Source organism: Rhinichthys klamathensis, unplaced genomic scaffold (assembly GCF_029890125.1).
Source record: "Rhinichthys klamathensis goyatoka isolate OS25496 unplaced genomic scaffold, OSU_Roscu_1.1 h1tg000786l_1, whole genome shotgun sequence".
In the NCBI taxonomy this organism is placed as follows: Eukaryota; Metazoa; Chordata; class Actinopteri; order Cypriniformes; family Leuciscidae; genus Rhinichthys; species Rhinichthys klamathensis.
The window spans coordinates 163164-235252 of record NW_026607183.1 but is presented as its reverse complement, the minus strand read 5'-3'; the positions used below and the strand labels follow the sequence as shown (position 1 = coordinate 235252).

General features: G+C 38.5%; 2 protein-coding genes and 1 long non-coding RNA gene across 4 annotated transcripts; 2 read left to right on the top strand and 1 right to left on the bottom strand.

The window, feature by feature from the left end:
- The first annotated feature begins 27291 nt into the window (after positions 1 to 27291).
- LOC130077910 (uncharacterized) lies at positions 27292 to 39853 on the top strand. The gene is made up of 4 exons (XR_008805851.1): positions 27292 to 27421; positions 38891 to 38942; positions 39337 to 39381; positions 39837 to 39853. It is a non-coding gene; the product is annotated as an uncharacterized LOC130077910 (long non-coding RNA).
- Positions 39854 to 40845: 992 nt separating this feature from the next.
- On the top strand, positions 40846 to 48017 carry si:dkey-262k9.2 (uncharacterized). Its single transcript, XM_056243322.1, has 4 exons — positions 40846 to 40984; positions 41101 to 41166; positions 42327 to 42369; positions 47669 to 48017. Exons 1-4 carry the CDS (start codon positions 40861 to 40863, stop codon positions 47712 to 47714), a joined length of 279 nt encoding a protein of 92 aa, XP_056099297.1. The 5' UTR covers positions 40846 to 40860; the 3' UTR covers positions 47715 to 48017.
- A 4508-nt stretch (positions 48018 to 52525) lies between these two features.
- On the bottom strand, positions 52526 to 67654 carry fxyd5 (FXYD domain containing ion transport regulator 5). Of its 2 annotated transcripts, XM_056243320.1 has the most exons (9): positions 67400 to 67649; positions 62465 to 62510; positions 60952 to 61050; positions 60493 to 60618; positions 59801 to 59866; positions 59054 to 59083; positions 54696 to 54770; positions 54543 to 54588; positions 52526 to 53100 (listed from the first exon to the last, which is right to left on the bottom strand). In XM_056243320.1, exons 1-9 carry the CDS (start codon positions 67409 to 67411, stop codon positions 53076 to 53078), a joined length of 525 nt encoding a protein of 174 aa, XP_056099295.1. In that variant the 5' UTR covers positions 67412 to 67649; the 3' UTR covers positions 52526 to 53075. The 2 variants fall into 2 exon arrangements, with proteins under 2 accessions (XP_056099295.1, XP_056099296.1); XM_056243321.1 differs by lacking the exon at positions 59801 to 59866 and having other exon boundaries at positions 67400 to 67654.
- Positions 67655 to 72089: the final 4435 nt, after the last annotated feature.

Genomic DNA, 72089 nt, shown 5'->3' with positions numbered 1-72089 from the left:
GCAGCATTTGTTTTCAGCGTGAATGCCGTGAAAAACACACAAAACACATCTAAAACGGGAAAGAGCTTTGCAATTGACTGTACAACTAGATTTGACCAGAAATCTGAGGTACTGTATATTTAGACTGCAAAAAGCTACAGAACAGACTATATTCTGCATAATTTGATGTTTTTAAATAAACACTGACACAAAACTATACAAGTTTTAGGGCTGGACGATATGATGATATACAGTATAACATTAATGTAAGTGATCACTCGGATTTAGACCCATCTATATTGTATTTATATAAAACGTTTACAGGCAAATTTTCTTAATTTATTTCCCCGGCGTCGAAATCAGGCACATATAAATGTCAGGAAACACGATTCCTTGCTGCATGTCAATATCCATGGATCACTGGATCGTTGATAAGTTGTAAGGAACACTACATCGAGTCCAACTTTTAGTTTAAACTGATAATAGTTTGTTTTACTCGCGTTTTCGCAGTTTCCCCTATTAACTCCAGTCACGCAGCAGCTCTTTTGCCACTCAGTCCGGCTGAGGGGGGCGTGTTCCGGCAGGAAAGTGACGTTAATGCATTCCCTCTATAGAGAGCCTAAGTCCCGCCCCTCCGCTTCCGGCTCATGGGACCTTATTTCGGAAAAAATATGTATCGTAGTCAATGGCGAGAGACAACTTATCTTTTTATTCCGTCTGAACTGTACCCTGAATTACACATATGATGTTTGTCAATTTAAAAGATAATTATGAAAGTCAAGAAAGTCGCAGTTTGTCATAAAATAGAAGAGTGACATTTAGTTTTATGTGAAAATCGCTCAATGAACTACATCTCCCGGGAAGCGAAACAACGAGCGAGATCCGCTGCTCGTGTGTGTGCAGTCTGGTACAAAACACTCAGGCATGACGGCGTAACGTTACGATTATAACGTAAGACTATAGACGAAATGACAGACGTTAGCTTCAGTAAAGTTAGCTTCATTCATTGAGAGAAAATGTGCGCCTTTTGGGTTTGTAGTCTTTTTAATTACGTATTTTCACAGTCTTATACCTCAACAGTTTTACATCAAACTGCGACTTTCTTGACTTTAAAATGTATCTTTTAAATTGACAAACATCATATGTGTAATTCAGGGCACAATTCAAACGAGATCAAAATATTTGTTAAAATATTTGTTAAATAAGGTCCCATGGTGGTCGACCGGAAGGGGAGGGACTTAGGCTCTCTATACAAAGTCAAAACAAATAACACATTCGACGCCAAACACATATGAACAGTTCCCTAACCCCCAATTTCCACCAACTGCGGAACGGCTGCGGATCCGCTCAGGAACGGCGGCGGAGTCAATAGGTTTCCATTAAAGTCAATGTGTGCATTTTCACTGACTGCGGAACGGCTGCGTTCCGACTCCGTCCCAGCTCCGGCGACCGCAGCCCTCCGGAGAAGATACGCAGAGTTTCTATTTTTGCCGGATGCCGGAGAGCGCCGCAGGAAGTCGAGCACAGAAACTAAATAAAACATCCGGTAATTTCCAAAATAAAAATATAGTTTTCCCTTTTCCACCAAGAACAACTCTATTTACACAGCCTACTACTTTCCCAATACATTAAAAAAGGAACCCAAATAAACATTTATCATTTTATAAGTTGATTAAATTTAATTATAAATATTGTATTAGAATCTCAATAACCTCCACAAAAAAGGGAGATCAGCAGGTCAGCACATAGTTGTTTCCCCTGTACTCCTCTGGATGGAAACAAACTTTGCTGGTTTTGTGGTTCTGTTTATAGAAACTACATCCTGTTATATCGCGCGAACAAACGTAAATTCGCGAGATATCGTGTGTCCGACTCCTCGTGACTTCAGCTGTCAGTCATGGCCGCAGCCGTTCCGCAACAAATCCGTATCTGGTAGGTATTGAAGGACGGTGGAGCACGGATCCGACACGCAGCGGAGCCGATCCGCAGCCGTTCTGCAGTTGGTGGAAATCCGGGGTAAGGAGTTCATTGCAGGAAAAATCCACAACAAATCAAGTATTTCTGTGTTTTGTACACTTTTAACTGATAATCCTCCGACTTAAAGACCCACTCCGATGAAAATAATGTTTTTCTAGGTGTTAACATGTTCTTGTGGCATTTTTCTGATGTTAGAGGACATAGGCCTACCTTGAGAAAAATAAGCTCAAAGTTGTATTTCTGAGTATTTCTACATTCAAATGGCTGTGAATCAGTAGCAGACGCTAAAATGCCGGCTAAAATAGACTGGAGTTGTGACGTAGTAACTCCACTGGGCGTCTCCACACGCGACGTCTTGGAGTGAAATAATGATCGGTGATAACTTTGATTAACTTCGGATAATAATAATTAACGTGTATGTAATAGTGTTGCCCCACCGGTATTGGGGGTGTAAGCTAGCGGGAGAGACAGAGCTCTCAGCAACGGGCAGGGGGAGGGTCGTCTCCGTGCCAACGGCTCCGCCCACAACGCAGAGGCGAATTGCTAATGAGCTAGCTACTGCCGCTCTGCTGAAGCAAAGTCCCAGAAAACGGCACAGGTTTTGTGATTTTGGCTAAAAATGGCATAATCATAATTTAAAGACCACTGGGAATGTTTAAAAATAGCTCAAAATATGATCGGAGTGGGACTTTAAAACGTGCAACTTACCCACACAACATGTCTCGTTAGTTCTGCTGTGGGCGGTCCCCATACCACACGTTCAATGCCGTCACATATGCCCACAGGGCTGTTCCCATTTATGCATTATTTAACACTTTTACACTCCGTTACACATGCAATGGCCAAACAACGGTTTCTGGGTTTTCCACAGTATGATGTCACTGGAAGCATGTGGGCGAGTGAGGAACACGGTGAGTGAGGAAAGCACATTCTTAATTAACAATGTAGGTGTTGATGCTACCGTCAATCGTTAGCTGAGGATTATATTCTGAGATAAGTGGTTAAGATTGCAAGTTAAAAGAGATAAAGTAAACACCAGTTTAAAGTAAACCTACAGTTAGGCTGTGTAAAATGTGCATTTAAAAGCTGTTGTTGGTGCAAATGGATACATACTTCACTATTTGTAGAGTCTAATCCTCCACACACAGCTCTAAATACATGGTGCAATACTGCCATCTAGTGGTGATATATACAATCCATTTAGGCCCTATTGGCTGCTCTGTTCTTAAATAGACAAATAGATGCCAAGATGAAATTGCTCAACTAAATACTTGTCGTCAATAACGGCTGTGCATTAAGAATGCATTGCACAAAGCTGCCAGGGCTCACATCTGAATATGAATAGCCCAAACTCACAGTTTACCGGCATTTACTCGGCACTAGTGCCATCAATATCATCTTATAATACATCCTAGGGGCTTCCTTTGGCATGGTTTCATTTGGCAATATGCCATAAGTAGCTCAATATGGCTCAATTAATGTATCAAACTTGCTGTGGGTTGCATGAATGTGAACAGTAAAAAAAAAGGCTTGTCACTCAGTGCAGATGGGAATGATCTGCTGCATAGGCCAAAAATACGTTTGTTAAAATTGTTTAACTTTTATTCTGCATAGAACTAATAATACATACACAGTACCTACACCAGCATTTGTCCAAAACCCAGGACCGCCCATTTAAACATCACTGTATGATAAATAGCAGTTCTCAAACAATGCTAAATGCAACAAACAAAACGTAACCGTTTAATCATGCAAAGATAGCAAAATAAAAAGGCTTGCAAACGAGAAAACATTGCTGTCTTGCAACAAAACATTGTAGATTTATCGGATGCAAATTCATCTGCCACTTCGGCAGGTGTCAAAAACCATGAACAAAATACATGAAACAGTGGTTCATCTGCAACAAGGACAAACACAGGGTGTTTTGTTCAGATTTGTGTGCAAAATCAAAGCACTTTAATAAAAAAAAAAAAAAAAAAAACATATTGGAACTTATATCAAAATGTTCATTTTTAGGTGAACTATTTAAACTCTACATGAACATAGTATATGCACATTTTAATACACTGATTTCAAAAGTGAAAATCAAAAACAGCTGTTCAGCAATGACAGTAAATGCACAGGTGTTTCAAGAAGAACAAGTTCAACCCTTCTTTTACATAACAGTTGCAGTTCCCACAGAGGCCACAGGTTGCAGCAAAGCATTTGCTAAAGAGGGCAAGGCTGTGGAGATTTTGAGCAGTGGTGGAAAGAGTACTGAAAATTTGTACTCAAGTACAAGTACTGTTACATTGTTGAAATAATACTCAATTACAAGTAAAAGTACTGGTGTCAAAAAAAGTACTTAAGTAAAAGTACAAATTACTCTTCTCAAAAACTACTCAGAGTACTAGTTACTAGTTACTTTTTAGCCGGAAATAGTTAATGTATTACCAATAAATATTCAATCAAATCATATAGATCTATGTAGAAAATAGCTAGTTTTAACACATTTTTACCTTATTGATGAAGGACATTAATTAGTGGTCATGATACTGGAATTTCTAACTTCAATATGACACATTGAAAAATGTCAATATTCAGTATCATTTTCAATACCATCGGGAAAACCACCACATAGCCTATTAAATATTTTAATATCAAAATTTTTGTCCATCCATTTTGTCAAGGCAATCATTATTTTCAAGCTTCAAAAAGCACAAAAATCAATGTAACAGTAATCTATTTGAATGGAAAAGTTGAATTCAAGTCTTCTGAAGAGACACGTCCACTTTATACGATGAACGGATTTTAATTTAGGCTTTTGTTTACATATTTAAACATTGATCAATAACTTTTTCTATGTACATTTCTGAAATGCACTTTCTGTAAAGCTGCTTTGAAACAATATGTATTGTGAAAAGCGCTATACAAATAAATTGGAATTGAATTGAATTTAATTGAATCAATAACCATTACAATGATCTAACTTAAACATTTGCTCACTCTGTGTATTTGTCTTTACAATAGGGTAACTCTGTTGCAATAGCTCACACACAGCACAAGGAAGCTTGATTTCAAACTGAATTGAATTTGCAAAAAAGACAAGTAAACAGTCAGTAATAAAATAAGAACAAATAAAATAAATTAACTAAATACAGTTGAGGTATTCGAAATATGACAAAACTGAATTTGTATATGCAGTGTGTGTTAAAGGGTTAGTTCACCCCAAAATGAAAATTCTGTCATTAATTCTGTCATAAAACTCATAATTAGATTCTGCGACTTTAGCCGGGGTTTCACAGGCGGGGTCACAATTACTCACCCTCATGTCGTTCCAAACCCGTAAAACCCGTTCATCTTTGGAACACAAACTAAGATATTTTTGATGAAATCCGAGAGCTTTCTGACCCCACATAGACTGCAGTGTAATTAGCAGTTTCAAGGCCTAGAAAGGTAGTAAAGACATTGTTAAAATAGTCCATGCTACAGTGGTTCAACCTTAATGTTATGAAGCAACAAGAACATTTTAAACGCAGTGCAGCGGTTCCGGGTTCTACGTCAGAACGCCGGCTCAGAACTCATGCGTCGGTGTGCTCACATGATGTCTTTACTACCTTTCTGGGTCTTGAAAGTGGTTATGACATTGCAGTCTATGTGGGGTCAGAACGCTCTCAGATTTCATCCAAAATATCTTTGTGTTCTAAAGATGAAGGGGTTTTACGGGTTTGGAACGACATGAGGGTGAGTAATTGTGACCCCACCTGTGAAACCCCGGCTAAAGTCGTAGATTCTATATTTAGGAAGCCAACCCTGGACGTGGGCTTCCTAAACATTGATTTCAATCGTATCTGGGTTCATTTCGGCGCAACACCTGCTGATTCTTAGCCTGACTTCGTCATACTCATATTCTAGAAAGAACATGAGTCTGAAATTGATCCATTGGGCTGTGATTATGGGGCGTGTTTCAACCGTACCAGGAAAGAAAATGCCTCTCCATTCAATTGGATAGACCTACAACCAATCAGAGCAACGGAGTAAATGACGCATGTTCTTCATTCATCTTTCCGACCGACAAATGCCTTTATCGCGGTTCTCTGTTCCTCTTTTAAAAGCAATGCGCTGTCGATATCTTCTATAACAGACGCGATGGCATAATCTACACTACACATGATGTTTCATAAACAAAGTTCGGGAGGAGCACGTTCAAATAATCATTCTAATCAACTTGTCATCAAACAATACCATGTCTAACGTTACCCTATCAGCCTGAGAGGAAGCATAATCACTCAGTCAACTCACCTAACACTCCTTGACAGTTTTTCAGCATCTCTCGTCCACCACCCCGACTGCTCACTTTCTGTTATTTAGAATACGGGGGAGTAACGTTACTCTGGGTTCGGGCCGAATGCCGATCACGGAGCCCTCTCCTCAGACAGCACGTCATATTTCACGAGTTCGCACTTACAAGTAATATAATATAGGCATTTATTCTATCTGACTTACTTGTAAGTGTGAACTCGTGAAATCTCAATTCTCCAGCGGCAGTTATCTTTGCTGTAAACGAATTCAACCCAAGCGCTCTTCAATGACGTGATGATTACGTAACTGCAGATCATCTGTCAATCATCGTATAAAGCCCACCCTGGCAATTTGATTGGCCCGACGTTTTCTGAACCGGTCATAATTACTCCTCAATGGAGCGAGTCTAGACCGAACTTCCCGAACAAAACATGTTGTGGGCGAGGTTCGGGCTGGCATCCAGGCTAGCTGATTCTTATATCATTCGGTAAACAGACCTTAATATCAATCCGCACAAGTGGCAACACTAGTTAAGCTGGCGCTATATAAATGCTGTCTGCTGGAAGCTAGTTATTTTAGTCAATAAAGTTTTAAATATGGATATTTTTCTTACACGAACGCATTGCTTCACTTTAGAAGACCTTTATTAACTCCTGCAGAGCCGTGTCGAGCACTTTAATCATGAATAGATGCGCTTTGATGGACTTCCAAAGACAGACACCCATTTACTCTCATAATCAAGCTTGGGAGAGGCAGGACATTTTTTAATATAACTCCGATTGTATTCGTCATGTACACCTAGGATGGCTTCAGGGTGAGTAAATCATTGGCTAATTTTCATTTTTGGGTGACCTATCCCTTTAAGAGCCATATAATAATATGTTGTTTATTTTGTGCGGTTTGACCTGTAATGTCTGTACAATGTAGTAATGCAGTTAGACAGACTAGGTTATTTATATGTACAAATCATACAAATGCCCCATTCCAAAACATTTCTAACATACATTTACATTGTATAAAAAATAAACATCCACCTTTGATTGTTGAAAGTCTTCCTGGTGCATTTCACTTTTCATCGATAACTTTTGACAACGTTTAATTCAAGAGTATGGAGAGATTGTAGCTGGACGTCATTTGACTCTGCAGTGAGAACCACTTAGAGAGATTCGCGATTGACATTTGAAAGACAAATATCATACTTTTTACTCCACTACATTTCTGTCAAGGTCCTTGAGTAGAAGGTAGTAACGTCAGTCAGGGGATGATTTCGGTTGCAGGGGTTGAATTTTAGTTGGAAATGAAAGTCGGGTTGACGTCAGAACTCGACTGATGTTGGTTTCTGACCTCAACCCAATTCTTATTTGTAACCACAATACGACGTCTGTCCAACGTTGGAGATTAACGTCAATCTGGCTTTGGATTCTGACATCAAACTGATTTTCATTTTCAACGTTGGGTTTGGTCTTCTAAATGTGAATTTTGTCATTGTTTTGGAGCACACTAGCTTATAGATAACAGTAAGGCTAACATATTCATACTAAAAGCCAAAGAACTTTAAATAGGGCACTATTTGAGGGAAAAGCCCTTTGGGTGTCCGAAACCATTGTGGGCGTTATTGAGTGCACTTATTCAATCTCACATTCAATCCCACTACTGGAGCTGTGTTCTAGAAATAAATTTGATATTGATATGAGGGTAGGTAGGCAGGCATAGATTCAGAGGCATAAGGTAGGCTACTGTAAGTATTACATACAACAATGCAACAATAATAAAACAATGCATTGACATTTACTTTGATACTTAAGTACTTTTAAAAACGAGTACTTCTGTACTTTTACTTAAGTAAAAATCGGTCTTTACAACTTTTACTTGTAACGTAGTAATATTTGACGAGTAGTATCTGTACTTTCACTCAAGTAAGGAAGTTGTGTACTTTGTCCACCTCTGCATGACACAGTCCGAGAGCACACTCAATATATGAGTCCAGTTCATTCGTATATTTGGGAGCTCGCGTCCAGTTTTCTGTGATTACATGAATGTGCCCTTGCCATTAAAATATGCCACAGAAACCTGCGGGATGAATAAAATTATGCGCAAAACATGCAATCCCGCACTGACAGGAGGCGGGTGTGTCAAACTCTCTGTCGGAGAGATGAGAGAATGAGAACGCGCAGCTGGTATCAGTGTAGCTGCAGAAAATGAGTATTGGAACAGATAATGAGTAGCCCTAGCGATTGTCAGATATTTTAGTATCGATATGTATCAATAGATATTTTGACAACACTACTGTGTAGTTTGTTGTTTCTCCAAACTTTCAGTCCATTAATCACTCTGAGCTCCTTGCCTCCTTCACTTCAGCTCTTCAAAACCTGCGGCTGCGGTGGCTTTTTTCAGTCCAAATATCAGGGTTTTTATTGGTCCGTTTACGATCTGATATTTCTATTGGCTACTGAAATGCCGGTCAAAGATTTGAATATCAATTCAAATTGTAGGCCTACTCAGTAACGAAATGTGATTTTACTAGTAGCGAAGTAGATTACTTAGCTCAATATGTAGGCCTACTTGAGTAGCCTACAAGTAAAATTACAATTTAAAAATACCCGAAAAAAACTACTTAATAACAGTAACGTGAGTAGTTGCAATTCGTTACTTCCACACCTGATTTTGAGTCCCCTTTTTACTAAAAAAAACGCAAATCTTACATTAACCCTCGGCGCCACAGTCGAGTTTACTCGACAAGATGCGCCACTGAATAAAACGGCCGATTTTGTCAAATTGTGTCATATGAATAATATATATATATATGTGCCCCATATTGAATCAGAGTGCCTACTGTATTATAGGTAAATGGAAAATCTCTACAGCAAAAGGCCAACCACTACATGCATTCGGTTTGTTTCTACCATTTATTAGTAATGATTTACACAGTTTGTTTACTACTTACTATATACCTGAGCATTCAGTATTGTGCAATATAGCATACAGAAGGTGATGGACATTTTGGGGGGGAAGAAGTGCTGCATTTTATCATTTAAACATGTGACTTTTCATGAAAATTCTATAATCCAAGATTGCCGCCACCATATGACGTCATAAAATGCAAATTAGATGGAAAAATGTAATCCCTACATAAACTTTGGGTCATCCTTAATATTTTTCTAATTTACAGAAAGTCTCTATATTTTATCACTTTTAAGATATAGCCTTTTGAAATTGAGATGTGAAAATCGAACGTTTCAGGAAAAAACCTCTGGCGCCTAAAGGTTTAAAAGGCAGTGAATGAGTTATATTTATGTTATTTATGTTCAAAACATTATTAGTCTCATACATCTTCAGAATCTGTAAAAAACAAAGACAACAGGCATGTCCAAATAATGGTCTTGGCCACTTGAAAGCATGTACGTGTCAGGAATTAAGTGCACAAAACTGTCCCATGTCTTAAAATTGCCCATAGTTTAGTGCCCTGAATGCACACTATCCGAAGAGGTATACGAGGCAGAGGTTAAGCGTATCCCATCATGCATCATTTTCGGGAACTCGCGTTCCCCACGAAATCGTGAGATGTCCGGGAAAACATTCCACTGTAAGTTACATTAATTAGATATTATGTATAATTTGGTAGTAAAACATAAAGTGTTGCACATTTTATTGGTGCAAAGATGAGTAGGCTGTGGATTTTGTACAACATTTGCACCACAAATAAAAAAAAAAAAGCTGAATTTTATAGGTTCAGACTGGAGATGATTAAAATTTCAAACACACCCATAACTATGTTTAAAACAAGCCTTCTCTGGCCGTTAACCTAGTTATATCACTCCATATCGTAACCCTACCAAACTTACCTGACACAAAAACCTACCTGTTGATTTTCATATACAAATATTCAGTCCAGTTTTTCTGCTCAGAGCTGAAACGCCTCGGGCTGTTGTTCAAACTTTTGTCTCTAACCGTGAACTAATTGTTTAATGAGGCGCTTTAATATCTGAATGTCAGTGCATCTACCTGTGCAGATCACCTGAGGCTCAGTCAAAGCATCATGGAAAAAAATGTGACCTGTTTTTCAACTCGGGTTGCAAACACATTGACCTTGCAAACATTTGTGTACGTGAACATACAACATGTACTAAAGCACATTTGTGCTGGAACCTGCTAGTTATGACGCAACCCTTGCAATTGGAAACAAGCTGCCCCCATTCTTGACTCACCGTTCCCTCCCCACACCTCCACAGCACACAAACACACAATAGAGCTTGTTTGTGGCTACAGCAGGAACATATCCAGACAACACTCATTTCTGCCCTTTTGATTGGTTATGTGGTCTTTGGGCAAAAGAGTGTGAAGAGTCTTCACTGAGGAGACTGTTACTAGATCCTGATCATTCTCAAAACAACTTGTTCTCCACTATCAGTCCATCAAAGCTACAGTGACTTATCACAAGCCATCTTCATGTTTGCACATGCAAGTTTTGAGTTCATGTTAGTTTACTTCTTAAAGTTGACAAAATTAGCTTTTAACCAAGCATTTGAAAACGTTTCTCTTCAGGGAGAACATACCATAAAGATTCATGACTCATCCAGCACCAAACAGATCTTTGGCCAATCAAATGTAGTATGAGATTATCCCACCCCGTATACCCCGTGTCACTGGCTGTGTCCGAAATTCCATACTCTTTTGAGTAGGTACTTATTACGCTAAAAAAGTATGTTCTATATAATATACGTTTGTGTAGTATGAATGTAATCTGGACGTACTACATCCGCCATACTGTCTTTATCATGTGACCTACCAGCGTCAGCTATCACTTCACCTCCATTCACAAATCCTCTCCCGTGGCCTCATGGGATAGTAAAGTGTCCATCGAATGTGAACTTCACTATCTCACCGGAAGAAGTAGGTCATCCAGGTACTTTTTGCCTACTCTTTAATGAGTACTGTGAATTCGGACATACTTCTTTTGTCACATACTGTTTTTCGCCTACTTTATTGTGGGGAAGTATTCGATTTTAGATGTAGCCTCTGACTAGCAATACCTGGGAGCAAATAATTGCTCATGGCTTTAACACAAACTAAAGGCTACTTCCTGTTTCAATAGGAAATATGCAAACACAGCAAAGAAAACAATCTCCCACACAAGAAAACTTGTCTTCAAGGGTAAGCATCTGTGCAACAGCGTTTTAGTGATATGCTAAAAATAAAGAAAAATAATAAGTTAAGAATAAAATTGGTAACATTATGAAGATAATTATCAACATAATTTCATAATAACCCTTTTAAGAAATATTGTCACAGTTTGAAATCATAAAATAAATTTTAAATTACATTATGAAATTAATTTTGCAGCATTGATAAATACCTTTCTGTGTATTTATGTGTGATTTTAATAACATTTATTTTAAATTTAAATTATATTCCAGTTTTGAGTCAGTAAGATTTGTTTCAGTAAGGAAGCATTATTGATTAAAAAAATTACAGTAAATACATTTACAATGTTACAAAATAATAATAATACTTATTATTATTATTATTATTATTATTAATATAATCATAATAAATGTTTATTGAGGAGGAAATAATAATATTAGCATCATATTATGATTTCTGAAGGATCATGTGACCCTCAAGACTAGAGTAATGATGCCAAAAAAGTCAGCTTTGCATCACAGGAATAAATTATATTAACAAAGAAATCAGTTATTTTAAATCGTAAAAATATTTCCCAGTATTACAGTTATTACAGCATTTTTTGATCAAATAAATGCAACCTTGGTGATCATATAAGAGAAGAAAAAAAAAACGAATCAACCCCAAACTTTTGAAAGATAGTGCATATTTATTTATTTTAAAGGGGTCCTATTATGCCTTTTTATGAAGTGTTGGTTTAGTTTTTGGGGTGTACTAGAATGTTTTCCTGCTTGATTGTTCAAAAAAATGCATTCTTTTTCGCTTATTTTACATTACTACAGCTCCTCTCTCCCCAGTTTGGTCGAATGTGTCGTTTCCGATGAAGCCCCTCCTTCCAAAATACGAAATGTACTGTAATTGGTTAGCTGGCCCAGTGTAATGTGATTGGTAACGCTTAGCGCATGTTCGGGAAATGTCCCGCCCCTCCATAACTGAGTTTTACCAGAAAGACTCAGGAGGTACAAGAAAGAATGAATAAGATGTATTTAACAGTTGTATGCAAATTAGTATCAAATAGATGAAATGCTATTTGGCGTAATAATCATAATCCAAACGGAGTGGGGATCGAGCAGGAGTGGAGCCTACCCCCGATGGATGGACAGGGACCGACCTGGTAGTGGTGGGGAGGATGGGAGTGAATGCCGGCATCAGTATCTGTGAATGTAGTAATGGGTGTTAACCAGGCTTAAATACTCCATATGTCGAGTGATGATTGGCTAGATCTGTGGTTAATTAATGACGTGACATTAGAGTCTTCCGGTAGAACTTGCGCTAGAGCTCCCATTTCTTCTCTAGTGTAAATAATGATGGCGTCAATTTCAAACCAATTCGAGCCCGATTCAGACCCTGACAATGTTATCGAACAAGAGGATCGTACAGAACGGATTTCATGCATAGACTTTGCAAGAACCGTCTTACAAAAGAGAGATCTAACAAAAGCAACAGAAAACAAGCTGTTCTCCACAAAATGAGTAGCCCACAGATAAACATTTGGGATATAATGTTAAGGAACAGTATTTAAAATACATTTTAACCACTTGTCAGCCTTAGGAAGGTTAAACAAATGAGTTTTGGGAATTGGGTTGACAAAACAGCATCTCTTTGACATAACAACAACACTGTCTTCTCTAATGCAGCTCAACCAGGCCTCACACCCTTTTTTGTGTATTCTGTTGGTGCTGATTATTTAAATGAGTAACAATATGACTTCCTAAGAAGCCGTACGTTGTAGTTCTTGAAAAGTGGATTCTGTTAAATAAAATATCTTCCTTTGGAGTAGACTTTGAGCTTTGTAACCTTGCAGATCTTTTTTATGCTAAAACAACAACATTACACGCTAACTAAAGTTGAGGAAGTGGAAAAGCATAATATGACCCCTTTAACACAGCACTATTGTACCATCTGAACTGTTAACAAAATCAGAAAAAAAAAAGACTTTTCTTTAACATTTTCAAATTTGGACTCATGACAAGCAGGAAGATTAGGAACTAATTATATAATAAATTCCAGTGTGACTGATTAATTATTTTAAGATTACAGCAAATATCTCATATAGTTCTCATAGTTAGAGACTTTATACAGTATGCCTCCTTTTATTGGAAGTGATAAACAGTGCCAATATACCTTTTCAAACTAACTGTTTATCAGATCACCAGTGACTCAGAGGCTTAAGTTACGCATCCAAGAGTGACGAATAACAACGCATTTCGCAACGCCACCTTTCACAAGTGTGGGACTACCATAACTGGTTCTTTTGCTTCTCGACAGCTGTATTAATGCCAGCAGAACCAGTCGTACCTTTGCTGACTTCAGCTGAAAAATCCGTTAGAAAGGGCACGGGCGGAGCGGGTAAGTGTTATTTTGGCACTTTAAAGTAGCTGAGGAGCAACACCTTTGCCTACAGGTATTCAGCAATCCTTCCTCAGCTAACTAGAAGAAAGCCAGACGTGAGTAAGTCAGATGCATGACAGATACTCAAAACAAGATCATATCATGGCGTCAAGGAGCCAGGCATACAAATCACCCATATCTTCAAGGATGTACAAATAGAGATTTTCATAAAAATATCAAAAAAAATTTATAGTCTTTAAGGAATAGTTCATTCATAGAATTATAGGAAAAAACAGGTGTCTTTTTTATTCCTTTTATTCTATGACTTAATTCTGAATTCTGAGAAGAAAAAAATTACCAGAATTACCTTCTTTTTTTTCATGGGGGAAACAAGCTTCATACTTTCGTCATTTACTCGTCCTCGTCTTTCAAAACCTATAAGAATTTCCTTCTTCCAATGAGCACACAAAAAGAGGTTTACAGCACATGTCCATGCTGCTAACACACCAAAGGATATGTTTAGCAGAGTGTCTGAGCTGTGCTCTTTCATACAATGGAACTGTATGGTGACCACATCAGCGTTTCTTAAAAGCATGATCGTAGAGACCATTGGTGGCAAATGGCAATGGTTCTAGGCTTACAATGCTTTTGGCTTTCATGCAAGATTTTTTGTGAATAATGACTTGGTCTTTATGTTCTGTGATAATGAAATGGTCTGTTCCTCACACAAAGCTATTGTATGGCTTTGGAAAGCTTAAGATATTGTGCACAAGTCGTATGGTCTGCTTTTATGAAGATTTGACAAGGTTTTTTATTATTTGAAAGAGCACAGCTCAGACACTGCTAAACAACTTCTCCTTTGGTAATCTACTGCAATAAGAAAATCATCCTTTTGGGTTGAAAAAACTATTTAATACACAGACTCATTTGGGATACAGGAGCCTCTCTTCCACTGACAATCGGATTCAGCACAATCATTTGCTTAGACATTGTGTTCGTACATATGTTTTAATGGGAGTTGGCTGAGCAAGTCGAGGCTTGACTGCAGATTTGAAGGACATGAGGATTGTTCCTTTAGTTTAGGTGGATTATATGACTAATTCAATCCTTAACCTGTTTGCTGATACCCAAAAGTCATAAAATCAATCAAACACCTGACATTAAAATAAATCTTTGACAAAATTACGTTCAGTTGTGTGATCCTTATTTACACCTGTAAAGCCTTACATATGATTGTTTTATAAAATGGAACAGTTTAATAAAAGTTGTATTTGATACATTAGACTTTTATGTCTCTTTTATGAGAAAATGGAGCTTATAATCAAGAAGGGGAAAAACATTCATTTTATTCAGAAGCCCAAACTGAGCAAAAATATGAGTGGCGGCATAGATGACTAAATGCATGGATCAATTATGATATATGCTTTATAGGGTTAAGCACTAATCCCTACATTACTCCACTAATATAGTCCCCTTGAAGGAGTGAATGAAAACGAGTGAGTGAATTCGGACACTGTTGGAAGGGCTGTCGCTTTTGTTTAGTTTGTGCTTGCTGTTTAATAATCATTTGAAACTTAACAAACTGTCAACTCAAGTAGTAATGAAAAGATTTATCTAGAACCCTGTCGTGGAACCTAGCATGTATAAACCTTAATTAAACGATTTAAAAATCAATTAAAAAGGAATATTATTACTTGCATGATATTACGCTGTACCCACATTGGACCAAAAGACGCCAACTTCCGGCGAGACAGGCGAACCCAATTGCAGACAGTTTGCAAATAGACACAAGGTTTATTGACAAAAAGGGAAAACAAAACCCCACGAGGGGGGAAAAAGAAAAAGACTAACAACACTAGACTAAGACTTAGACATAAAACGTCACAAGAACAAGATAACTATACTAGAAAACTTATCAGTAGACAGGACTCAAGACAAGGTACTTACAGGAACAAATTAACCATGTAAGCAAACGCAATGAACCAGCACAGGACAGCAAACACGAGGAGCTTAAATAGGGAGAAAAATTATAAGGACAAACAGGTGATACCGATTAAACAATAATGACAAAACGAGGATAACAAGGGGGCAGGGTAAGAGAACGAGACAACACAAGCGCACAGCCCAAACAAGAGGCCATGTGCTTGTACACGAAACATGGGTCTGTCATGATTCTGTCTCAAGACTAAAGAAAAAACAAGGACAAGAAGGCAGAATCATGACACTATGTTGTGGCATCATTGAATCTTACTGTGAATGACGACCAATCGACCGATCCAAGATGGCGGGTGAGCAGACATGTTGGTGCGGACGAATGTGCCGTATCTATGGTTGAGCGTATGTACACCTTTTATTGCAGTGCATTATGAGAATAAAAGAGTGGTTTCAGACACCACCACGAATGGCTGTCCCCTCAAATAGTGCCCTATTAACGGATATAAGGGTGATTTTGGACGTTTTGTTGTTCTTCCTTCTTCTTACGCCAATAGGCGCACTTCTGCCACCTCCTGGGTTGAAGCATGGAACCAAGAAAACGTACTCGGTTACTGACGTAACCTCGGTTCTCTCTAGAGAGGGAACGAGTACTGCGTAATAGCTTATGCTAGGGGAAAACCTCTTTTCCACGAGATATTGAAGCCAAAAATTATCCTTAATTTTTTATTAATGTAAAACGCTTTGCAGCAGCAAGCAGACACAGGCGAGACAGCTCGCACGCCTATTGGCTGCTCTTGCGGCAAATGCAGCAGCCTATCGAGAGAGACTCTGCGTGACGTAATGACCAATGGGGGCAACTCGCGCCCATATCGTCACGTCCCGCCAGAAAGGGCATGGTCTCACTCTATAAATATGCTCGTTAGGCTGGTACAAGCTGGTTTTCATCGCCGAAGCGAACCAGAGCGTATTCCAAGCACGGCAAGATACGGAGTACTCGTTCCCTCTCTAGAGAGAACCGAGGTTACATTAGTAACCGAGTACGTTCTCTCACGAGAGTATCTCTCGTACTGCGTAATAGCTTACGCTAGGGGAACACAATGCAACACGCCGTGCGTACAGGGATCCAACACCAAAGTCCCAGGGGCCGAAGCCCAGGGCTAATATAGTGCATAATCACCATAAACTCACATAGAGTGGAGGAAGAGAGGCTGGAAGTAGGGGTGGGCGATATGGCAAAAATATCATATCACGATTTTTTTCAGGAAAATCACGATTAACGATTTTATCACGATTCTTTTTCAAGTTGGTTTTACTATTTTGCAAGTGACTGAGCATTACAGCCAAACTAATGTCCCTATTTAAAAAAAAAGCCTTATAGGTAACAAAAGAAAAAAGAATGGCAGAAATTTAGGCCAAAGTGGCGAAGATAAAAATCTTTATCATTATTTTCTTTGTTATTAAGAATTGGGAACAAAGATACACATTAAGCATACACAACTTAATATACAAATGAAATAAACAGTGCTTTATTTTTTCAGCTACAGTAGGGGTATTTAACAGTAGCATTGAAGAAAGTAATTAGGCTAAATTAACAAATACGAAAATAAAACACAACATAGACTTCACTGTATAAATTATACATTGATTATTATTAAAGCTACTACTAAAGTTCTCAGTCAAGAGCAGTGAGTGATTTCCTCTGTGTTTTGTTGTTTTATTAACATTAAAGGGATAGTTCTCCCAAACATTTTAATTGTCATCATTTACTCTCTCAAGTTGTTTTAAACCCGAATAAGTTTCTTTCTTCTGTTGAAAATAAAAGTTATTTGGAAGAATGTGGCTAACCAAACAGTTGCTGTACTCCAGTGACTTCCATAGTATATGTTTTCCTACTATGGAAGTCAATGGGGACCAGCAACTGTTTGGTTAGCCACATTCTTCCAAATAACTTTTATTTTCAACAGAAGAAAGAAATTAATACAGGTTTGGAACAACATTAGAGTGAGTAAATAATGACAGAATTTTTATTTTTGGGGGAACTATCTCTTTAAGGACAAGAGGCAGCTTGTTTACTAACTGGCTACTGTCGCTTTAAGAGCTGCACGCGACGCGTCTAATATACACGCATTTGACAAGCAGATTTTCTCTCATTTTTTTTTTCTGTTTGCTTTCACTTTAGACATAACCAACTTTGTTTATGTAAACCTTGTGTGTATTTGACAATATTAATAAGACTCGAAAGATAACTTATAACGTAGTCCAGTAAACAGACGCTGTTAGACAGGCTTTTAGTGCCCGTGTGCTTCGGGTGTATGCGCTCAGAAAGCACACGTCAGAACAGCGCATCAGCACGTGAATTACACAATTACATGTTTAACCAGCAAGGCTTTAAAGCACATGCAAATAATGAACTTCTGTGAACGGCAGTGTCCCGTTCCTCTGCGTTAACATTTGTTGTATGTTGAGACGGAGCTCGGCGCCAGAACTGCAACTGATAAAATGCACGATACTACGATATTTCTTCAAAAGCAGATCGTGGAGACATTTTAATCGTCCACGATCAAAAACCGTGACACCCCTAGCTGGAAGCGTCATTCCTTATAAAATAGCACCCAGCGGGGCTTATCATATGACAATAAAACGCGCAGCCAGGGTGAAAGCTTTCAGCCTGATCTGGGTGGCCATACGTGTGTCAACACTCATGGGGCTACAGTAAACTCAGCATCTGGGCCGCACAGCGGGGCAGATAGCACTGAATTTTAGACCGCCAAAAGCTTAGCTTGTAAGGCGGGTACCTCCAGGTTATAGTATTTTATAAATGTAGACGGCGAGGCCCAGCCCGCGGCCGTACAGATATCTTGCAGGGAAACCCCGCTAGACCATGCCCACGAGGAGGCCACGCCTCTCGTGGAGTGCGCTCTGACACCCAAGGGGCACTGCAGGCCCTTTGCAGTGTAAGCGAGCGCAATGGCATCCACTATCCATCTGGATAGGCTCTGTTTTGAGGCGGCAAGTCCCTTGGAGCGCCCACCAAACAAAACGAAAAGCTGCTCAGTCTGTCTGAAAACAGACGAGCGCGACACATAAGCTCTTAATGCCCTGACGGGGCAAAGGAGACTTGCGTCTTCCTCCTCATTGAGAACCGGAAGGGCGGACAGGGAAATTACCTGGGCCCTAAACGGTGTATTGAGGGATTTCGGCACATACCCGTGCTAAGGTTTGAGAATGACCTTCGAGTCATTAGGCCCAAACTCCATACATGACGCGCTTACTGAAAGCGCCTGCAAGTCCCCTATGCGCTTCACTGAAGCGAGAGCCATGAGAAACACTGTTTTGAACGACAGGTGTTTCATGTCCACCAGCTGGATTGGCTCGAACGGGGCGCCTTTCATGCCCTCCAGGACCGTGGAAAGGTCCCACGTCGGGACTGAAGGGGGCCTGGGAGTGTTTAGCCTCCGAGCTCCCCTAAGGAAACGCACGACTAAGTCGTTCTTCCCCAGCGACTGGCCAGACACCGGTTTTGCAAACGTTGCTATGGCCGCCACAAATACTTTGAGCGTGGATGGGGTCCTGCCCTTATCCAGTAGCTCTTGAAGGAAGGAAAGCACTTCCGAAACCCCGCATTCCACAGGTGAAAAGCTCTGGGCTTGACATCATGCAGAGAAAACAGACCATTTCGAGGAGTAGACCCGCCTGGTAGACGGAGCTCTAGCCTGCGCGATCGTGTTTAACACTCCTTCTGGGAGGCTAGCGGGTACCCATTGATGGCCCATGCGTGCAGGGACCACAGCTCCGGGCGAGGGTGCCAAATCGAGCCCTCCGCCTGAGAGAGGAGGTCTCTCCTCAATGGTACAGGCCATGGGGCAGTGCTGGTCAGCTGCATCAGGGCAGGGAACGACGTCTGGTTTGTCCAGAGTGGAGCTACGAGCAGCACTGGGCATCCGTTTTCCCTGATTCGTTCCAACACCTGAGGCAGGAGCGAGACAGGAGGAAAAGCATATAGGGGGCAGCGGGGACAAACATGAGCCAGCGCGTCCTTGCTTTTCGAGAAAAACTTCGGGCAATGAGCGTTTTCGTGGGACGCGAATAGGTCCACCTGTGCTCTGCCGAACGTTTTCCACAGCAGCTGGACCGTCTGCGGGTGCAGCGACCACTCCCCTGCTGGAACATTGTTCCTGGACAGTCTGTCTGGTCCCACATTCAGGTGACCAGGCACGTGCGCTGCTCTCAGTGAGAGCAGGTTGTGCTGAGCCCAGACCAGGAGGCGTTCCGTCAGCCTGCGATTTATGTATGCCACCACTGACATGTTGTCCGACCGGACCAAGACGTGGTGGCCTGTTACCTGGGGACAAAAACGCCGTAGCGCTTTGTCGACTGCTATCATCTCCAAGCAGTTTATGTGAAGGAGCTTTTCCCGTTCTGACCACAGGCCAGCTAGCGGTCTGCCCTCGAGCAGCGCTCCCCACCCCGAGGTGGAGGCGTCCGTAGACACCACCTTCACACTCGAAGCGGTCCCCAGACTCACACCTGACTGATACCAGTCGGTTATTTTCCAAGGTTCCAGAGCTGAAATACACTGTAGGCCGACCCTGAGGCGAAACAGACCCGCTGTCCATGCCCTGGGTGGAACCCGCGCTTTCAGCCACATCTGCAGTGGGCGCATGCGAAGCAAGCCCAACTGGAGTACAGAGGCCGCTGAGGCCATCAGCCCCAGCATTTTCTGAAACCTTTTGAGCGGAACTATCGAGCCGTGGCGGAAGGATTTCGCGACGCGCTGAATATTTAGTCCGCGCTTTGGTGACAGGCGTGCCGTCATGGATAGCGAGCCTAACACTGTTCCCAGAAAGGAAATTTTCTGACTGGGAGACAGTGAGCTCTTCGCCCAATTGACTGTGAGGCCCAGCTCCTCGAGGTGCTCGAGTAATGCGGCCCTGTGTTCTATGAGCTCCGATCGTGATCGAGCTAGAATCAGCCAATCGTCCAAGTAGTTCAGGACTCGCATGCCCTGAAGTCTCAGGGGTGCGAGCGCCGCGTCCATGCACTTCGTGAATGTACGAGGTGCTAGGGACAGGCCGAACGGCAGGACTGTGTATTCGCTACAGAATACCTGGCCAGGCATTGATATGCCTGGCCCTCGAAAGCGAATCTCAAGAATCGCCTGTGATGGGACGCTATTTGTATTTGGAAATAGGCGTCTTTCAGATCTATTGACATAAACCAGTCCCCGTGGCGCACTTGCGCGAGGATTTTCCTGGTCGTAAGCATTCTGAACTGGCGTTTCACAAGCGCTCTGTTCAGCTGTCGCAGATCTAAAATGGGTCTGAGACCTCCATCTTTTTTCGGTACCAGAAAATATCTGCTGTGTAGGCCCCCTTTGCTCTGAGCTTGAGATAAAGGTTCTATAGCACCTTTGCTCAGTAGTTTCGCTATCTCGGCTCGAAGTAGATGAGATACTTCGTTTTTCACCGTCGTCTCGACGCGCGCCGTATAACGGCGGGGACGTCGAGCGAACTGTAGCGAATAGCCTCTTTTTATAGTGTTCAGCACCCATTCTGATACCCCAGGAAGCTGTGCCCACACTTTCGCGTAGCTAGGGGTAGAATGAGATCTGGGATTCTGGCCGAGACATAGTGACGGCAAGGGAGCTCTGGCGTGCTGTAACGCAGACACTGTGTTTACAGTGTGTGAGGCGGGGGGCGCGCCGATCGCGGCGGGCAGCCTGGCCGCGCTCAAAACCCTTATAGCAGTTTGCTGAGGGAGAGAGAGCGGGGCGAGCCCTGTGGGGCTTAACATGTCTGTGAGTGAATGTGGGCGCAGGACAGCGGGCACATTTACTGCACTGAAAAACACCGTCGGCCTGAGCTGACTGAATGCGTGTTGGTTTCGTTTTTACAGAACCCGTGGGACATGTGGTGTGTAGTGTTTGTGGGCACTGAGACGTAGGCACATTCACTACATTTAGTGCACAATCGACATGAGGCGATTTTGTTTGTGCGAGCCCTGCATTTTTGCGGGCTGTGTTTGTGTGTAGAAATGAGCCCTGGGTTGTGGGCATTTTCAATACACTCATAACACCATCGGCTGTGGCCGGAATACCAGAAAATACACCGTTTATGTGATTTATCTGGGTCGCCGTGGGAACAGCATTTGTGTGCAGGCAAGCGGGCCATGGTACCGGCTTGCTTACTGCAAAATACACTGGAACAGTCACAATTTTTGGAACTGAACGAGCGAAAATTTCAGTGGAAGTCTGGCCACGACGAGACTGAAACACCGTCGATTTCCTAGGAGGCTAGGAAGACTTGTGTTGGTTTCGTTTTACAGAAACCGTGGTAGTGTTTGTGGGCACTGGGTTGTGGGCACATTCACTACATTTAATGCACAATTGACATGCGTCGATTTCATTTGTGCGAGCCCTGTACCGTGGCGGGCTGTGTTTGTGTGTAGAAATGAACACTGGGCTGTGAGCATTTTATTACACTTATAACACCATCGGCTGTGGGCGGAAAACCAGAAATACAATGATTACATGATTTTTCTGGGTCGCCGTGGAAACGGCCTTTATGTGCAGGCAAGCGGGCCGTGGTACCAGCTTGTTTACTGCAAAATACACTGGAACAGTCGCATTTTCTGGAACTGAAAATTTTTATCTGCTGCGAGAGCCGGGATCGAACACGGGTCTCTCGCGCGAAGGCTTCGGGTTCCGCCACTGAGCCACAGGGAGAACTACATCAACACAAGCAGATAAGAGAGTGTCATCACAGTTTTGTGTGTGTCAGCGTTTGTATGCAGGTGTGCGTGTTATACAACAGGCTCATTGCTGCAATAATGACATTTTCAGCCGCTCAAACTAGGAGCTGAGAAATGTTTGAGAAATGGAGATTAGTCCGGCCTCGGCGGGGACTAAAAACACACTCTTTTCTCATTTGCCGGTGACTCACGCCCATGGGGGGCGGGGTAGATTTCTTATAACGTAAAGAAAGCTAGCCGCGGTTTTAGGGCTCGCGGTCTTGATGCTGGCCCGTTTCCCTGACGACTCACGGACAGAAGGGGGAGGTCCACAGAGCTTGCCTGTTGCGCGCGCGCCTACCAGTCGAGGCGGATGCTTTCCACGGCCTGAGAGAGCAGACGCATCAGCTCAGTCTCAATGCCGGCTCTCTTACCAGTGGTTTGGCGGGAAACGCTAGCGGAGGGGAGGTCCACGGAGTTCGCCCAATCCTCGCTATCAGATGCCAGAAGAGAACACGCCTCGGTGGGTTCGTCGAACTCGTGGACGGACGCGGCGGCAGGCGGCGGCCGGTGTCCGTCAGTGAGCGACTCGAGCGAAGCCGGCGAAGCTGGCGGGCGAACCGGCGAGCTTTGGCGGTCTGGAGAGAGCTCGGGAGCGCGCTGGGCGCGGCGCTTCTTGCGCCGCGGCACCACTGCGGGCTGTGGTGAAGGCTCGGAAAATGATGCCAGGCGAGTCCTCAGAGTCACCATAGGCAAAAGCTTGCAATGAGGGCATCCGCCGTCAGCGAGCGCGATGGCCGCGTGATCCTCACCCAGGCAGGACACACAGATGACGTGACGGTCCCCGTCGCTGAGCGGGGCGCGGCACGAGCCACAGGATGGCATCTTTAAAAAGACGCAGCTCTTTTGTGATGAGAAGTGTGAGTCGCGTCAAGTAAGCGAGCAAACACTCTCAGCAGAGTAAGGATACAAAGTGATATAAAAGGATATAGAACGCCGGAAAGTGCAGCAGGTACGGCAGTTGAAGGCGGCGAGGCCAGCGACTCCAGAGCTCGTCCCGCTGAAAAGCTTGCTTCGACGGCGCGGCTTCTACCTCCGGATCCAGCGATGCGTGTGCTTCGCTGAAGAGATGAAAATCAGCTTGTACCAGCCTAACGAGCATATTTATAGAGTGAGACCACGCCCTTTCTGGCGGGACGTGACGATATGGGCGCGAGTTGCCCCCATTGGTCATTACGTCACGCAGAGTCTCTCTCGATAGGCTGCTGCATTTGCCGCAAGAGCAGCCAATAGCCGCGCGAGCTGTCTCGCCTGTGTCTGCTTGCTGCTGCAAAGCGTTTTACATTAATAAAAAATTAAGGATAATTTTTGGCTTCAATATCTCGTGGAAAAGAGGTTTTCCCCTAGCGTAAGCTATTACGCAGTACGAGAGATACTCTCGTAAGAGAACTGACGTAGTCTGTTCAATTTCAGAAGAATCTGTTTTTTTGTTCATGAGCCAAACTAAATTTGGAGCACCACCGAGTAAGTCATCTCGTTCATTAATGAGGATCCACTTACCTACTGGTTGCGTTACAAAATGACTAATATGATCGTACACATTTAAACTAAAGAAACTCTTATTTTTTTAGGCTAGTGTCTATGTTAGAACCATGTCTTTTGTTTGCTAAATTATGCAGTTAATGAAAAATAGAAGAATACATAATATATTTGCTCTGTTGACATTTGTGGGAAATGATTATGATGTTTAAAAACTGTTTCTGGAGTTTAGTAGTTTACATGCATAATATGTATTGCAAGGCTGGTTGTGGTTGTGACAAATGACTCATGAACATGAAAAGACTTGCAACCACCTACTGACGTAATGATAACCTGAAGGGTAACTGAATGAGTCTTGATTCAAAATAGTTATTCAACACTAAATCCATTTTAATCATTTCTGATTTTAAACAGCCAAAAGAGACAACTGTAAATATATATTTATTGCTAAAATATTGACAATATATATATTTTTTTACATTTTAGTGTTTCACAATGCGACCTGCAAGGCTACTTAATCAATTAGCGTTGCTACTGATTTAAAAATATAGTGATTCCATTACATCTAGTAAAATAAGTGGGTTTTTTTTTTTTACATATTTAAAAAAAAATACGTCAAACATGTTGTAATTACACGTTCAACAAGCATATGAAGGCTTTTTACAGTTCAGAATCGGTTCGGTAATTACAACATGGCTTGAACCCATTTCAACACAGCCTATGTGTTACATCTGGTTACAAGCCAGATGTAGAACTGTGAAATATTGGGGGAAGAAAGCTGGCAGAACAACTATTCACACTTTGTGAACTGGCATAATGGGGAATAAAGCAACAATATGTCTAAAATACTGAACGAATAGGCTTCATGTACTGGTAAACATGTTAATGTTAACCTTTGAGTTTGTGTACTGGTTGCTCAAACATAAAACAGCGGAAACATTAAAGTCACCATGAATTCAGAATGGACAATTCCTATTTTTATATTATATAGAATATTGCAGTATTTGTTATAATGGATTTATCGGTGCTCATAATTATTTTGTTTTAATTCATGTGCCCTCATAATTTTTGGAAATGTTGTTGGAAATACCGGTTAACGTGGTTTTTTTTTTTGTTTTTTTTTTTTTTCTTGACATTTTGTGACTTTTTCTCATTATGGTCAGAAACAAGTGACCTGCAAAGTTCAACACGCTGATGTGTTTTGACATATACACATAATTTATATTACGTTTGTGGTGTTCATGGGTCAAATTGACCCACATAATTGAATGGTTTGAGGCAACTGTACAGACCAAAAATAATAACATTTCTTGTTTTTTAGTTTTTTACTACCATATGAAGCTACAAAGGAGCCATTTGCCACTGATTTCAATACGTAAAAAGTTTGTTAGTCACAGATGGTAAAAATTTGCTATCATTTTTTTTTCCTAACTATCTGAAATACTTTTGAACCTATGTTGCTTTTCTTGAAATTGTGTGATTTTTTCATATTTAGGGCCATGAACATGCTTGCAAAGTTTCAACACACAGATGTAGTGAAATGTGCATTGAGACATTTTTATACAATCTTGATGTTCATCAATTTGACCCATATAGGCAGCAAGTCAAAAGCAATTGTACAGTCACAAAATATCATTTCTTTGTTGTATGTCAGAGCTCTTCAACTCAGCTCAGTGCCTGTGTCTTGCTGAGTTTCACAACTTTAAGTTTTTGAAAACAAAACTGTTTTACCTATTGAACTGTCAGTCCCACTTTTTGAGCATAGACATGAAAATGACTTAAAAATCTTGAATACTTCGGAGCACAGACTTAAGTTTGGTATCTTTTCAAAGGTGAAACATCACAGATTATTAAAAAACAGTTAAAAAAGTGAAGTTATAAAAAGTTATAGAATTTTAAGTGTATGAAAATGTAAAATATAAAAACAAATATATTTTTATGTTTGATATAAAATATATATTTTACAAAGCATTTTTTTTTTTGGTTGACTCTGGTTGACTCTGAATCTAATAAAAACAAAGCCAAACATCTGAACAAGTTCTGTGCCAAATTTTAGGTTGATATGATGAAATTAGCTTTTAGGTAAGATGTTTTGGGTGACGTACCAAACTTTTCCAGATGACATTCAGGCTCCACTGGTGACCATATAAGGACTCTTTGATTTCCATATATGGTTTGAGTGATCTGGAACCATATATTTCCATAATTTTCTAAATATTTATGAAGTAGACATCCTATTCAGAAGTAGTTTGGGCAGTAATGTTAAAATTTGATTTGAATTCAATCTCTAAAACACATATAAACATACGTAAAGAACCAGAATGTGGGTTTGGCACCATATCAGAAATGGTTAATCTATCGCTATTTATCTATTGCTTTGTCATTTCTTTTGAAAAAAATCCCCACATATGAAAACTAGAGTCAGAGAGCTTTCAAATGATATATAGTTTGTCAAGATTGCATTAGATGTACACTAAGATATTATAGTTATAAATGTGCAATCGCAAATGTCCCACATGTGGGGGGGGGGGGGGGGGGGGGGTTCTTTTCATAGTGTGATTTTTGGGGAATTGTATTGAATCCAATTAGGGTCAATTTGACCTGATCCAACAAGGACGTACCCAGAAATCGAACAGTGCACAAGGGTTAATCAAAATAACTCCCTTTCCCTCTTGCAACAACATCTCTTTTTGCTTCTCTGAGGTTCTCAGTGTCAACTGTCACAACCTGTCACTCACACGAGATCACAGCAATAGTAAACCACAATATGAAGAATATGAGAATGGTGACACTTTCACCAGTGAGTGCAGCTTTGCTTATTATTATGCAAACTAATGAACACAATAAAACCAGCCAGATCGGATCTTGCTGGATCTTGCACAGAAGAAAATGTAAAACAATGTGCTAAAGATAGTGTCCGGTTCCCCGAAAATGATGTTGAGCAGATGAAAGATCTATAGAAGTAACTCATTGTGATATTCATCATGATATTCAGCACCTGAGGGGAGCCAGCCAATCCTAGTTCTTGTCAAACATGTAATTCATACAAAAGTACAACACTCCCGAAACATCAATCCCTATTCATTTGAGATTCATGGAATCTTTCCCCCCAGCATTTACAACTATCCTGTATAAATCATTCATCCGAAAATGCTGACTGCGTGAGGGAGAACCAGGATTTGAACTGATATATGATACAGAAAAGGCCTATCCATAAATGTCAATAATACACTCTATACGAATCCACTCTTTACAGTCAGTATGGTGTGGGTGAAACTTGTGCAGGTGTCAGGTTTCATGAGGAACGTCAGCCAATGAGACATTCACATCACAGCCCTGTCAAACGCACACACGGGTTAAGACAGTCAGGAAGTTCCCATTCTGCCAGGAAGGTTGACAAAGGAGCTCATGTAAGAATAGAGCCAGTCATAAGCGCTTGTGAACGATACCTGCAGTGGACTAACATTTGGTGAGTGGGACTTTTTTCTTCACTGATTCTAAAAGCACTGCAGGAGTGAATGACTGCAAAGTAAGGAGGGGTTTTCATTTCTCTTCAATAAAACATTTAGGTTAGCTACCTCAGGAATATGAAAAAGCGGTATATCTTTAATGAAAATGATTCTTTTTCAAATGCACACTTCTATGATATGCAATACAGAGTAAATGAAATAGCAGCAAGCTACAAGACTAATAATTGTTTGACAGCATGTTTATACTGCAGATTCATTTACTTTGCAGGGACCTGTAGATGCTCAAAGCACGGCATAACTCATCATCACACACCAGGTTATATATTAAAGGATAATCAGGCGACATGACGGCTCAAAGAAAGACATCTTTGTTCACAACTCTCAGTTAAAATTAGTCAGACGTCACATTGCTGACAGTCATCAATTAAGGCAGTGGCCTCTGTGACTGTAAACAGAACATGTTGCCACTTGTGTTCTGTGTCCAAACAATTGCATCAAACATGGAGGTCAGTATCAGCTAACCAGTCTAGTTTTTAACTTGTGTTTTGCATGTTGCATGAATTTGGCTGTCAAAGACTAATAAATTATGCATCTATGAAAAAACAACAAGAATGGGAACTTATGTCATCTACAAAACAGGAACAGTTGCATCCTTTTTTTTAAATCCATTCCTTTAAATTCTCTGTAGCCTAAAGAGGGTTTTAGTTTCCACTGAACAGTAGTTGTGTTGCAACTCCAAAACTTCAGTACCTGTGTGTGGTTGGGATGTAAATTGCGGACTGCTTGATTTCACAGCGAAGCATTGACAATCTCTTGTTTAAAGAGGTCAAAACAATGAAACTGTCAACTTTTAGCACACTTTTTGGATTTCAACACCGGAACATTTTAAAGAAGGTCTTGAGGCGCACTGTCAGCTAGGCATCAAGACGTTACACTTTTATCAACACGCAAAGTGTTGTTTGCCACACGCATATGCATGCACATTTCAGCAATGCCTCATACGGGTATAACATTTACTAGCAATTGTGTGTTTATTATTAGGATCATTTAATATTATGCATGCATCCTTTTGACAGAAGGAATAATTTCAGGTCAAACTGGGAACAGGAACGGCTCGTGATACTCTGGTCTGCGTTCGGTTTCCAAACTTTTGATGCATGGAACTTATTTTGACTCGTTTTGTCAGCGCATCATCAAGCATGTTTTATTTTTGATACAGCGGAACATTTGAAGCTTTTATGTTTTCATTCAGCTGCTGAACTTCACTCCCCCACATAAGACTCACTTTTATCTTCTGCTGTTGCAGGTGAAGTGAAACTCTGTGCACGTGAGCTCCAATCTGAAACTAGTGCCGTCGATGCCATGTCGTAATTACCGTAATTTCGAGATGACAACGCTGCATTCACGCCATGTCGTAATTACCATAAGTAAAGCTCCGTATGCTTTCGAATCGCTCTTGCGGTACTTTGATTTCATACGCACACGTTAAATCTGCAGTGGTCAGGTGGTACAGTGGCCACATGGTACAAGATGTTGTTTTCAGAAAATTACGAGTTTACATGTTCTAATTACAAGTTCTACAAGTTTCTTTTTACAGTTCAGAATCGGTTCGGTAATTACAACATGGCATGAACACATCTCAACACGTAACGTACTTAGAGCTGTTCACGTCCTCGGACTGGAAATTATGCGTTTTCTATGTCAACATATTAATGCCTAAATTATGTGCAGTGGTCAGGTGGTACAAATAAGAAAATTCCCAGCTTACAGGCTGTAATTACGAGCTCTATGAGGATGTGAACACTTTTTACAAGTTCTTGTAATTACGCAATTACGACATGGGGTAAACGCACCTTAGCTTTGGCGCGCTGCAGTAGCAAAGCTGACCGCTCCTTTGGCTCGTTGTTATTTAAAATCGGACAATTAAATTGATTGACATTTAAAGATTTGAAAACATTTGTATTGTTGTTATTATTGCAAACAATACTTTGTTGCAATGGCGCGCTGAAAAATCTTAGCTATATACGCCACAGATTATAATGGAAGTGTTCTGGTTTCGTGGCGTTTGGTACAAATCGTACCAAATAAGTTTACAAATGTGTTGCGTAGTCGAAATACAGTCTTATCATGTCTGTCCAAGTGTTCATGGCACACTTCATAAACAAATATAAACCTCTGGGATCGCAAGTTTAATCACAGATAATTACTTGACATTTCTAGTTTATTCCAATAAAAAGGTTGATAACAAACAGCTTTATTATAATTACAGCATATATGGTGAGCTTCTGAAATGCCTTGCAGTCAAAACGGATGAGAACCACTTGTGTAGACAGTTTTTCTCTCACGCGTAAGATGACACGGATAGCAGTTTTCAGGTTTCACAGAATGATTCTGCTCAGCTTCAGTCAGCTCAGCTTCCTGTCCTATTCCGTGCGGCAGGGGCCAAGGAAGTGGTGAGTTTGTAATTAAACTTTGTTGTCTTATCAATATTTTTTTGCCTGAGAAGAAGCCTTTATAACATTTATAGTAGTTGCAGTGTTTCATTGGCTGTTGGATGTTTCACTAGTGATATTTGTACAGTGAAAGCCATATGGTCAATGGCAGTGCAGATACTGAAAATAACAACTAAAAGTGCTCTAGGTGTTTCCTCCTATGTGATGACAGTTTTTTTTTCAAAACTTTGTCAGGCTTCTTTTTCCAGGTTATGGTAGATAAATAAAAAAGCTCATTAATATTACAATTACTACCTTACCATTGCGGTTTTCATACTCGTAACCATTAAAAAGTGTGCATTGCATTACAACTATGCTTAAAGGAGATTTCTGTCTCAAAAGCTCATTCTCATGATTCATCCTCAAAATGCGCAAGCTTATTTTTTGTAAAGGCAATAGTGCGTGTCTGTAAAATAAGGCTATCTGTGGCCTAGCAGAGCACAGTGCGGAGAAAAACCTTGTGTGCAGACTTGCTTCTCTAGACCTTTTTTTCTAAAGTGACCAAACATTTGACTGTTTGCACAGTCATGCTAGCTTTCAGATACTAAAGGAAGATTGTGCAACATGTCTTGATTGCACTAAAGAACGTTCTTTAACCTGTCATGTTTGTGAACATTGTCGTTTGAGTTTTAAGGGTTTTGAGTTCCGTGTCAACATGCGCCCTAAATGACGTCACACACACTTAAAGAGAATTTCAAAGCGCTACTCGCCAGACCTGTGGTTTCGTTTCACATACTGAATTTTTCAGAAAATTTCCCTTCTACAGACTCCCCAGTTCCTGAGCCGTCTCATACTCGAATACTTTTGGGTTTTTTTTCTTTGCTTGCTTATCTTGTCAGTCTTTTTTACCAAGACCTCCGTCAGCAAATTACTGTTTAACACAAACCTTATGTAATCATAATCATATACTTTTTGCACGAGCTCCATGTGGTCGGTTGCTGTGGTTAGGTTTGCGTCTTAGGCTGTGTTTGTATGTGCTCCTTTTCTCTGTAACCCTTTGATGAATGTTTGCTATTGTACTGTAGGTCCTGTCTATTATCATTGTTGCTTTTTTGTAACAAGTCAACCCTATCATGGCAAAAAATAAATAAAAAAGGAATAGTTTGCCTTAAAATAAGTATTCTGCTACCATTTACTCACCCTCATGCCATTTCAGCTTTCGTTCCTTTGTGAAATGCAAAAGGAAAGCACTTTGAATATTGTGCTGATCACTCTTTTCCATGCAATGGCTATGAATGGGGATTATAGGATGATGACTTCAGAAAACTTATAGCAGAAGAGTCGTATGGACTCTCTTAAAACTAATCTTTGATCACCAAAATGACAAAAATCACCTTCATGCCTTTAAATAGCTTGAATGCAACTCTACATCCATGCTTCATTTAGTATATGTGGAACCATGAATATGCTAATTAGCCCCGCCTCCACTCACACCAGCTGACAGGTTCACTCGGCCAACTTACTGAGGTAAACACTGGACAATGGTATCGCTCTTCACAATGTCGGACACATAACGGTAATTAATATGATAATCCTTTTGCTTGACTATGTTATCAAACAGCTAATAATGTGTTGCTAATGTTACACAAACCATGTTCCCATTCGCCATCTCAGAGTCTGACCGCTGCCTCAGTATCCTTAGAAACGCTTTGAACAACTAAGAACATCGGCGGAGAAAGGTATATAGTTAATAGGGGTGGAACGGTACACCAAAGTCACGGTTCGGTTCATACCTCGGTTCAGACATCACGGTTCGGAACGTTTTCGGTACAATGGAGGGAAAAAGCAAAACAAAAATGCAGAAGGCATTGTATTTTTTAAATAAGTTTTATTAATAAAGGCATAGAACCAGTTTATTTGTAGTGCACTGACAATAGTTTTATATAATTAGTTTATTAATTAAATTAATAAAAAGACAAAAAGACCTTGCGATATGTTTGGTAATTGTACTATTAATTTAAAATTATTTTGCTATATTTCAGATCAATATATTTGTTTTCCTTAATTTTAATTAACATTATTAATTGACAATGTAACATTATTCTCATCTGAATTATAAATAATTGATTTCTGTATAAAATAATACTACCATTAAAAACACATTCGATTTTCTTTTTTAATCAATGTTGAATGTGTAAGATTAGTGCTCCGAGGACGAGAAATGAAAACCAATGCAATATGGCAAATGTCCAAAAGACAGACTGTTTTGAAATGGAGTTGGATAAATATGGTTTGCTTTTAAAACAGTGTGTATGTGATTTTGGTTGGGTGACAGTTGTAGGTTACAGTTTGACAAGAGTTTACAGTGTGACAAAAGCACAATGTTGTGTTTTATTGCGAGTGTACACAAATATAAGTAAACACTTTGCAGGTTTAATGATCTGTATAAACAAAATGACTCACTCTCTCTCTCTCTCTCTCTCTCTCTCTCTCTCTCTCTCTCTCTCTCTCTCTCTCTCTCTCTCTCTCTCTCTCTCTCTCTCTCTCTCTCTCTCTCTCTCTCTCTTTCTCTCTCTCAGTTCGATCGCGCCCGCGCCTCTCTCTCTCTCTCTCTCTCTCGCACACACACACACACACACACACACACTCTCCAGCATTGCAATCTTGACATCGCAGCCTGTTCATTATGCGGTCACACCAAACGCGAATAGAGCTTAAAATTCGCGTCTAGTTCGACGCTAGTCCAAAGCGAATAGGACGCGCGTATAAAGCCAACGTTTGAAGTGAACGCGCGTTCAGAGCTAAGCCGATGGTACAGATTATGTGTCCCTAAAGAACCCGCGTATCTAACAGTAGTTCCGCATTACATTAATTAATTTGCACGCGAGTTTTATTTATTTTTATACCGTGTATTCTCCGTGTAAATTCGTGCACCGAACCGTGACGCCCGTACCGTTTCGGTTCGATACGAATACATGAACCGTTCCACCCCTAATAGTTAATCATAACATCGTAATATACATCATACACCTGCTATATGGCTAAAAGTACCCGATTTTTCATAACAACAAAAAAATATACTGGGGTAACCTGGCATCACTCGAGACTCCCTGCTATATGCTAAAGTCCGCTGGCACGATGTGATTGGTTACAAGGTAGTTTGTGACGTCAGAAACACCAGCGATTTCAAACCGCGTTTTTGAGAGTGTCTTTGGTTCACTGCAGTTTTAAGGAGAAAATACTCAGTAATGGTGTTGACATGGTTTGTCTTAACACACATTAAAAACACCACATAGACATATAAACAACATTTAAAAACTTGATTTTCACCACAGAGGGACTTTAAGGGTTGAGTAAATGAGAGGATTTTTTAACTATCAAACTTCTCATTTACACCTTGTTTTTAAACTTCTGTTGTTTTGATCTGTGCTTTCATTGAATGTCTTTCTCATGGAGCATTTTAAGAAAGTACCCAAGCAGGAATTCAGCCTTCTGTTTTTCAGCTTCTGCGATCACACCTGTGAAACATTTGTTTGTGTGTCTTATATTAACTGTTTTTACTATCCCACAAGTCTTTCGCTTTCAGTTGAGGGCTAATTTCAACATTTGCCCAAACCATATCCATTAAGTTTATCTCTGTGGCATTTTTGAGGTTTTTGGTTCACACAAGGTGATAGCACTGAGGAACTGTAGATCAGGAGACGGTTGTCTATGTTTAGAATCATTGATGCCATATATAACATGTCACATGTGTGCCACTAAGCCAGATGTAGAACTGAAATATAGAGGGGAAAAAAGCTGGCAGAACAAGTATTCACACTTTGTAAACTAGCATAATGGGGAATAAAGCAACAATATGTTCAGTTAAAAATAATTTGATTTAGGCAGCTAATGACTGTGGGAAAAACAGCCTCTTACACAGCATAACCATTATGCTTTAGAGTTTTGAGTTTATTACAAGAAAAGTTTTTTTTAATGTTCACTTTCGCATGCAATGAGGTTTGTTTTTGTCCTACTCACCCATATCAGTCATAAACTCTTATTGTCAAGTCTGGTTAGGACACTGTGTACTTTACTCTTATAGAAGTTGTGCCAAATGCTCCATGCAATTATGACATTATAAATGTACTTACTGATTTAACTGGAAGTTAATGAGTCTGTCTGGTCTAGGTATCTTTGAGACATAGATGACTGTTTATTACTCAGACTAAGTAAACATCCAGACAAAATAATTTCCATAAGATCGGCGCAATGCGATTTATTAGCTCCCTGATTATTGTTGTGCTACACAGAATAATTTTCATATCTTCTTTTTTCAGACCGTTCCCTAATCTGCCTAAAGTCTATATGAAATCAGCTGACCCTATTAACCATCTGAATACATGTTCCTTCTCCTTTTGTGCATGTTATTCCCCAAAAAAGATAATCAGAAATTTGAATTGAAACTTCATCTACTTCCGTAGTCATTTGTAGACTGATTTCCCATTGCTTTCAACATTGACACACCACCATCAGCTCAACCTGTTAGTGTGAACAATGGAAGACGCAGAAATCACACATTGTAGGGCGAGGCAAAAAATAATAATAATCCTGTTACACTTTTCTGTTGTTGATTTATGATTTTATGAGGTATGAAAGAGGTTTTTCATTGGTGGCTTTGCTGCAGGCTCATATCTTTCACAGTGCTACTACGTGTATTAATGATAGAGCACAAATTAGGTGGAGGCAAAACAAGTGCAAAAACTGGAGAATAGACCAAATTCAATTTGAATTCAAATACACACAAATATATTAGCCAATTGTTCAGCAACACGAGCTTCAGGAGGACTGTCAACTCGCAGGCGTTGGACTGCACTGATAAATATTTTCAAATTGGTTCAGCTTATTATTTCTCCGAGGCAGCAGGGCGCACCAAATTGGAATTTAGGGAGGGGGTCTGAAGGGGTTTCAGACGGCTGTAGGTTACTGTTGATGGGAGATTTGCTGTCACATTTTTACAAGCTTGGATTGTGCTTGCTCCGACAACCAGTCCCACATCTTCTGATTAACAGCTTAATTGAGAGAATCTCTCTTGCCGTGACGACCTGAATTGAGCGTGGAAATTCCAAATTACGAGACGAGTAAAGCCACCGCAATCTCTCTCTCTCTCTCTTTACGGAGCCAGCCTGTTTTTCTTTCTGGCTGCTGCACAGATACTGCAGTCCCTTAAGGATGAGTTTGCCAAGACAGCCTATCATTAAGACAGACATGGTATCACTACCACGATACTACTTTAATTTTCACTTATTAATAGTTTTGGACACATTTAAGACATGTAATCCACAGTTGAAGACATGACAATGTAATTAGGACAAAGTGTTCAAGGCTGGGTTCAGCTGCTGTAACCATTATATGATAATTTGCTAATTAGACTATCAAATATAGCTTTGTTAGGGTCTAAGCAAACTCTCCGCTCAGCACAGTTCTAAGTATTCACGGGTTGTTGTACAAACAAAGCTCATTTTTCAGTATTTTGCGTTTATTGACAAGTTCACACGTCACCAAAACACAACTTATCTCTGTTAGGCAGTAAAGGCCCTGATACTTCAAGTGAAATCTAATAATTAACTTGTGTGACGACATTTCGAACAAAATCAGGCCAAAACGAAGTTTGTTTAGAGTTTGTTCCGATAGTTTGAAACTGTTTGCCAAAGCAAACTATCTGGCATTTTTGTTTTGTGTTTCTTTCATTATTGAGAGGAAAGTCCACAGCACATATTTAAATTCATCTTGCCGCTCTCAGCAGTGTAATGTACAGTATGTATGTCGGGATATTCGCTATATACCAGTGAAATGGAATGTCAAACTTCTTTTTACCCAGTCTTGCCAAGTCCGTGGTTTTCCAGCTGAATTGGGCAACTTTTATACTGTTGCCGCGGGTTGTTTTTGTAATCCGCGGGTTGAAGAGATTCCATGCACATACCACTTTGTTGCTTCACAAAGTTAACCTCTTAACCCTGCATGCGGCGCCCATTTGGTTGACGCCGGCGGGCCCATTTGCCATTGCATGTTTAAAACAATAATATCTTAGTAAAAACCTAAAGTAATATTGCCAAACTATATATCATTTGAAAGCTTAAAATCTCTAGTTTTCATATTTGGTGGCTGTTATCTAAAATATATTACAGAGGAGCAGAAATTTATCAATTTGCAACAAGAATATTTCATATTCATTAGGAGTATTTAGGCCTTTATTTTGAAATAACAATAAACATGAAAAATCATGAAAGATTGGTAGAAACCTCAGTTTGTTTTCATGCCATGAGTTCAAAAGATAACACCAATTCCATATTATGAGAAAAAAAGGTCTGAAAATGTTTTAAATATAAAGAAAAATGTATGGATTCTCGATTTGTAATGCGGCTGCGAGCTATAACGCTATAACGTAGTCTTTATGCATTTATTAGAGGTTTAATTCAAATCAAATACTGCCAAACCACCCCTACTACTTCTGAATAGGATGTCTACTTCATAAATTGTATGAAAATTATGGAAATACATGGTTCAGATCACTCAAAACATATGAAAATGGAGGCGCCCTTATATGGGCTGTAATGGATTCTGGTGTTCACCTAGTGAAAAAGTTGGGTACTGCGCCCGAATAAAATCTTACTGAAAGCTCATTTTTTGAGATATCAACCTAAAATTTGGAATACAACTTGTTCAGATATTTGACTTTATTTTTCTTGCAGTTTTAGAGTAAAATATATTTTGTAATATATATATTTTATATAAAATATTAATCATTATATTTTTACATTACACAATTTCATAAACTCAAACTTATATAACTTTTTTTCTGTTTCATTTTTTACAATTTCTGGACTTCTACAATAATCTGGAAAATGTCTTCTTTAAAACAAGACCAGCCATAGGTCTATATTCCAAAGCATTCCTGAATTACAACCATTTAAGTTTGGATAGTGATTTTTATGTCTATGCAAAAAAAAGGGGGGTGCCAGTTAACAGGTTAATACAATTTTCTGGTGAGACTCAATCGCTTTTTATGATGAACAGGTTTCCTTTAGACTTATATTCATATATAAACATGTATCAACGACCATGTCAGATATGGTAAACAGAAGCTCAAGCATGCTTGCTTGACGTATGAGAACCAATAAGGTTCATTCTGGTGTTACGCAGCAAGTTTCAGCTTCAGCAAGAACCAATGAGGTTCATTCTCATGTTACGCAGCACGTTTAAACTTCAGCAAGAACCAATGTTAAATTGTTGGGTTAAATTGCAATTATTTTTAATATATACACACCTTGTAAATGAAATGACTAGATAGGTCATGGAAAAAATATGTTTTTATAAGTTTCTATTGAAATATATGTTATTCTTGAGAATACATTAAATGTACAATGTTATATTAACGCTATTAAGGATTTTAATTTCTGAACTAAGAGAATTATAAAACATGAACGCCCAAATGCCAAAGTTAATCAGTTCATCCAAAACTGTACTTTTTCTCATAGCATTATTAAGCCTGAGTCATTATAGTTAATTGGTTCATCTGAAAAGGGCCGCTCTTATATGGATCGTTGGAATATCTGTTCAGTTCATTGAGTTCATTTCATGTTGTCGTTGTCTAAATTTATCTGTTGAGATTGTTCATTCATTCAAATTGTGTCAGCAAAAATATGACTTTGATTAAATGATAAATTATAGGCCTATTGTTTTTAAAATATATAGTTACAAGCTTTGCACAGCTAGGGAAACCGCACAAAGTGACCGTCCAGTTGGGGTAGTAGAATGTGAATGGAGAAAGCAGGCGTATAAAGTCCAGGTGTCACTTCCCTGCATGGTGATCCCAGATATTGTCAAAGCAGCAGGAAGTGGAAGCCCAACACAATGGGCACCAATAACAATATCTGGATGAAGAGTAGAGGCTTGTGAGATTGATATGCAGGCCACAGAAGGGGAATTTGGACCTTGGGCACTAGAGCACTTATTTGATTGTATGGCATAAGCCTTTGCTATATTTAACCATTTTAAATAGAACTCAGGAAAAGGTCATTCCCGGGCTAGTTCCCATTTCCTAGTCCATAAGTGGGAACCAAAATAAATAGGTGTAATTGTTAAGAGGAACAGCCAGCGGAAGCTGCACTCGGCCAGCTGTGTGTGTTACACATCTGCCTAGATTATGATCATCAGGCCGTTTTGGGAAAGGCACCATGTGGAAGTAAAGTCTTGAAAACATAACTGGCTACGTTCCTCCTTCTGTACATGTCTATTTGTGTTTTAGTTTTATTGATTAAAGTCATTTGGCAGCTTGTCAGATGGTTTCACAATGAAGGCTGTTAAATCATATAGGTGTGAGACGGTTCATAAATGACATGCACGTCTGAAATGAATCACTTCTTACTGTTACAGGGAAAGAGGGGGCACATTTCTTTACATTTCTATTCAAATGTCTCAACTTCTGCTTGCCTCCAATTTAAGTTTAAGACTACGAGAATGTTGTGTAGTTGTTCCGGTGCGACTTCACAAGACCATAAGTATTTTTCAGCTCCAGTTTTTGACCATTTTGATCTCTCATTTTCCCAAGTGTTGTTGGTCTGTTGCAATATTTCTTAGACTCCATGAATGGTCAATACAATTAAGTTTTTTGGGTCTACCCGGTTTTCTTCCTTGAATATTCAAAAAACTATTTTTTTGACCACAAAGTTGACAAATCATGAAGCATGAGTCAGCCCTCAGTAAATTCCGGATTAGATAAAGCCGACATACTAACTTTTGGTGAATTTGTACTGTTTAGTCTGGTTATTTAGTCAGTTTTCACTCAAGACTGATTATATTCCTAGTTGTTTATTAACAGCCATGGTGTAATACATTACTATGTATCTGTTTGAGATTAGAGAATGTTTTTCTATGGGAATTTATCTAGGTTACACATAGGCTGGGTTCACATGGGTTGACTGTGTATCAAAGTTTTTGAGAAATGTAGATGTAGTCTTCTAATGTGTAGATTAATTCCTTTCTTTCTTTTCCTAGAACAAAAAGATGCTGCGTTTACTCATTCTGTTTTTGATTCTTCAAGGCTCAGGTAAGTTCATTTTAACTACGCTTATATTATTCTGTCCTTCTTTGATCCAAAAACTCTCTGTCCTATATTCAGATGTTTATTTTTGGTCTCAATCCATCTTTTATTTCTCATGTCTGTCTAAAGTATCTGTATCAGTGACAGGCTTGTGAACCAATCTCCCTTTTACTCGCCATTTAGCAGACACTTTTCTTCCAAAATGCCTTGAAAACACTTTTTTTTACAGCCACTTAGATACGTGACAAATGAAATGCTATATGTTAAACTAGTCATTTCAAAATGGAGCTGTTTCACCTTCACTATCTTGCAGTGGAATAACCTCTGAAGACACTCAGTTGTTTCCTTTATAATGATTGGTTATAGCCCTAACCTCTTATTTATGTATTCGAATGAACAGCTGCAACATCAGAAGACACAGAAGGGAATTCATCAGGAGCTGACGGTATGACCTCTCATATTTTTTCTGACAATTAAGTACAATTTCTTCCCCAAAAATCTCTTTCTCTTTACTTTAATGTAATATACAGATTATATAAAACATAACATTGAAATTAAAACTTGATAACATGTTATATTTGTTGTACTTCCCTTGATTCACGCAATTTAAATAAATTGATTATTATATTATCAATAAATACATCATTTTATTTTTCTATAAAAAGTGGAGAATCAAGGAGAATCTAATGGGATTCACTATGGAAAATAATGGGGGAAAATCAGACAGTTGTAACAATGAGTTTGGGGAGGAGGGGTTGCTTAATTGTCATGAAATATATGCAAAATAATATATTGTTTGTCCTTATTTTGGGGGGTGAACCATGACATAGTGTTTGGTAAATAACCATCACAGTTTTATTTTTAATGTATTTGTCTATATTCTTCTTCTCATTTACCCAGGTGACGATGAGGGTGGTGATGATGAGTATGGTAGGGAAGGTGGGTATTCCTCTCCAGTCGCACATATAACATGAAGACAGGTTGTTACTGTAAGACGTGACCAGCTCATCTGCCACATTAATTCTTGAAAGCAATCAATTAGCGTGTCCCAGCAGAGCGCCGCTGATAGCCCCGGCTCCGTCCGCACCCCTGTCCGTCCCCTTAATGGACGTTGGCAGTCTCATTCAGCTCTCCTGTGCGAGGAGCTGTCCGTCTTCATCAGCAGAATGATTGCTCTCTGATAGAATTACTGAGCTGTTAAAGCAAGCCCTGCTCACCAGCTCTGGCCAGAGGCAGATGGGAGGGGTGGGAGGTGATATGGAGGGATCCACGATCAGAATTGTGATTCATTTCCCAGCTAATTTCCTAGAAAAGACTAAAGAAATGTCAGTGATTAACAAGAAGAATTGGCTCAGAGATGTGGCATAGAAGATACATCGAGCTGTGCTGCTCATATGGGTGCAAATCTGGCATTCGTTTTTATCTCACCACTATTAAAACTGTTGTAAAAATGTCCCTACTATACTGTAAAGATCAATAAGTTATGACAACATGTGTTTTTACATTGCTTTGACTATATAAGTTAAGCAATTTTCAAAATTATTTACAAGTTGTACAAAATTGAACTCATTTTTAAGTCAGTTTAATGTAATTTAAGTTGAAATTACTAAAACAAACACCCAAGTTGATTGTACTTAAAAATGTAAGGCAGTGACTTTTTTTTTTTTTTTTTTTTTTTTACAGTGTATATGTGGCAGATATCACTCTGAAAAGCCATAAACTCTGTAAACGACAGATGATGAAATGTTTGGGGAATCTGCTTAAAAACAATCATATTTTTTAGCACCTCCATTTAGGGCCACTAGAGGCACAGAAAACATTCACAGTAGCTTTAATAAAAAGCTGTAATGGGTCCCTGTTTGAACACATTAATTAGTAACATTAAAAATTGTGTTACCATTGTTGATGCGATAACAGTTAATCCATGAATATCATCCTTGTGTTTGCATTTTTTTTTTTTTCAGGGAGAAATGGGGTACAGCTTGTTGAATCAGAAGGTCCTGAAGCAAGTCCTGGATTAGATAAATCCACAGGAGACGAAGCTGCAGGTTGAAAAAAACATCAAATTCTTCTATATGGATTAATTCATATTTCAGACGTGGGTCAAATGAATATGTGCACAAATTTAATGTACATCCTCCTTGTTTTTATTGTTAATTTGTAGGTGGAACCTTGGTAATCATCATAGCTGCCGTTAGCGTCACAATTCTGGCCATTGGCTGTATTGTAGGTAGGTTGGGTCTGTTAAAACAGGCATTTACCAGACGACTTGTGTGCTATAAAGTCGTGGATTTAGCTTTCACAAATAGTGTGTGTAAAAATCTTCAAACAATTTCAAGATGTAGTTCAATTTTACATGAAATATCTGAGCTGTTTGTTTCTTGTAGATGTATGAGCTGTACTTCCTTTCCAGCAAATGGCAGCTTGATCTCATTAGTATTCGTATCATAGGTATTTCCGTATTTGTATAACATTTACATGGTGATTTTTTGGTGTACACCGAAATGTACAATATGGACATAATGACAGCTCATATAAAGTTAAAGTATTTAGGGTTAGGGTCATAAAAATATGAATGTTTTATTTATTTTCAAAATATAAATTGCATGTAGGCCTACTATATTTTACTATTATGTATATATTTTAAAACCCCTAACCTCACCTATTCTGTAAACCTGCTTATTAACAATATAAAACACATGATACACAGATTTGAACATATTTAATTAATGCCATTCAATCAAAATGCAAATGGCAATTTTAGTCACAATATACTGTTATATAGATATTTTTAGTGATGAAATTAATTAATGTCATTAAATGTAATACATTTAAATCAACCTATTAATGAATTGCTTTTAATATTTTATAAATACAAAAGGATTCATAAACATTTGTATGTTGTAGTTCATGTATAAAAATGCAGTTTTAGATGCTGTCAATTCGATAGTAAAGTACATTTCAGTGCCTATGCAAATATATGAAAACTTGTGCTATAAATACACTTTGCATATGATACCTACAACTAATGAGATCACGTTGCAAATGCAAGCCCAGGAATGCTTCCTTTTGATTATAGTTATACATTTTATGGGATACATGCTGTAAATGAATATCTAAAGTATTGCCCTATTGTCAAAAGTCATGTGATATGGGTGTGTTCTTTACAAGCTCACTGAATCGAAATCTGTAGGCCAAATTCTTGTCAACCCAAACTCTAGTGATGTGTGCTGAACGTCCTGGTTTATTTGACCAAAAAAAAAAGCAAGGCAATTTTCATACAGTAGGCGTTCTGTGAGGTCGTTCGGTTCGGAGACTTATGATGTAACAATGCCAAGCCCTGTAATGCAAAAACTAAAATAAAAATCTTTTTTTTTTTTATCTTTACAGCTATTCTCCTCTTCAGACGCTACTTGCAAAACCGAGAACAGGGGTAAGATTGATTTTAGCTTTGCTTTCTAGCAATTTTCGAATGACCTGTCCGTCAGACAAACTTATATTGAAGAAATGTTATTAAAGACTCATGCTGGGTTGAATATAGAAAAATCCATTGGACAGAAATGTGTGTGTACACCCCACAAACTAATACCCGCATATGCAGTGTGGACTTGTGCATGCCTTTGTGTGTAGAGGTTTGGAAATATCTGCTTCACCTCACTAATAATTTGGAAAATATTGAAGCTGAAGCTACGTATTTGCACTGCTATTGCTTGTTTATTAGTTGCTCTGCATGGTCCCCTATTACTGGTTCTAAGAAGGATTTGGCAGCACTTACTGGAAAACGGGTGGGGAAAAAAATATTTTTCTCACCTTTAGCTTACTAGACACTTTATCTTGAGTGACACTTCAGTGCTTATATTTACAAGGCGGCTTTAGTGCTCCACACCCCGTCAACTTTTGGGGTGGTCCAACCAGTCCGATGGGTAACAGATTTCTGAATCCCTGGTAACCCACTAAACACATGACGACAGCAGTATGCGAGACAATAGAGGGCCACATGCAGGAGGGATAGGCCACCATTAGCAGCGGGTTGGTACATGTGCATCGATGACTCTACTTTCCAGCCATCTGTCAAACGCTCCTCAAGCCCTGAGCTGTTAAAAACAAGTCCCTGAAACACAAAGAAAAAAGGACAGAGAACAAGCCAGGCGTTGACTAACATGAACAAGATATGACCTGCTAAACTCTGTGAGAGTTTACAGTGTGGGAATATGTCATGGGCACATTTGAAAATGAAAAGTTGCATGTAAAAAAAATAAGAATTTTTTCCATTTCTGTTTGTCATGATGTTATCAGACAAAAACAGACAGGGACAAAACTGCTCAAACCAGTTTCTTAGAGAGAGAGGGAAGAAGAAAGGGTGTTGCAATTTGTTGCATTTTGAATTATTATTGTTTTTTGTGCAAACACAGCCACACTTCCAAACCGCAGTATAACAAATTACATGCCATTTATCTGTAGCCTACATTGCATGTATAGTGACCCCCTCAAAAATGATTAATTTTTTGGTTAAGGTTCAGGCCATTTTAAAGACTCTACTTTGTATACACTGCTTCTCTAAGTAAGCATTCAGTACCCTGTGCATTTAAAGAAACAGTTCACCCAAAAATGAAAATTCTGTCATCATGTACTCAAAAATGAAGATTAGTATGCATCCAATTCGTAAATTAAAATTCAGTTCACAATATCAATCTGAATGATTCTTTCACAAATTGGACTCATCCGATTCTTGGGTTCAACTCACTGACTCAATGGATTTTTGTCACTGGGGTTAACAGCTTTGGTCCTGTCCCAAATGGCACACTTCATGTGCACTTGCGATCTTGTAGACTCACAACGGTACATGTCTGTTAAGTCCACAAGGCTGCATCCAAAATCACATACTTCCCTACTAAATAGTAGGCCAAAAACAGTGTGACAAAAGAAGTATGTCCGAATTCATAAAAGTGTAGGCAAAATGAACCAAGATGACCTACTTCTTCCAGAGAGATTCTGAAGTCCACATTTCGATAGACACTTTACTATCCCATGAGGCCACGGGAGAGGATTTGTGAATGGAGGTGACGCGACGTAACTGACGCTGGTAGGTCACATGATGACAACATGGTGGATGTAGTACGTCTGGATTACTTTCATACTACACACATTCATATTATATAGAACAAACTTTTTAGCGGTCGTAAAGTAAATGACTTACTCAGAGTTGAGTAATTACTTACTCAAAATAAGTACCTACTCAAGAGAGTATTTCGGACGCAGCATACAAATCCCTAGGGTCTTCAACCCTACTCCTGGGGACCCATGTCCAGCAAAATTTATTTCCAACCTTTCTTCAGCACACCTGCCTGTGCATGTTCAAGTGATCCTGAAAAGCTTGATTAGCGACTTCAGGTGTGTTTGATTAGGGTTGGAGCTAAACTCTGCATGCAGGACAATGTGTTCTCAGGAGCAGGGTTGAAGACCTCTGCCGTATGGTGTCCCATTTTCATTTTAGTTTTCTTTGCGGCCGATATGCGCCCTAGATTTGCACTTTTGCAGAGCCCGAAAATGACATCACACGGACAGTGACCGGACCGAAGTATACTTTGTGCTTTAGGGTTCCATTTGGGACAAGGCCTTAAAGGAGTAGTTCACTTTTAAAAAAACTTTTGCTGATAATTTACTCACCCCCATGTCATCCAAGATGTCCATGTCTTTCTTTCTTCAGTCGAAAAGAAATTAAGGTTTTTGATGAAAACATTCCAGGATTTTTCTCCATATAATGCACTTTGCTGGTCACCAAACGGTTCAAGGTCCAAATGACAGTTTCAGTGCAAACTGCAAACTGTTCAAATGGCTTTAAACGACACCAGACGATGAATAATGGTCTTATCAAGCGAAACGATCGCTCATTTAAAAAAACAACAGCAAAGTTTAAGTTTTATAAGCTCACATGCTCGCCTTTCTCTGTTCTGTGTAACTCTCCTGTTCGAACTCGTTCATCAAAATGAACAAATCTTTTTCCGAGTCAATTCGTTCATTTCGGTCGTTAAATGAATCAAATGACTCGAAAAAAGATTTGTTCATTTTGATGAACGAGTTCGAACAGGAGAGTCATAAACGTGCATCACAGAACAGAGCAAGGCGGGCATTTGAGCTTATAAAACTTAAACTTTGTAATTTATTTTTTAAATGACCGATCGTTTCGCTTGATAAGACCATTATTCATCGTCTGGAATTGTTTAAAGCCCTTTGAACAGTTTGCAGTTTGCACTGAAACTGTCTTTTGGACCTTGGACCGTTTGGTGCCCAGTAAAGTGCATTATATGGAGAATAATCCTGGAATGTTTTCATCAAAAACCTTAATTTCCTTTCGACTGAAGAAAGAAAGACATGGACATCTTGGATGACATGGGGGTGAGTAAATTATCAGCAAAAGTTTTTTTAAAAGTGAACTACTCCTTTAATGCTGAGGGAAAGACTTTCAGTAAATAATGACTTAAATTACAGTTTGTTTCTTATGACCTCCGAAGACTGTGTACAAATATGCCTAATTACATGATATATAGTATGCGAAAACAGTACATCAAAAGAGTACACTCTTAGAAGAAAAGGTTCTATATAGAACCTTAACGGGTTCTGGTCTGGTGCTTCATTTATAGAACCTTTTAGGGGTTCCCATCATGGGATCATTTTATGGATTTAGTTTTAATTCATTTTGAATTCAATCCAAACGAGGTTCCTAGTAGACAGTATGCAAGTATGAGTCACACGGACTACATTTATGATGATATTTTAGTGCCTTTGCATCCTTTTTGAAGCTTAAAAGCTTCATATTCAGTCCATATTCGATTTGATTGTAATAAAAGGTCAAACAGGTTTGGGACAACATCAAGGTGCGTAAATGATAACACAAATTGTATTTTGTGGGCGAACTATCCCTTTAAGGCGACAAAACCAGTTAGGTGTTTAAACGATAAAACAGTTTTTTTTTCTCCCTCTCTCTCTGAGATTGTTTCGCAAAGTAAGGAAAGAACTGCATTTTTCTCTCTCTCTTACGTCCTGTTCCCCAGTTTGTGGCCTTTCGCTGTCGTCCTGATAGGTTGTGTAACTGAATTTGGCTGCTATGCTTACCTGTTTTGCAAAGTAATCAGTTTCAGTGAGTTGCTGAGTATGGTGATATGTGAGAGAAAGGCTGGGAGGGAGCGGAGTTTGTCTGACACCTGCCTCCCAACAGCAAGCTTAAAGATCCTCTGTTTTCTCACCCGCTCTTACTCTCTCTTTCTTTATTGAGGTTAAATTCTTCTGCGGGATTACAGGTTACCTCAGGGGAATGCAGTTAGCTGAGCCACGGCTGCTTCTTTTTTTCGGTGTTGAGTGATAGGGTGGCTGAAAGGGGCTTAATCACACAGCAACCACAGGCTCTGTGGATCAACACTGAACCTTTCTGAGCATGTTCACAGAAAGCACTCTCAATAAAAAAATGATAAAAGCACCCCGAAATGCCTCGCGGGGCAAAAAATCCTGCCATAGAGTTCATAAAGCCAGGCAAACTGTGAACGAATTCATCACTGAGGTAAATTAAACAGCATTTACCTGAGGAGAGCAAGCGTACGCACATGTGTTTGAACAGCATGGATGTGTCACAAAGAGCTCCATTCATCCTTCTCCTGAACTATAAGCTGAATGTCTCTCTATTCAAAACGAAAGTCAGGGTTAAGCTCCTCTCACATGTATATGTATTGCCTTGAGTAAAATGTGACTCGTAGCCGACCCTATTCTTTACAGATATCAGCCTGGCTGTGTAAATTTGTCCAATATTTGTCGGTGCTACTGCAATGCTTTCTTTCTTAACACATTGAATAGTTCTTGGAGATGTTTGGCTTGGTGTGTCTGAACCATGTTTAAATGGGCCACATCAACAGGAATCACTTTTTTCAACTATTTTGAGAAAACATTTCAACTCCCAGTTCAAAAAGACCATATTTTGATGTTTGAATATGGATTCAGAATGTCAGAAACACAACTGTATTATGATTGCTTTTGCCACACAAAACAGACTCTATATGTCATTTGTGGTGCTTCATGGGAGTGGGCGGAGCTAAAGAGTTGTTTTGGCACAATAGAGCACTGCAGTGATCATTTTTAATGTAAAAAAAAACGTAATACACATTTATAACGCTATACTGTGTTATATTACCTTGCCGGTGAATGACAAAAGGGTCCATAGGATTTTTCAATTGGTTATTGGATTATTGCAAAAAACAACAAAAGTTAATGATTTTTTACACGTTTCCATCATAATAATCTTTACAAATGAACACAACTTTCATGAATTTTGAAGCCTAAATTCAACCACCAGAAGTGAAAAGCTAAACGTAGAATATACACAGATGGACACATGACTTGTGCTATAAGTATTTGACTAGTAAACTATCAGTACATCTATAAGTTCAGTCGCAGTACAAATGAAAAATGTAGTTGTAAACTAGTTGTGTACTCAGTTTAAAGTAACAAATGTACCTAAAAAAAGTGAACAATATTTGACTAATCTCATGACACGCCTCTTTTATTAAGCTTTTATCCAGTGTGTGCCATTTAAAAAAAAAATGTTTCTCATTAATTTCATTATGTGTTTTAATATAGAAAAAACTGTTCGGGGGAAAGGTATAAAAGTGCTCGAGCAAGTCTTAAAGATTGAATCAATGTCTCCATAGTGAACTGACTGTTCTCATCTCTGTGTGTTTCTCTAGGGTCTACTCTGTGCCAGTAGAGCAAGGACAGAAAGCTGCTGTCTAACCGTCAGGGCCTTTTCATTTCCTCTCTCCACTGGATCCTTTCAGGGACGTGCCGCAAGCGTGTGATTTCTCATCCAAACGTATCTATATCTATAGCGGATTCTATAACGTCCGTAGACCAGAGTGTGTTGCAATCATACATTTTCTATGAATCGTTTTTTAAATGCACAACGTGTAGCATTCATGCACATACGCCATATGTTGCACTCACAGAGAAAGTCCTTGGACTGTGTAATACAGCTCATTGGACATTTCCCCTCTCCACCTGCAATATTTTTGTATTTAAACCAAGTTCAGAACCTTTCTTAAAGGTGACGTGTGTAATATTTTTCCATCTTTAAATACTTTCTTCTAAAGACTAACCCATTCATAGTTGTTTTCCACACACAGTATCAAACACTGTGGCTCTGTTTATTTGAACACCCTGACACAACAACATTGGCTAAACCAATGGTGTGAGTTTGGGGCGGGACTGTCTGTTCGACTAGCCAATGGTAGACAAACTGCAGCTTTAAGCAAACGTTCTCCCGTTTTTCTTTCCAGTTCTCTGATGTTAGCCGTCCCCTGTGCGCTAAAGTGATAAAGCTGGTCTCCGTCTCTCGGATTATTTGACAAAATAGAGAAAGAAGCAGAGAGAGAAATGCGAACACCCACTTGTTAAATATTATGTTGTTTTCTTTTTCCTTTTCTTTCACGGCGGACAACTCTTCTAAAGCACTGCAGATTGTAAATAGCTCTGGGATGCTGGGTAGCAGAAAGTTTCATCCTGTTAGCTTTAATGGGGATGGAGGCAATCCGATGGGTGGGCGAATACGGATACGGAAAGACACACAGTCCTCGTACAATGGGCGTCTACTAGTGAAAAGTCTACTAGTGAAATGTTTAGCATTGTCCTTGTCATTAGATTATCAGCATAACAATATGAGTGAAAAGTAAATTAGTGCACCAGAAAAAGTGCTCAAGTACATTTTCAGGTTTAAATTAGATTTTCGTATCTAAAGCATCATCGATTTAAACTAAGACACTATAGCGAGATATTTAGTTTTATCTTCCTCTTTCTGTCTCTCTCACTATTCTTTTATCCTTCCGTTTTTTAGATTAAAATAGAAATCCATCAAAGCCCTTTTAATCTGAGTCTGAAGACTCGTAGTATCTCGGCTCTTTATTCTGAATTTACACAAAGACGGCAGGCTAGCAAACACTTTTTTCAAACGTCTTGTAAAATGCTTAGTTCACCCAAAAATGTATGTATGACTTTCTTTCTTTCTTTCTTCTGTCGAACACAAAAGAAGATATTTGGAAGAACATTTGGGGTCCAAACAACACTGGACCCCATTGACTTTTACTATACCCAGACACCAACAGTCAGCCCAGATCCGGCCCGCATCTGGTGCGTGTGGATTGCCACTGGGTATAGTCATAAAATAAATTTTTCAGACAAAAACTAATTTTTTTTTTTTTGTTATCCACATAAGAACGTAAGTCAAATAGTTTTGGAATTACATAATGGTTAGTAAAAAATGACAAAACTTTCACTTTTATGAAATAACTGTCTGCCTACCTGGCATGTGTGTAACAGAGGAGGGCTGCTAACCCACATCTCTAAAAGTGTTTCCATTTCTTTTCTAGCTCTAATTTCTGTTTGATTACCAGCTTTTTTCTTGTGCTTGCTGGTTTTCTATTTAAATCTAAATGAAATCCAATCCTGCGTGCATCAGACAGCTTGAGCTTGTTACTTTGACGCGTGTGGGCGTGTATAAAGGTATTAGTCTGTAATATTAATCAAGATTTGCAATATAGCTATTCTGGTAAACCATTCGCTTAAAATGTGTCCTTACTGACGATAGCATTTCAGATAACTGGAATTGGAAAAACAGACTAAATAAATAAATATAGCATTTATTCAGCTCTTTCGAGTCAATCTGAAATCCTTTTTTTTTTTTTTTTTTTTTTAGATGTATATATTAAAACTGTTGGGCTTCATTAACTCCAACAACTTTCTCTCGAGCAGGTTGCTTTATTCCATGTGAATAAAGAAATAAAATATGTGTTTGATATTCCCCCATTCAAGTAACTCCACAAATGAATCAGCAATGCAAGATAACCTTCAGCTCACATAGATTCACATTTCAGTTCTGTTACTAGTTTCTCTTAGTTGATGTAAGAATGGAGTGGAAAGTGCAGATGCAGATTTTCCTTTTAAAAGTGGCTCTCGACAGCCTTTGAAGGGAAAATCATAAGAGATTGTATTGCATTTCCTGTCAATGGAGGCTGTTTCTGACATCAGCGCTTATTTTCTTTTGTTATGTAAGGTATTCTGTCAGCAAAAAGGTATATGTATGACTTTCGGAGTACATTTGACCAGCAGTTTGGTAATGTTGTAGTATACAACACTCCAAGTACCTGACCTCTGCTAACCATTACTGTTATTCATGGATATTTGTGTGATTTACTGAAGTTTAAATGTTAATGCCCATTGCTGTATATATTTTATAAGACAACCTGTCATCTATTTGTTGTATGAGACTTTTATTTTAAATAAATATTATTTGTTCTCAACTGTGCTATTATGTATTTGATTTGGGAGGATGACAAACATGAAATAATTATATAAATCTGAATATATACAGGTCCTTCTCAAAAAATTAGCATATTGTGATAAAGTTCATTATTTTCCATAATGTAATGATAAAAATTAAACTTTCATATATTTTAGATTCATTGCACACCAACTGAAATATTTCAGGTCTTTTATTGTTTTAATACTGATAATTTTGGCATACAGCTCATGAAAACCCAAAATTCCTGTCTCAAAAAATTAGCATATCATGAAAAGGGTCTCTAAACGAGCTATTAACCTAATCATCTGAATCAACTAATTAACTCTAAACACCTGCAAAAGATTCCTGAGGCTTTTAAAAACTCCCAGCCTGTTTCATTACTCAAAACCGCAATCATGGGTAAGACTGCCGACCTGACTGCTGTCCAGAAGGCCATCATTGACACCCTCAAGCAAGAGGGTAAGACAGAAAGAAATTTCTGAACAAATAGGCTGTTCCCAGAGTGCTGTATCAAGGCACCTCAGTGGGAAGTCTGTGGGAAGGAAAAAGTGTGGGAAAAAGTGTGGCAAAAAACGCTGCACAATGAGAAAAGGTGACCGGACCCTGAGGATGATTGTGGAGAAGGACCGATTCCAGACCTTGGGGGACCTGCGGAAGCAGTGGACTGAGTCTGGAGTAGAAACATCCAGAGCCACCGTGCACAGGCGTGTGCAGGAAATGGGCTACAGGTGCCGCATTCCCCAGGTCAAGCCACTTTTGAACCAGAAACAGCGGCAGAAGCGCCTGACCTGGGCTACAGAGAAGCAGCACTGGACTGTTGCTCAGTTTTGCATGTCATTCGGAAATCAAGGTGCCAGAGTCTGGAGGAAGACTGGGGAGAAGGAAATGCCAAAATGCCTGAAGTCCAGTGTCAAGTACCCACAGTCAGTGATGGTCTGGGGTGCCATGTCAGCTGCTGGTGTTGGTGCACTGTGTTTTATCAAGGGCAGGGTCAATGCAGCAAGCTATCAGGAGATTTTGGAGCACTTCATGCTTCCATCTGCTGAAAAGCTTTATGGAGATGAAGATTTCATTTTTCAGCACGACCTGGCACCTGCTCACAGTGCCAAAACCACTGGTAAATGGTTTACTGACCATGGTATTACTGTGCTCAATTGGCCTGCCAACTCTCCTGACCTGAACCCCATAGAGAATCTGTGGGATATTGTGAAGAGAAAGTTGAGAGACGCAAGACCCAACACTCTGGATGAGCTTAAGGCCGCTATCGAAGCATCCTGGGCCTCCATAACACCTCAGCAGTGCCACAGGCTGATTGCCTACATGCCACGCCGCATTGAAGCAGTCATTTCTGCAAAAGGATTCCCGACCAAGTATTGACTATTGAGTGCATAACTGAACATAATTATTTGAAGGTTGACTTTTTATTTATTTATTAAAAACACTTCTTTTATTGGTCGGATGAAATATGCTAATTTTTTGAGACAGGAATTTTGGGTTTTCATGAGCTGTATGCCAAAATCATCAGTATTAAAACAATAAAAGACCTGAAATATTTCAGTTGGTGTGCAATGAATCTAAAATATATGAAAGTTTAATTTTTATCATTACATTATGGAAAATAATTAACTTTATCACAATATGCTAATTTTTTGAGAAGGACCTGTAAATGTAAATACTGAATATATAGTTATAGCTCTGAATATATATTTAAATTCTGAATATAATGTTATAACTCTGGATATATAAATGTAAATACTGAATATATAGGTATAACTCTGAATATATAAATGTTAATCCGATTATATAGTTATAACTATAGTTATAATATATACATGTAAATCTGAATATATATATATATATATATATGTGTGTGTAAATCCTGGATATATAGTTATAAATCTATAAGTTATAACTATATATTCAGAATTTATAAATATATATATTCAAATATATTTGCAGCATATCTCATTTTATGCAATATGGAAGAAAAAAAAACTTCCTTTTAGAATTCGCATGTTCAACTATTGAACATTTACATAAACACCTTGCTCTGTTTTCTGATACGCCAATGGTAAATATCCCAGAGAGATGGTTTTGATATTTTCATTTTCCCTGACATCATCATATACTCATTTTCCACTGCTGACAGTCCAACTGAGCTCATGCGAGATAAGTAATATGAAACTTATGACTTATTTTGCTGTATTTTTTCACAAGGACAAGATGTAGATGTTGAATTCAGATACACGAATCAGAGTCAAACTGTTTTTATTCTCTCCTCTTGGGAGAACTCATGATAAATGTGTCTGGAAGCCTCTTGAGGGCGCTTGTGAGCTACACAACACCTCCAATTCCAAATGATTGACACACCTGAGGATGCACGTATTGAAATAATAATAATACAACACAAGTACAGGCCTGTGTTGAACAAAGTTTGACGCTTAAACAGAGCAGTTTGGTGCAGGAGAGCAAAGGGATGAAGGGATTTTGTGTCTGAGAAGCGTGATTACGCTGGGATCTGCCGAAGTCTCAGCCGGTGTGTTACCGTTGGCGTTTAGTGCTGCACGATAGCACACATCTTATTCCCCGGCGCTTCAGTGTGACAAACCCGGAGATCAGTTTGAAATAATGAACACGTTCACACACACACAACCTATCCATCTTGTATTTATGATGTTGTTCTCACAAGGGGGCAATGTAAGTCTGTAACCGCTGTCGGAACAGGTCTGACTGGCTCCTTTGTGTTCTCCTGCTGTTCTTCTGTTTATTGGCGAGCCGGCTGATCAATGCCGGGAAGAGTGTTAACTTCTGGTCACAACGTATGAACTAGACACCCAGACAAAAAAAAAAAAAATATGGTTAGAAAGAGGTTTGAAAAGTGGGAAAACAAAGGTTTTTCATAGCCAATAAGTCAGTTTAAAGTAAATCAGTTCACTTAGAAGTCATTTTGATAATTCATCAAGGCATCTTTTTTCTATGTAGGAAACAACAGCTATGTAAAAAAAAAAACAGCTAAAAAATTTGAATGACGTATTTTTACCCGTAACAAATCCCATTTGTGATCAGATTTTTTGCACTAATAACTGCCTGTGGGAATGCTCTTAATAAATCAACTGAAATCGCTTTTATTAAAGTTGGCATGAAACGGAAGTTACGATATTTTTTTTTTTTTTTTTTTTTTACAAATTTTTTCTGTGAAGTACATGCAAGTGAAAGCCTTTCGAAAAAAATAAATAAATATATATATATATAGGGCAGAACTTCATTTTGTCCATCGGGAATTGACTGGATTTATATGATTTCCTATTGGCCGATCTCATGTGAGTGACAGGTTGCCCCGCCCTCATGCCAGTAAACACATCATCGGAGAGGGAGGGGAACCCTGTTTTGATTAAAGATTTCATGGTGACTTTAAAAGTGTGTGCAAAATAACTTCTTGCTTGCAAAATGTAACCCCTCCAAAGTCATTTAATGCAACATTATAGCCCACAGGACATTAAGTATTTCATTAAATATAGCATAAATCGGCTGTTAAAGCCTTTAGCAGGTTTTCACATCACATTTCTTTCCAAGTAAAGCGTTACCGTTTCTAACTATTTTGCAAAGAAAGAAAATTATACCCTTTTACCTTAATAGTCGAGACCATTTGAAGGCTCTTTTCAAAGAGAAGCATGTCATTACTCTTCTCTTATATTACTAAAATTATATACTGTTTTGTTGTCTCTCTTGCACAAGTCAATTCAGTTGACATTCTGCCAATGCAATTGCTGTGTATTTTCATTTTTACATTTTCATTTTAAAGTGGCATAGAAGGGTGTATAATAAGCACATTAAAGTTAAACTCTTTGCTTTCATCATAAAATCCTGTGCTTTGGAACAATCTATATAAAATCCCTAATGGCGTCTAAACACAATGAAGTCTGTAATGATTATAAAGACACATCATGAAGTTACAAAAGAGGTCAAATGTTATTAGTCACCCAATCATTGAATGCGTTCAAGTAGCGAACAATGGCTATGTAGAATAGCATACTAGCATACTACTTTTAATATTGCTGCAGTATGTAGCATGTATACTATGCACAATACGCAAATATATGCATGTGCATTTGTAACTTGAATTAACTAGTACATTTGCCTAAATGATCAGTTTACAGGAGAGCTAACAGCATGCATCCCATAATACGTGTTGTTAGTATGCCATTGACTTGAACTTTAAACATCACACACAGACACAAACACACTCACACTAGAGAGATTTTGCTCACCTTCCTTTGCCAATTCGACACCGTGGGATTCGTTTAACTTTGCCACCTTTCATACGAAGGAAGAATGGAAAAAAGTGAGGAAAGGTGTTTGAGAAATTGAAACGTGACTGTTCAAAGCAATCATGTCTGAAACTTGAAGTTGGGTTAACTTACAACCAAGCACCATGATTCCCATCACGAAAAGAACTGCAGCAATAATCAACCCTCCTTGACGCAGAGATGTGTAATCTGAAAAAAAAAAAAAAAGTCATGTTATGCATAAATCAAAATGCAAAGCACACACACAAATCTGGACTAACAGTCTGAAAACACATAAAGTCGCATTCATTTTTAATGTCATGTTTGTGTGAGGATGTCGTGGGAGACTTGAAATCATCAAGTGTCTCTCTCAGCAGGAGAAGCAGCAAAAGTCAGGGTTATAAACATCTTAAACTTTATCACATTCAGAAATTATAAAAAAATATTTTATGAGCTCTCTCATTGTTTAAGGGTGAATTTCACAAACATGATCACATCGCACCCCAAAATCAAATATATTTTATATATATATATATATATACACTCACCTAAAGGATTATTAGGAACACCATACTAATACTGTGTTTGAGCCCCTTTCGCCTTCAGAACTGCCTTAATTCTACGTGGCATTGATTCAACTGAAAGCATTCTTTAGAAATGTTTGCCCATATTGATAGGATAGCATCTTGCAGTTGATGGAGATTTGTGGGATGCACATCCAGGGCACGAAGCTCCCGTTCCACCACATCCCAAAGATGCTCTATTGGGTTGAGATCTGGTGACTGTGGGGGCCATTTTAGTACAGTGAACTCATTGTCATGTTCAAGAAACCAATTTGAAATGATTCGAGCTTTGTGACATGGTGCATTATCCTGCTGGAATAGCCATCAGAGGATGGGTACATGGTGGCCATAAAGGGATGGACATGGTCAGAAACAATGCTCAGGTAGGACGTGGCATTTAAACGATGCCCAATTGGCACTAAGGCACCTAAAGTGTGCCAAGAAAACGTCCCCCAAACCATTACACCACCACCACCAGCCTGCACAGTGGTAACAAGGCATGATGGATCCATGTTCTCATTCTGTTTACGCCAAATTCTGACTCTACCATCTGAATGTCTCAACAGAAATCGAGACTCATCAGACCAGGCAACATTTTTCCAGTCTTCAACTGTCCAATTTTGGTGAGCTCTTGCAAATTGCAGCCTCTTTTTCCTATTTGTAGTGGAGATGAGTGGTACCCGGTGGAGTCTTCTGCTGTTGTAGCCCATCCACCTCAAGGTTGTGCGTGTTGTGGCTTCACAAATGCTTTGCTGTATACCTCGGTTGTAACGAGTGGTTATTTCAGTCAAAGTTGCTCTTCTATCAGCTTGAATCAGTCGGCCCATTCTCCTCTGACCTCTAGCATCAACAAGGCATTTTCGCCCACAGGACTGCCGCATACTGGATGCTTTTCCCTTATCACACCATTCTTTGTAAACCCTAGAAATGGTTGTGCGTTAAAATCCCAGTAACTGAGCAGATTGTGAAATACCCAGACCGGCCCGTCTGGCACCAACAACCATGCCACGCTCAAAATTGCTTAAATCACCTTTCTTTCCCATTCTGACATTCAGTTTGGAGTTCAGGAGATTGTCTTGACCAGGACCACACCCCTAAATGCATTGAAGCAACTGCCATGTGATTGGTTGATTAGATAATTGCATTAATGAGAAATTGAACAGGTGTTCCTAATAATCCTTTAGGTGAGTGTATATACATACATTTAATAAAATATACAAAAAAAAAGTAGTATATTGCAAATTTAGTAGGTTTAGTAAAGCTCTTTTCCCAAGGGACTGTTGTCTGGTAGCTGATTCCTGGTTTTACTATCCTTGTGGGGCATTTGGTAGCTATCCACAAAGCAAAACCTCACACTCACACAAACACGCTTTGAAGTAACAGTGAACATCAACCGACATAAAACACCCTTAACTGATGACTCTGGAACATTCAGGCACTTCTAAAACTCAGTTCCTGGGGAATGAATGCAGAACAGAGGCATCTACGGGTCACGGCTAATGAGGATATTTCGTGAACATCAGATGCCCTGTAGCTGCCCTAACAATAGGAAGTGATTGAAACAGCGACTGTCGCCAGGTCATAAGCTTTCAACTACAGCACTTGAGACGGTAATAGCGCTCATGCTCGGCACGTCTGTGCTTCTTATAAACACAATGCTTTCCACTGACAGGGAGATGGAGTTCCTCTGGTCTTTGTGTGCGGACGCACTGTCAGCGGCTCGTATGCCACTGTACCAGAAACGCCAGCAGACAATTAACACCTGAACAGCACAGTTGTGATATTAAAAATGAAACTGCCACATTTCATGATTAGTTGTTACACGAGACAGGATTTGTTAACTAAAACGCTGCGTCCAAAATATCCCTCCTTCCTTAGTAGGCGAAAAACAATGTGTAAGCTGAGTAGTATGTCCGAATTCATAATATAAAAAAAACAACGGGAGAAAATTCCCCGGATGACCTGGTACTTCTAGCAAGATTCTGAAGTGCGCAATCGATGGACATTTTACTATCCCATGAGGCCACAGGAGAGGATTTGTGAATGAAAGTGAAGCGACGCAACTGAAGCCATACCGTAGGACACATCATGACAGTAGGGACTTTAAAGTCCCCCTGTGGTGAAAATCAAGCGTTTGACGTTGGTTATATGTCTATGTGGTGTTTTTAATATGCTTTAGACAAACCATGTGCAAATTCATAGGTCGACACCATTGCTGAGTATTTTTTCCTTAAAACTGCAGTTTTTCAAAAAAGAGCCTCAAAAACGCGGTTTGAAATCCCTGGTGTTTCTGACGTCACAAACTGTAACCAATCAGGTCAACATGTGATCGTCAACGAGTGGATCTCTGAGCTGAGTGAGTGAGTAAAGGCGGGGCTAATTTGCATATTCATAGAACAACGTATACTATGCAAGGGTGTGTACTTACATTCAAGCTATTTTCAAGCAAGGCATGAAGAATTTTTTTTAAGAAAAAACGCTTAAATATGTAATTTTGGTGATCAAAGATGAGTTTTAAGGGATAAAATGATTGACTTCAGGGGGACTTTAAGCAACTGCCAGCCGGAAGAAAATGGTTAACTGACGTAGCTAAAGAACTCAAAATTCACTAAGCAACAGTAAAGAGGAAGGTGTAGGGGATAATTTCATTTGACAAAATACAGACAAAGTTATTTTAAAAAGCAATTGAAGGGTTGCTTTGGCCATTTAATGATATCAGATACAAATACAATGACACATACCATAAAACATAACATTAACTTTCTTAATTTGTCAAGTAGTAATGAATACGGCAAATCAGCTGTTCTCCCGTAGTATATGGTTACAGTAGAACGTTGCGAAGTAGCAGTAAATGTCACGCCTGCGCAATAGAACGCCAGAATGCCATTGCAAGTCCCTAAAGTGACAACATGGCGGATATAATGCGTCCGAATTTCATTCATTTCATATTACCAACAATCATACTAGAACATACTTTAACAGCCGCAAAGTAAGTTTCAAATCAAATGTAGTAGCTACCTACTGTTCAGTATGCAAATTCGAAACGCAGTAAAACTATTAAGACATTTCTGTTAATCAAAATAAAGCTGAAATAAAATAAAATAAAATGTAAATATTAGTTGATAAACTTAAACTAAATGTAAATTTGAAATGATACATTGGCAATAAACTAAAATTTAAGTTTAAGTAGAAGCACTAAAATTATTAACAGGAATTACATAAAAACTAAAGACTGATACAACTCATATAAATAAATTAAACCTACATAAGGAACTTAAAAAAAAATACAAAAGCATAATGAAATTGCTAGAAATTAAAGAAATCAAACTAAAATTAACATGAAAAGAAAAAAGAAAAAAAGAAGCTAATTCAAAATATTAAAACAACTGTAAAAAAAAAAAAAACCTAACATGACACTGCCACAATATCACAAAATATTTGGTCTATTAGAAAGTGTTGTTATTTTTAACAAAAAAACATTTAACTATTAACTGTTTATAAATAAGTTGAAGAACTAAAACTACTACAACTAAAACAAATAAAAATATATCTAAATAGAAATATTTTTTTTAAACGAATACAAATTACAAAAGCACTGAAAATATAAAAAATAAAAAGCTACTTCAAATTAGTACTAAATGCTATAATAGTATATAAATAATACTAAAACAACACTGTGATCAGATTACTGTGGTGTTTTATCATCCATCACGTGTGAATCAAAAAGTCCAATCACTTAAAAACGCTCTAACACAACTCTTCCCAAAAAACATGATTTATAAAGCATCATCCACGTCTGTAGCACAAACGGTGCGGGGCGATTTACAGGCACACGTTTAATACTTCAACTTAGGGGTTTGTTCCAGTGGTAATTGTGATGTCTGCATTAGTAAGCACTATTAATTACTGAATGATTAAATAGATACTTACTGTATTCAAAGGGCTCATCCCATCTCTTATCTGTTGAGGAAAATGTACAAATGTAAGTTTTCGCATAATAAACAAGACCTGAAGACAGTCTATGTGCCTATAAAATGTAAATGGACTCTATCATTTTCATGATATGCAAAATAAGCTACTAGTATATGTGTGGGTGTGTGTTGGCATATTCGTGTTCACTGTGATGGATCCATGACCTGCTGCTTCTAATGGGATGACACAATCAGAGGACTTTTCCTTTCACCCGTCCACCTTAAATTACCTCCAACACGAATTTCTATGATCCAGTCAGGGTTGAGCCAATGGGATGCTGTTTATGCAAATGACTTAATGACTTGATGGGTAAAAAGTAGTGGAGAGAGACTGATATGGGTTTTTCATATTTTAATATATGCTGTAGCCATGATGGAATTTAAAGGGATGTCTAACCCGAAAATGATGTAATGAAAAGTATGTCATTATTTATTTCGAACTAATTGTTTTTGTTTGAATTAATCAATTACTACTACCATGAAGAGTATATATATATATTAAGAGACTTCTTTCAAAAACATTAAAATATCTTACAGACCCCAAACTTTTGAATGATTTGTGTGTGTGTACACACACACACACACACACACACATATATATATATATACAGTTACTGGCACAAGGGGAAACTACCACCTCCAATGTATCAATCTCATGAATGAAGAGTCATTATAAGCAGAAGATGAGGAAGATGAGAAAGTTTACCCCACACTGTTACTTTGGTGGTTGTGGTGGTGGTGGTGGTGGTTTTGGTGGTTTTAACGGCAGTTGCTATGAGAAAATGAGAGGGAGAGGAGGTCAGGGAGAAAGACAAGGAGAGAAACCTAATCTAACATGTACACTCTTCCCTAAAACTCACAAAATTATGAATAGGAGTGAGCTTTTGAATCCTGTTTTTGTCCATAAATGTAAGTTGACAGCAAAGACTTTCGGTGTGAAAAGCAGACGCTTCCCCTTATCTCAATGCATTTGTCCGTAATTGCTTCTAATTAAATTCCAGCAGCACTCGTTCTCTGTCCGGCCCTGTCTTTCAAATTCAATTCTTGCATATTTCAATGGCACCGCTCTCCCAGGATATATGGTTGGTTGATTCTTCATAAAGCATATCAGCTCTCCACGACAGTGCTCCGCAATCCCGCGGAAAATGCCGCATTATCTTTAAGCCTCTCAGCATGGAAAGAGCGTTGAACATTTTCTAATTACCTGCTAATTAGTTTCTAAGTTATGTGTGCCCTTGATATGAATTGCATGAGTAAAGAGGAAGCCTCTCAGCTATTCATGCAATCCTCGGCTCTGTTACCCTCCCCCAATCCCGCAATCCCACACTGAAAGTCCTTCTGTTTGAGTGGTTTTACCGAAGCTGTACATGTACTTCAGTCAGGGGCATCAAAGCTTACGCTGTGCGGCAGACGTCTCGTTGGGGGTCACGGCGGAGGTCACAGTTGAGATGTTTGTGATCGCCACAGGTACGGTGAGGTTTAACTGCTGTGGACTCATTGTCACCCCTGTCGCATTCACGTTAACTGGAGGAACGAGGAGAACACTTTTGTGATTGAATTGTATTTGAGATTTGAGACGGTTATATAAGTCGAAACAAACAGCCCTGGTTCATTATGCCACCAGAAATCAATTCTTTCTGAGACAGATCAAACTTTATGTATGTTATCAAGGTAAGGGAGACCAGGGAATGTCGTTACACATTTTGTACTTGATCTGTAACTCAGTTTAGCTCTATTGGAAACACTTTCAGATTCAAAACAGCAAACACAGCATAGAAAAAAAACAGATAAGAACTTTTTAAGACATAATAGGCAATCCTGGAATTGTTATGCAGGGAAATACAATTAAAATCCTACCATGACCCATGGGTCCAGTGGTGTTGGACGGAGGTCCAGCGCTTTCCGGTGGTGTCGCGGTGGTGTCCTCTGTTTTTGTCACATTCTCAGCAGCATAACCTTCACAGACAGAAAAAGACACACATTTTGGCTTTTGGTGAGTAAAATAAATCATCTACTTCTTCAAAAGACAGAAAAGGTTTGGGTGGACAAATCTTGTGTAGGCAACTATCTATACGTGTGGTCATTTGGATGCTGATCATACTCTCACATATTTTGGAGTTGCCTTAAAGTATGTTTTCTGGGATACTGATCAAGATCTTGGGATATTGATTTCCCTGGGGAATTTTCAACAATATGCCTTGGCACCTATTCAAATATTATTTTGAAGGCTGATGGCTATCTTATCATATTATTTATAGTGTATAAAAAGACCAGAAAAGGGCATTAGCGAACCCCCTATCTATCGAATGGATGAACTGACTTATAATTTAAAGCTTAAAAAATATTACTTTCAAAGTAACAGTCAAAAATTAAAGTTCGTATGAATACGAAGACACCATATTAAAAAAAATAAAGATAATAAAGAAGATTGCAAACAAAATATTGTGACATTATAAATGCATACGTTTGTGTGATATAAACAATGACCTGAATGAACTGAGGGCATGTGATATAAACAATGACCTGAATGAACACAGAGTAATCAACGGAAAACAGAACAGGTGCGTAAATCAAATAACAACCAAGGAAACTAGTAGGAACTATATTATATATAAACTTTAAACTGTCAAATTAAGAATGAATATATATAGGCCTATTACAGAGGGAGTGAGCGAGAATGTGATAGGCTGTGTTCAGTGGCACTCTCATTAAGACCGTAGAGACAAATATCTGAGATTGTCACAAGACGATATGAGGTATTTTTTTGTAGAGCATAACCAACATCTCCATCTGACACCATAATGACTTATGAGTGTTTAAATAACACATTCAGCACAATGATGGTGGCTGGCTTCAGAGTTCAAGATTACACATGCAGCAGATGAATGCAAATGTATTCTGAGTCTGGCATAATAACAGCGTGGTGATGTAGAGTGCAGTGGTTTGTAATGAAGGCCGGCCTCTCATAGACCCTGCCACAGAACAAGGACTAATTGTGGTCTAGCAGAGATGAGTCGCAGCATTTTTTGTATGCATTTTCCGGCTACGCACAGTTTTTCCAACGAATCCCTTCTCAAGATGAATGGCCACATGAGACTGAGCAATCCTACTGGCAAACGCTGTGATTATTGCAGAAAGGCTATAATCAATCTTTTATCTGAAGTTTTCATCTGAAAAAGCCCACATATTAGACCCGCTGGTCATTTGTGGTTTTTGGTAATATAGGATTTTATTAAAAATAGGCTTTATCAGATTATGCTGACAAATGTTTATAGTGTACAGCCTACGTGTAACGTAATAAAAGATGGAGTGTGTGTGTGTGTGTGTGTGTAAGAGAGAAATAGAGAGGAGCAGAATAGTGATAACTCACTTCTGAAGACGAGTAACAGAAAAAAGGACACCCCTCGCAACATGATCTGAAAGAGAGAAAACACTTACAATCACAAATACACAAACAGGTTATACTTAGAAAACATGATGTGTTCCATGTGCAAAATTACTGATTTCCCCACAAACATCTGCTGTTATTTAAGCATTGTATTCTTTTTATCCTATTCCATGTTTAAAGCAATGTGAAATGCCCCTTTTGCAACCCATTTTACTTCTGTACTGTGACTTTTTTTAATATGTGAGAAACATGTTTGATCACACTTTAATTTAGGGAACTCATATTTACTGTCAACTACGACTTTTGCCTCAATAAACTCCTAATTTACTGTAATAAGTTATAACCTTTATTAAAACTTACTAATTTACCTTTAGTAGGTTGTTGTTGTAGTGGTTATGTTTAGGTATTTAAGGGATGTAGAATATGGTCATGCAGAACGAGGCATTAATATGTGCTTTATAAGCCAATATTCTAGTAATATGCAAGCTAATAAGCAACTACTTAATAGTTAGAATTGGTCCCCAAACTAAAGTTTATTCATTAGGGGTTGTATGGATGGTTGGATAGTAGAAAGGTGTGTTGTTATATGACTAAATGGGAGTTAGCCAAGACAATGTCAAAATGCACTACCAGTCAAAAGTTCAATTTAAAAAAAAAATAAGAAATTAGTATTTATATTCACCAAGGATTTCTTAAATTGATCAAAAGCGACAGTATAGTCTTACAAAAGATCTATTTTTGAAATTAATGCTGTTCTGTTGAACTTCGTATTCATCAACATATCCTAAAAATTGATTTCCACAAAAAAAATATTAATCAGCACAACTGATTTCAACATTAATAATAATAATATGAAATGTTTCTTGAGCATCAAATCAGCATATTATAATTATTTCTGAAGGATCATGTGACACTGAAGACTGGACTAATGATGTTGAAAATTCAGCTTTTCATTACAGGAATAAATTACGTTTTAAAATATATTCAAATAGAAATAAGTTATTTTAAATTGTAATAATATTTCACAATATTTCTGTTTTTACAGTAGTTCTGATCATATAAATACAGCTTTTGTAAGCAGAAAAGGCTTCTTTCAAAAACATTTTGGATTTAATTTTGAATATTTAGCAACCGTGTGTGTCATTGTGCTTTACGCTTCTCTCATGTTGCCCGTAAACATTCGGCCCATGTAATGAGAGCATTTGAGATGAAAGGTCTTGACATTTTCCAACGTTACCATTAGCCAATCAATCCTGAGATGTGGTTGTTTTAGAAATGTGTGCCTTTTGATCCATTAAAGCCTAACAATAGAAGGCTTCCAGTGTTTCTGATAGGGAGGGGTTACTTAGCAACAGTGCATAATACAAACACTGGATTATGACACATCAGATGACAGGCCGCCATTACAGTCACCAAGCTCTCCATTAGTATAATCAAACAACTGCATGACCAAAATACTGCAATCCTGTAGGTGTGGAGAACAGACTGCAGCAGACTTGGCCACGGCTTTGAATATGAACCAATGATTGCAGAGTAATAGGGTGTCAGGGAGAGTGGGGTAAGATGTGTCACTGGGTAAACTGTGTCGTCCCTGTATATAGAAAACTGTGCACATATATTTAGAAAAGATCCGTTACAAGGGTGCACACAAAAATGATAAGTAACTTTTTTTTTTCATGTTAGATTTTCTATATCATGCAAGTTGTTAATATAAGCCATGAATTATAAAAAAAAAGAAGTTTTTTTTGTCTCTTCTGCTCACCAAGGCTACATTATTTTAACAAAAAAGCAGTAAAAACTGTAATAATGTGAAATAGTATTACAATTTAAAAGAAATGTTTCTATATTAATATACACTCACCTAAAGAATTATTAGGTACACCTGTTCAATTTCTCATTAATGCAATTAACTAATCAACCAATCACATGGCAGTTGCTTCAATGCATTTAGGGGTGTGGTCCTGGTCAAGACAATCTCCTGAACTCCAAACTGAATGTCAGAATGGGAAAGAAAGGTGATTTAAGCAATTTTGAGCGTGGCATGGTTGTTGGTGCCAGACGGGCCGGTCTGAGTATTTCACAATCTGCTCAGTTACTGGGATTTTCACGCACAACCATTTCTAGGGTTTACAAAGAATGGTGTGAAAAGGGAAAAACATCCAGTATGCGGCAGTCCTGTGGGCGAAAATGCCTTGTTGATGCTAGAGGTCAGAGGAGAATGGGCCGACTGATTCAAGCTGATAGAAGAGCAACTTTGACTGAAATAACCACTCGTTACAACCGAGGTATGGAGCAAAGCATTTGTGAAGCCATAACACGCACAACCTTGAGGCGGATGGGCTACAACAGCAGAAGACCCCACCGGGTACCACTCATCTCCACTACAAATAGGAAAAAGAGGCTACAATTTGCAAGAGCTCACCAAAATTGGACAGTTGAAGACTGGAAAAATGTTGCCTGGTCTGATGAGTCTCGATTTCTGTTGAGACATTTAGATGGTAGAGTCAGAATTTGGCGTAAACAGAATGAGAACATGGATCCATCATGCCTTGTTACCACTGTGCAGGCTGGTGGTGGTGGTGTAATGGTGTGGGGGATATTTTCTTAGCACACTTTAGGCCCCTTAGTGCCAATTGGGCATCGTTTAAATGCCATGGCCTACCTGAGCATTGTTTCTGACCATGTCCATCCCTTTATGGCCACCATGTACCCATCCTCTGATGGCTACTTCCAGCAGGATAATGCACCATGTCACAAAGCTCGAATCATTTCAAATTGGTTTCTTGAACATGACAATGAGTTCACTGTACTAAAATGGCCCCCACAGTCACCAGATCTCCACCCAATAGAGCATCTTTGGGATGTGGTGGAATGGGAGCTTCGTGCCCTGGATGTGCATCCCACAAATCTCCATCAACTGCAAGATGCTGTCCTATCAATATGGGCCAACATTTCTAAAGAATGCTTTCAGCACCTTGTTGAATCAATGCCACGTAGAATTAAGGCAATTCTGAAGGCGAAAGGGGGTCAAACACAGTATCAGTATGGTGTTCCTAATAATCCTTTAGGTGAGTATTTAAAATGTAATTTATTCTTGTGATCAAAGCTGAATTTTCAGCATCATTACTCCAGTCTTCAGAGTCACATGACCCTTCAGAAATCATTCTCATTGGCTGATATGCTACTCAAGAAACATTTATGATTATTTTAATCGATGCTGAAAATAGTTGTGCTGCTTACTATTTTTATAATACTTTTTTAGGATCCTTTAATTAAGTTGAAAGTTCAAAAGAACAGCATTTTGCGAAATATAAACGCAAAAGTCTTTAGTTTTCACTTTTAAATGCATTCTTTCTCGATAAAAGTACCAATTACTTAAAGAAAAGAAAAGTTCACTTTTGAATGGTAGTTTAGCGGTAATGTAAACTATGTCAGATGCTTCGGGGTAAGTTGTGCCAGCGTCAAAACATACAGTGATACAGAGATTTGCATTCAAATGCAGTATAAAATAATGTTGCATTCATCTTGTTGACAAGTAGGGGTCAATTTTTCTAATAATGTGAAGGAGAAACGGTATTAAAACGTTAAGTAACAATACTAAATGCACTAATTACTAAGATCACAAATAACAAACAATCAGTAACAACCAATACAGATTTGTTTAATTTTTTTGAAGGTTGACATTTAAATAGTTATCTCTACATAAGTTATCGTGCTGTTTGAATAGTTTCATGTTGTCTGCTCTGATTAGGTAACACAACACATTGTACAATGATCTGCATGCAGAAACAGCTTCCTCTAAGCTGGAAGAAATGTGTCCCAATGTATGTTCTGCTGAAACCGGCACATGGAGAACACAACCCAGCAGGACGCCTTTGCATCCATTTATGGATTATTTGTATCGAACTCAAGTTATAAACTTAATTAAGACGAGTTATGACTGTTGACATGTCAAAGATGATTAATGCATCATATCAAGGCTTTAGCCTAAACATTTTCTGAATAAATGAGCAAAACCAAACAGTTAATACAGTTATCTCCACTTTGTTGTAAAAAAAAAAAAACACACACACACACACAGTACTCTACACTACTTCCTGTAAAGCGTGAACTGCTGCAAGTGTCTTCACTGAACATTCACTTTAAGTTAGCGTTGTAGAGTTGAAAGTTTAGATCAAGCTAATCATTCCCATCTTTTATAACACTTTTCAATGCAGAGATGATTCTGATTCATAAAGAAATGGAGTGAATGTCTCAACGGATCTATCTATTAATGCCTGCAGACTGCAACAGTAACATTCCTAACAAGGTGTTAACTAATAAAACACTGAATAATTGCAAGAGTGTCTATGACATTATTTTCATGTTAAATCAAACAATGCAAAATTGTATTATTTTTATATGTACTGAAATATGCCTCATTTTCTTCGTGCTTTTTTCTTCTTCTGATTATGGAGTGAAATGTCACCTATAACATTTCTACATGAAACACACAGAGAAGCCTTTATCTTTTCAAACTATTCCAAACATTCATAATATACTACACATGTATTTGTCCCTTTTCCATAAATTCGAATCTTTTATTTTGTGGCCTCCAAGACCTTTTTTTCATTAGAAGTAGCCACTTTGATATATGGAGGGCGAGCCTGTATTGAACTGTGGCTGTGTAACTGCAGGTGAGTGAGTGTGTTTACCTGTTTCTAAAGACAGATCGTCCTCTGGGTCTTACATGATCGATGGATCAGATAAACCGAAAGGCTGGTCCACGGTGACCTCATGCATGGAGCACGTGTGCCTTCAACAAAGCATATCTCTACTTCTCTCCCTTTCACTAATGCTTTGTATTTCATACTCAACAAGCTCAAAATCTCCTAAAACAAGTCTACCAACAAATATTGACTGTTTTATTTGACTTACCTTGATGCTCATTTTGATCTTGCTTATCACATCCAATCAGATTTGAACAGAGCGCAGCATCTGTGGGTTCCTCGTAACTGAGAGAAAATGGAAGTTGGGCAAAGGATTGACCACGCCCTTGTTGAACTTCCTCTACCGCTCAGTCGTTCTCACTGGTGCCGAGGCCTCTCACTCCATCCACATCTGCCAGCCCTCTTTTATGCCCGTCTCATCAGCTATTGTCTACAATTCAAACTGTGTTCATGCCAGCCTCCCTCACATTGTGTGTGTTTCATCACTGTAACTCATTGCCTAGGCAGCTCTTCTTCATGTCTGTCCATTCAAAATCTACCGTGAGATCAAAATAAAGCCTGTATTATGCAGAACACAAATTAAAATCAATTTAATATATATTCTTTTGTTATACCAATGTAGAAAAACCAACATATTTGCTAAGCAAGTTTCATTTGTCAATAAAATGTGAATGTGTACTCAAAAAAATGAACGAGGAAGGTTGTGCACTTTACATAATATATTTATATTTAGTTTACTTATAATAATTGTGTTTGTTGACTTGAAATGTTTTTTTCTAGTAAGGTCAACATAGTTATGCCTCAACTTAACAGTACAAAATCCTAACGCGTTGTCTAAACACAAACTATTTATGTTAAGTAAAAAATTCTTACATCCAGATGGTGGCAGTATAGTGCGACGCCAACTGCCATTTTGCCCTAACTTAATTTGATTGTGTTCAATCTGTTTAACTATATCTATTACATGTGATTACATGATTGATTTGTGTTGCATTGACTGAAACTGGGCGGTGTTTGTTAGTTCCCAGCATGCTTTGCATATGGTTGAATTAAGAGAGAATAAATGTTAAAATTAAGTGTTATTTTATATTTTTTTGAGAAAATGAGAAAAGGGGAAGACTTGATAGTGTGTAATTGTGTTTAATGTTCAATAACATTGGAATTATTAGAACCTTTTAAATTACAGTGGCTTACCATGGTGGAGAAGAGTGGAGCATTTTGTTTGGCTGTGGACTGATTTCAAGTTTTTCTACTGCTTTGGTTGAAGGAGCGTATAAATCTTAGCATTTAAGATGCTAATATGTGCTGCTGCTAGCAAATAGCTACACTCAAAAGTAATCTCCCTAAATTAACTAAGATTAAAACACACAACTCAAAAAAGATGCAATTGAGTTTAATGGAAATGTTCATATCATGTTTAACCAATGCATCTATTTTGTGTTCAAATAACATGATAAAGGTTGGTTGACTTAACTTGGTTTGTTTAGATGGAATATAGGTGGCATGATTAAATCATGTTCATCCAATGAATTATTTTTTTGAGTGGTGAACCTTATGTTGCTCTTCATGTATTTCAATGAAATGAATGTACTATATTATAGTTTGATAGCGTTTTTTAATGACTATTTTGTATTTTTAGGGGATTTTATTGTACAAAATTATATTTCTGCAGGAGTTATAATCCATTTATTCACTTTTTGAGCATATAGACCTAAAATAAACATTTCTAACTTAAACTGGCATAAGTCTTGAATGGAGCACATACTTAAGTTTGGTGTCTTTTTAAAGATGACACCTTAAACAAGTTGATTTCTAAATTTGAGTTTAATTAAAAATTGAAAAATTAGCCATGAGTAAGATTTTGTTTGGGCGCAGTACCAAACTTTTCCATGAAATTCAATGCGGCCATTTAGCCTTTTTAAATCATGTCCATTATTTGTGTGTGTGTGTGTGTGTGTGTGTGTCTTCACATAGCAAGTGCCAAAACCTTTACCAAGCTTTGTATCTATGGAATGCCAAAGCTGACTTAATTAAAAATAAATAAATACATAAATAAACATACGAAGAAATGTAAAAAAGCAAAAATAAATACATAAATAAATATACAAAGAAATGTAAAAAAGTACAAATAAATGAGTATTTATACTTTTATTTCCTTATTTTCTGATAATTGTATTTTTTTCACACATTTTTTTTATTTATACATGTATGTATTTATGTTTTTATGTCTACATTTATTTATTTTCACATTTATTTATTTCTACATTTATTTCCACATTTATTTATTTCCACATTTATTTCGACATTTCTTTGTCCGTATGCTAATGAGGGGGGCGTGTTTTACCTCAGACATCAGCAATCGAGCTCAGAGTGGCAGTGCTGAAGCTTTGAGGCCACAGTGACACCTTGTGGTGTGTGACCAATCGAAACGCAAGAGGTGTGCGGACAATATCACATTTTAAGTCATGTATATCACCCTAACTGTATGTAGGGTAGGCTATAGGGTTAACACACATAGCACATATAAACAGAAAACGCACTTCAACGGGTCTGATAGCAGACACTTGGACATGGAAGCGCATGAAAGTATCCACTATTAATAACAATGTAAACGCGGTGGATAGGGCTGATAAGAGCTTGCGTTTACTGTCGATGATGAGACTCGCACACCAGTGCAGAACGCGGAGAGAAACCAGCGCACATTTCACTGACTCCTACGCAAGCATATTGATCAATGAGTTTGAAACGCGACTCAATACACGGTTTACATTCGCGTTTCATAATTTCGTATGCATAACAGGTGACAATTCAAATGCTTAAAACACAACCCATATTTCATAGATGCTGCTCTTAGATACTGATTAATTACAAGTCATCAGTTTGGAATTATTCTTAAATCAAACAAAAGGGGCTCATGTAAACGCAGCTAGTGAGCCACACATCTCACCCCATGCAGTGGAGGACAGGAGCATCATCATGCCCATCAAACAGCACCTGTCGTGCCCATGGTCGTGCTGATATTCCCCCCTATAAATTGATGTTATATCTACCCAAACCTTATTAAATAGGTAGGCTATACATCATCATATATGTCAAGTTCTTAATATTAATCGATAAACTACTCAGTTATATTTATAATAAGGCACTATGGCTGTTATCGGTAAAATAAAATGAAATGAATAACAGAATTATTCATTTATTTTTAACATTAATCTCATAACGACTTTTATGCAATTGTAATTGTAATTACACTGTAATTGCAGTGTGTAATTGCAGTGTAAAACCATTCTCCTCTGTATTAAGATTTTGACTTTTAATGACTTAATGACTTTTGTTAATTTTATTTTATTGGTACTTTTTTACATTTCTTTGTATATTTATTTATGTATTTATGTATTTTTGCTTTTATACATTTCTTCGTATATTTATTTATTTATGTATTTATTTATTTTTAATTAAGTCAGCTTTGGCATTCCATATGTATTATGCCGATGAAGTAAACAATTCAAAAAAAAAAAAAAATAATTCCTAAACTAAGGCCCCGTTTACACGAAGGGAAAACGCAGATATTTCCCTGCGGTTTGGCCTCTCATTTACACGAAAACCCCGTTTTTATCACAGAAAACGATTATTTCTAAAATCTCCGGCCAAAGTGGAGATTTCTGAAAACGCCGGTTATGTGTTGTCGTGTCAACTGGGGGTTCTCTCTTGTCGATTCTGAGGATTCTGATTGGCTTGCATGGCTTTATCCTTCTCCCTACACTGCCGCCCATAGGTTTGGCAAAGCTATGATGGTGCTCGACGGCGTATTTATGCGGGTGTGTGCACGATGTTATTATTAAAAGCAGGGGGGGAGGTAAAAGTGGCCTAAATGTAACATTTTTCAACAAGAAGAGGACCAGAGGGTTAAGGATGGATCTGAATCATATTAAGTCTTAGCAACAACCCACAAAAACGACTGTATAAAAAGCATCACTCACTCTTCATGGGTTAGTGACATCACTAACCCTAGCATTTACATACACCCTGCCCCCAGGAACGCGATTTATAGATTATCATGACAGAATTTGCTAATCAGTGACTAGAAGATAACTACACATAAGCTACATAAATTCATCAACTAACCATTCAGAAATGTTGTCTACATGTTGTCACTTCTTCTTGAGTCTCGCCATCATTTTCAGACTCCAGTTTGAACATAAAAGGCTAAAAGTTTTTGAAATGTTCAGTGCATATGTGTGAAGTAATGGAAGCTGCTAAGAACGAGCTGTTGAAGCTCCGCCCTCTGTGCCGGGAGCAGCAGCTCATTTGCATTTAAAGGGACAGACACAAAAACTGTGTTTTTGCTCACCCTCAAAAAGTGACTATTTTAACATGCTATATAAAAATACCTGTGCGGTATTTTGAGCTAAAACTTCACATACACACTCTGGGGATATCAGAGACTTATTTTACATCCCCTTCCCATCGAATTCCTATTAAAAAAAGAATGTTACGTATAAGATTCATATGAGATAACTGCTGATATAGACTATTAGGCTATAGTCTATATCACTATAAAAGTCTATAAAGTTCTATCACTATAAAGGTCTAAAAATATACACATCGTTCAGATAAGAAGGAGCATTGGAAGGAGTTGCTTGAAAAATGCTTGATTTCATTCACTATATAAAAAAAAGTAAAGTTGTAAATAAAACAGATTATTGTGGTGTGTTTTACAAGAAAATACTTGTAAATACAGTATTTCTACTTCAAAATTCCATGTATAATTCAATGTGTTACATGCTGATTCTTTGTAATTATTATTATGAGTGAAAATTGTTTGAAAATTTCTTGCAATGAAATCTGACTTGATCGCATGCTTTGGTATCTTTATCATTTGTAAAGCAGCAGACTTA

Coding starts and splice junctions, on each gene's coding strand:
- si:dkey-262k9.2 (XM_056243322.1), top strand. CDS start 40,861: ATGAATATCATCCTTGTGTTTGCATTTTTTTTTTTTTCAGGGAGAAAT. Junction 41,167..42,326: donor GGCCATTGGCTGTATTGTAG/GTAGGTTGGGTC, acceptor TTATCTTTACAG/CTATTCTCCTCTTCAGACGC. Junction 42,370..47,668: donor TTGCAAAACCGAGAACAGGG/GTAAGATTGATT, acceptor GTGTTTCTCTAG/GGTCTACTCTGTGCCAGTAG.
- fxyd5 (XM_056243320.1), bottom strand. Junction 61,051..62,464: donor TCTGTTACTCGTCTTCAGAA/GTGAGTTATCAC, acceptor CTGTCTGTGAAG/GTTATGCTGCTGAGAATGTG. Junction 60,619..60,951: donor CACTGGACCCATGGGTCATG/GTAGGATTTTAA, acceptor TCGTTCCTCCAG/TTAACGTGAATGCGACAGGG.